The sequence below is a fragment of the Rousettus aegyptiacus genome, unplaced genomic scaffold, assembly GCF_014176215.1.
Source record: "Rousettus aegyptiacus isolate mRouAeg1 unplaced genomic scaffold, mRouAeg1.p scaffold_m13_p_7, whole genome shotgun sequence".
Lineage (NCBI taxonomy): Eukaryota > Metazoa > Chordata > Mammalia > Chiroptera > Pteropodidae > Rousettus > Rousettus aegyptiacus.
The window spans coordinates 66509912-66580254 of record NW_023416310.1 but is presented as its reverse complement, the minus strand read 5'-3'; the positions used below and the strand labels follow the sequence as shown (position 1 = coordinate 66580254).

The 70343-nt window shown below is 46.8% G+C and overlaps 1 long non-coding RNA gene across 1 annotated transcript; it reads right to left on the bottom strand.

Annotated features, from left to right (window-relative positions):
• Positions 1-9626: 9626 nt before the first annotated feature.
• Positions 9627-38694, bottom strand: LOC107500668. The gene is made up of 3 exons (XR_001594574.2): positions 38625-38694; positions 25024-25094; positions 9627-9669 (listed from the first exon to the last, which is right to left on the bottom strand). It is a non-coding gene; the product is annotated as an uncharacterized LOC107500668 (long non-coding RNA).
• Positions 38695-70343: the final 31649 nt, after the last annotated feature.

The window sequence follows — 70343 nt, the reverse complement described above, 5'->3', positions numbered from 1 at the left end:
GTCCTACGATAGATGATTGGATAAAGAAGCTGTGGTACATATATACAATAGAATATTACTCAGCCATAAGAAGAGATGAAATACTGCCATTTGTAACAACATGGATGGACCTTGAGATAATCATGCTAAGTGAAATGAACCAGACAGAAAAAGTTGAAAATCACATGATATCACTTATATGTAGGATATAAACCTAAAAGCAACAAATGGACAAGACAAACAAACAGAGACTCATGAGCGTGGACTATATAGACTAGTGGTTTTCAGAGGGTCAGGGGTGGTGGAGGGGGGAAGTAGACAGGATAAAGGGAGTCAAATATTTAGTGACAGAAATCTAACCATGGGAGTTGAACAAACAGTGTAAACATATATATGCCTTACTGTTAACGTGTACAGCTGAAACTTATTGGATTTCATTAACCAATGTCACCATTTAAAAAATAAATGAATAAACGAATAAATGAAATTCTGGAAATTCTAGAAAAAAATGGAATATTTGAGATAAAGTTTCACAGCAGAATGAACATTAAGGACAATGATCAGCAAGCTCAAAAACAGATCAGGAGAGATTATCTAAGTGGGGCAGAGAAAAAAAGAAAAAAAAATGGAGAGGGGATTGGTCCCCATGGGATCACACGAGCAACCTCACACATGCGCAAATGGGATACATAGGAGTCGGAGAGGATGAAAATAAAACTCTAGGAGACGTTATGGTTGGAATGCTTCCAAATTTGATATAAAATATCCTCCACATGTTCAAAAACATCGAATTGGTAAATTGAACTTGATTAAAACTGAGAACTTTTACTCTGTAAGGATAAGGATAAAAAGACAAGCTACAGCCTGAGGGAAAATATTTGCAAACTATCTGATAAAGATATATTATCTAGAATATGCATATATATATATATATTTTTTTAAAGAACTTGAAAAACTCAACAAGTGAAAGAAAAAATAATAATAACCCGAACAATCAATTAGAACATGAGCAAAAAGACGTGAACAGACATTCACCACAGAGGGTGTACAGATAGCACACAAACACATGAAAAGATGTTTGACATCATTAGCCATCAATGAAATGTAAATTAAAACCACAATGAAATGTTACTACATACCTATTGGAGTGGCTAACACAGAAAATAGTGACACCACCAAATGCTGGTGACCATGTGGGGAAACTGGATGACTCCTATGGTGCTGGTGGGGATGTAAATGGTTTACCACTCTAAAAAAGGTTTGGCGATTTCTTTAAAAAAAAAAAAACAAAAAACAAAAAACATGCACCCACCGTACGACCCAGCAATGGCATTCCTGGGCATTCGCTCTAGAGAAAGTAAAACCTATATTCATACCAATATTCACATGGATGTTTATAACAGCTTTATTCCCAATAGTCAAAAACCGGAAGCAAACTAGACATCTTCAATGAGTGAATGGCCAAACAGTGTCACATGCACACTGTGGAATACTACCCAGCAATAAAAAAGAAACGGACCACATGACAAGCTGGATAAACATCCAGAAAACATGCTGAGTGGAAAAAGCCAACCCCTAAAGGTTGTATATTATGTGATCCCCTTTATACAATGTTCTTGAAGTGACAAGAGTTATACAAATGGAGAAGAGAATGAGTAGCTGCTAAGGGTTAAGGAGTGGTGGGGGAAGGGAACGCTGTGGGGTTGAAGCAGTTCTGCGTCCTCACTGTGTCCACGTGGAGATGCTGGTGTCACAATGGGCCACAATTCTGCAGGTGCTGCCACTAGGGAACTAGGTAGAGGGACACAAAATCTCGCACTGTTCCCTATAGCGGCACATGAATCTGTGACCCTCTCAAAGGGAAAGGGTGACTTACCATCAGAAGAAAGAGAAGCAACTAGGAACACATTTTGTTCAATTAAAAAATCATCAATTTCTAGCTAGAATAGTAATTTCTACCAAAATGAATGGCATGGGAATCATTTCTGCTTCAAGTCCTGTGATTCATTTAAATTTTGTTATAGAATCATGATAAAACCCAGTTTGTCCTAAACTGTGGTGGAGTCTGCCCTGTCTGCTTGGACACAACTGAATTCCATCACTTGGAAGGTTTTTTGTTTTTTGTTTTTTTTTGGTCTGACACAGCCCCTGTTAGGCATAAAATCCTGCCAGCGTCCTGGAGGAAGAGGGTAGACCAAGACTCGCACAGGACACCCTGGGACAGAGCGGCTACCAGAGGACTTGGGAGCTCAGTGAAGCAGTGGCTCTCTCCTGAGGCTGGAACAAGCTGCCCCTGAAGGAGCACCCCCGGATACACAAAGCTGAACTATGGGCCGAGCCTGAGGGCCAACCCGGTGGCTGCCACGTGGAAGCCAGTACGGCAGGGGTGGTGACCTCAGGGTCTCTTTACTGCCAAACTGAAGAAACCAAGTCCCATTTGGGTTTTCTTGACCTCACCTAAATGGCCTGCATAGGTTCAACAATGTTTTTGACACTGAGAACAGGCTCGGGCCTGGGGAGGAGCCATCCGCCTTCCCAGGAACAGCCGTCTGTTGCGCTGACCATTCCCTGTCTCCCTGTGGAAGCATCTCTGGTTCAGAGAGGCAAGGGTGGACCAGGACACACTTGCAGTCTAGCTGGTGCCTGCCGTCCTGGGGGCAAGCCCAGGGCCCTTACAGAAGTGAAAGGAGGTGAAAGCTACTTCTGGGGAGGCTTTCAAATCAAAGGTTTTAAAACTTGACTCAGCTGTGTTCCCTGTGTGGCCACTCTGTTGCTATGTCACTTAAATCATGCTCCTGGCCTTTTAGCCAAGGGCCACAGAGCAGACAACGTCTGTCCCCACCCTGATGGGCTGGGTGCCTGTGCTTACACCTTACTCTGGCTTCTCCACTCAGCCTGGAGGACACGGCCAAGTTCTTAAAACCTCACGACTAGTCAGGCGGGCTCCACTTGGCTGGGTGTGGGGGGAGCAGAGGCTTTTTCTCCCACTTTTTACAAAGAACAAGAGTCTATGGGTGGTGGATGAGGCCCAGAGACCAGGAACTTGACCTCTGTCCTCAAGGCAGAAGTGTTTCCACATCTTGTGCCTAAAACCACAGCTCACACGCCTTTGGAAACTCCATTACCCAAACATCTGTGCCACCCTGGACCAGGTTTGGGGAGGGGGGCAGAAAGCTAGAAGTCTGAGTTCCCTAAAAAGGGCTGTCCTGCAGTGTGGGAGATGCCTTGCGGCTTTGCTGTGGGGCCACGGGCACCGTTTCAAGGTCTCACAGCCGAGTGTGGGGTGTGCATTCGTGAAGCTGAGGTCTGAGGAGAAGGGCTCTCAGGCCAGCAGCAAGTCCCCAGCCTGGAGCTTTCCCTCAGTTCTACTCTGTGTCCTGCCACCTGAGCCTTTCTGTCACACACCAATGGCTGTGTTTGCATTCCACACCTAATTTGAAATAGTAAAGGAGTGTGATCCATCTTCTAACTTAGAGGCAGCCAACAAGTGTCCTGACTTCCGGCATCTGGAGTCTGCCACACTTCTGCACATTCTGCCTCCAAGCCACATTTCCTGGGACTCAATCACTGTGTCAAGGTCAGCTGGGTCCCTGAGCAGCTTTCTCTGATGGAAAACAGGGACGGTCCCTTCAGTGGGGCACACCAGGCAGTAGGTGTGGGCCCAGTCCTGTGTCCTCTTACCGGCATGGATACAAAGAGGACCTGGACTGTATTGCCCAAGCTTGACTTCACACTGATGAGAATACAGTCTTAGAGGCACAGGGGCAACGCAGGGGGCCAAGGTACAGTCACCTGCTGCTCCAACAGAGACAGAGCACTCAGGAAGAAACTGACAGGTCATGACATGAACAGGACATGGAGGCAACGCCTGGGTGAAGGGGTGACATGCATAGGTGTGAAGTCATCACATATCAGTGGTGGGTCAAGAGACCTAGGACAGGGTCATGACTGGCATTTATTTTCACCCTTCCTGAAGGAGTTTTCAGTTTTCAGCACAGTTGCAGGCAACCCTTGTGGCCGGTAGGGCTGAGCGTAGCGCCGCCCCTCCCTGTAGGTCCTGTGTTAGCTGCCACCCCGCGGTCCCATTATTGGGGTTCCGGGCAGGAAGCGGAACCAGATTCGACGTTTTGCTATTATTTCCACCACACTGAAAACGGTCCTTTTTGATCTGCAACCCACAGCCGGGCTGTGGTTCTCTCAATACACAGCTTCCTCCTGTGTTGATTTCTTAGTGTGAACTGACCACACGTCCACGAGTACTTGCTTCTTCTCCGCGCATCGCCCACAGCCACTGTTCCAGGCTGTTGGACACTGGCGGGGCTGGACAGCTGTGCGCGGGAGTGCGGGGGCAGACCCTCTGATGAGAAAAATGAGGCTACTCTCTCTAAAATCTTGGGTTTGCTCTGAGGGCTGGTGTGAAAAATGGTAGAGGACCCAAGGCCAAATATTCATTTGCATTAAAATCCACCATTTTAAGAAGCCGAAACTTTTATTTTTTATTTTTATTTTTAGTTTTTAGCAAAATGAAGTTGGTTTTTGCAGAGGTTATTTTGAAAGTCTTCCCTCCTTGCAAACGGCCTCAGCCGATCGTCCCTCCCTAAGGCTGACGGTTATCTGAAGCCAAATAGAGAAAAATGTTCATTAGTGAAGACTGGGACAGGGTACTGCCTAGCATACATCCTCCGAAAACAGGTGCACAGTTGTTTCAGACATGCCCCTGCAAAAGTCCTAGTGGGAAGGGCAGAGAAGCCTTTCACCTGGAGTCCTTGCTATGACAGGCCTCAGGGCTCCCCCACTGATGCCTTGAAGCTAGCCCTACAATGAGGGCATAGGGGTGGAGCCAGCCCACTCAGCAGGCCAGGCCAGGGGATAGGCGACCATGGGACTAGGGCACAGAGGCCTACTTTCACCGTCACAGACGGCAGCCTCCCACCCCACAAACCAGGTTAACAGAGCTCATGTGGATTATGCATGCAAGTGATCAGTGTGGCCTTGTCAACACTGCTGGTCAGACAAAAGAAAGAACCTGGTCATCACAGCCAACAAGGGCTGGCCCTAGGGAGTTGGCTCGGATCTAAAAAGAAAACCCATCTCACGGGCCTCAGCGGGAGTGCTGGGCATTCAAGCTGCTCTCTGGAAGCGTGCAAGGATTTCGCCTGCCCGGGGATGCCAGGCAGGCCTCCATGAAGCCTCGGGACCCAGGTCCTTTGTGCTCTCGTGTCCCATGTGGGGCCACCAACAGATGTCTCCTGCCACTTAATCCACTTCCATGGGGATAAGGAGTTCTAGTTTCTGGGCTCTGCTAGAATCCTGGGCATTTGCCTAACTTGTGTTTCTTAGTTTTACTTGTTGGTTTTATGGGGGTTATCACTTTGAAGACCTTTATGAGGATGAAATGAGATATCTTTAGGTATAAACATGTGCTTTGCTAATTATTGCGCTGGAGCGCCAGCAAAACTCCCAGGCGTTCTGAAACATTTTGTTATCTAGAATCAGCCTAGGCTGATTGCTATTCCCGGATCCTGATGTCTTTTAAGTAAACTTTCTATTTTGGGAGTACTTTTAGGTTTACAGAAAAGTTCCAGCAGAGGGTTTCCATTTGCCCCTCACCAGCATCTCCCCAACATGGGCATCTGACCACCGGTGGTCCACTGTGAAAACTAAGCCACTAGTACTGGTCCGTTCATGCTAAAGGCCACAGACATTACTCAGAGTCCCCCAGGTTATCTACTAGTTGTGTCCTTCTCCTGTCCCAGGATTCAATCCAGGACACCATATTGCACTTGGTCATCATGTCTGTCTCTGGCCTCCACCGGTTCGCGATGGTCTCTCATTCATTGACAGTTTGAGGCCAGGTGCTATGTAGACCGTTCCTTAATTTAGTCTTTCTTGAGATTTTTTTTCTCATGATTGGACTGGGGCTCAGGGTCCTGAAGAACTGCGAAGCACCCTCCTAATCACGTCACATCCAATCAATGTGACATTATTGGTGATAGTAACCTTATTCACTTGGCTGAGGTAGGACCCACCAGGTGTGTCCACCATAAAGAAACTGTGTTTCTTTGTATATCCAATTATTTAAAATAAAAGAAAGTCACTAAGTCCAACCCACACTCAAGGAAAGAGGGGTCAGCCTGGCCTCCCAAAGGGGGAGTATCTACATATATTATTTGGAATTTTTCTGTAAAGAAGACTCGTCTCTTTTACTCCATTAATTTACCTTTTTAATCATTTATGTATATCGCTACAGACTTGTTAGTAATTATTTTATACTTTGGGTTATAGTTCAATACTACGGCTATTTATTTTCTTGCTGAAATTCTTCTGGCTTTGGCCACTGGAGCACTTTCAGTTTCTCTTTCTGGTGCCCATGTGACATGCTCCCATCACTCAGTGTTGTGTGTGTGTGTGTGTGTGTGTGCGCGCGCACGCGCGTGCGTGCGTGCGTGTTTTGTTTATGTTTTGAGCACTTTCTGACCTTCTGGCTCAAGAAGATGGTTCAGGTTCATCTCATATATTCACTGTCCCAGCCCTAGAATCAGCCATTTCTCCAAGGACCCCGGTTCCTTTTACTGAGAAATAGTGTGAGAAACCAACAACTGGGCACTGGGTGTGCCTATTGTTACTGGCTGTTGCTAATTTTTATCCAAATAAAATAAGAGAAAATGTTTAGTGTCAGAGGGATATGGATTTTTACTAACTGTGTTACTTTGGGAAAGTTATTTAATCATGTTGGATCTTAGATTCCTTATCCATGTGTAAGGGGGATGAAAATCCCTCAAAGGGTTGTTGTGGGTTCGAGGGGCATAACGCTGAAGGAACTTTCTGTTTCTGATACTAGAGAGCTAGATTATATACAGAGATACCTTCAAAACATCAGTCCTCTGACAAAACAATAATGCCCTTAAAATACAGGAAAATGAGAACCAAGACAAACAAATAAGGAAATTGCACTTGCCCTGAAGGCATTTGCCATTTCCAGCAGATCTGATTTTCACTTTGACAGCCTCACAGTGGCTCAGGTGGCGTAGAGAGGCCAGCACTAGGCAAGAAATGTATTAGACAATCAGCTATAACCCTGGGGGAGGGCAAAGAAACGTCTGCCCTTATTTGAACCCTCTAAGTGTTCCAGGAAACCTCAAGGCTTGAATTTGGTTTCAAATGTGTCTCAGACTGAGAGTACCTTCAGATGCCTTGCAAAGGGAAGGAGAAGGCACCTCCAGTTTGGCCTTCATATAAATCTTACAAACCATTTTTTGATAACAATGACTAGCACACATTAAAATATAACTAGACTCATAGCAGCAGAAGCAATTGATAACAGTCAACCTGTAGAGACTTGAGATATTGGAATTAATAGCTACAGACTGTAAAACAACCATGCTTCAATGCTTAAAGAAATAAAAGACAATACTGAATACATCTTTGGGGACTAGAAAACTAAAACGTGACATGGATGATACAAAACTTTTTTTTTTTAAATAAAAATCCTAACAACTGGGATTAAAACATATAGGATGAGTTAACCAGCACATAGATTCACGTAAGGAATTAGTGAGTGTGAGGCGTCCTCATGTGAAAGGGTCCGCTTGCAGCTGCATCGATCATCCCGGCTCCTCGCTGCCTCACAAGTGCACTCCCATCTACCACCTCCAGTTGCCTCAGGAATTTTAGTGAAGAGAAGCTGCTAATAATATTTCTGGAACCTTGAGATTCCTGTACAGGGCTGTGCAGTAGTACTTCCCCTCCCTCCAGGAACTCCAGAGAAGCCTTGAGAAGGGGGAGTGTTCATGGCTGGCAGCTCAGAGATGTGTGGAAGAAGGCCTGGCCATGTCCCCACGGCCCGAGCAGCCCGGATCTAGCCCTGCAGATGAAGCTGATTTCCAGGTGGCTGGCTACTCCCTGCTCACCCCCAGGCTTCTGTTAGGAACTGGAAGTGACGAGCACTGGGAAGCATGGCGCACTGTAAGAATACAAAGGCACTTCAGTGCTGGTTTCTTTCACTGATTCTTCTGATGTGTTATTTATTGAATTCTATACCACTGAGATTCCAGGTCACAAGGATTTAAATCTTCCCTCTTGTCATTATTTTTTTAAAATTAAAAAGTATTACTCTTTCCTCTCTCCAGAGTGGGTATTTTGTTCGTGGAGGGTGGTCTCCAGGAGCTGCCAGTGACTCTTTCCTCCCCTAGATGCTCAGGCTACCCCTCACACTGAGAGGCAACTGCCCACCCATGTCTATGATGGCCTTGACTTCCTGCGACCAACAGGATGGAGCTACAGTAACACCATGGTACCCCGGGCCCAGCCTTTAAGATGACTGGCACCTGCCATTTGCTCCTTGGAAGCCAGCTACCATGGAAAACACTCAGCCACCCCCCTGAGCCTACCATGCTGTGAGGAAGCCCATATCAGGCCACACAGAGAGACAGTGGCCCAGCGGCTCTACCTGCTCTTGCCACCCCAGCTGAAGTGACCACCATGAGAGCAAAGGAGCCAACCTGAACACGTCACCCCAGCAAACCCCACATGGAACAGAAAAGCCATCTGGTTGAGACCTGTCCAGGCCATGGAAACAGGAGAAATAATAAGTGGTTAGTGTTTTAAGCCACTAAGTTTACGGGTCCTTTGTTACATAGAACAGTTAACTGGACATCATTACATGCACTTTTCTTCATAATACCTGTTCTAAAAAGAAAAAAGATTCTTCCAGAGCCACAGTCATCTGCTCCTCCAGGTTTCTCAAGACTTTGGTTTCTTAACGGGTTTGTCCTGCTTGCTTCTGTTTTCATGATTTTGCTCACATCACAGCCCTGTCTGAAGGCCCAGCCACATTGCCCCGTCCTCATCTCAGCCACCACCTCTGCTTTGAATTGTCGCCTCTTCCAGGTCAAGCACAAGAATGATATCTGCTCCTAAGCGGCATCTGTCCTGTGAACTCTGAGCTTATCCCCATGGCCCGGTTCACAAGAAAGCCTCTGCTGCCTTGTGTTGCCATCTGTTTTAAAGTCTGTGCCATGTCCCCAGACACCAGGACCTCCTCAGATGCAGAGACTGCGTGCACCTGCCTGTGTGTCAGAATCTTGCAGAGCTCGGAGTACGTTACAGGTGACTATGCCATTTTATGGTCTTCCTCTTAGGGCAATGTTTCAGTGGTAGTTCAGTTGGCCGGCCTCCATTTTCAGGTGCTCGGTGGCTGTCACACTGAATTCCCATTGCTACCACTGACAGATTTACCACAGGTCTTTTTTCTGAGTGTGAAGAATGAGTTAATAGGTTTCAATAAGAAGTAGGAAAATAAAAATCATTTCATACATTATTTGGGGGGGGGGGCAAGACAAGGAAAACACTTTTGATTTCATCCTGTCCTCCTCGTGTTGGGAAGTTCATGCACAGTGAGTCATTTCCTTTGTCACTTAAACCCTGATGTGTAATATGATCATTCTTGGCAATGAAAACACATACTGTGAAGTTCCAGAGGCACACAAATCCATGAGTGGGAACCGATAAAAGATTGGCAGGGCTGTTTTCTAAGAAAGCAAAGAGCTGGCAGCTGAAGGGTTTCTTCTGCACACCAGGCATGCTTACCTGACTCCTAATCCTTGTGCTGGCCACGGGAGTCAAATATTTATGTTCTAGATACCACGCTCGCTCCTGGAACACCAACTTGGTTCTATACAACAGGCAAAACTAAGAGTGGGAGAAAAGGAGAGAAACAGATACTAATAGATTAGAAAATGCAGAATCCAAGGAGGTGAGGAGAAATAGCATATCGTTACATTCCATACAGTCATGAAGGCTGACACTTCTTTAGCATAAAATGGTCACATTATGGACATGCAGAGCGTTTTATTTTTTAAAGCTATCCAACAGAAATTTTAAAGCATCTGTAAACATGGAAAGGCTAGCATAACCAACCCCCGTGCCTCCTGCCCTCCGACTCGACAAACGGCAGTCGCTCATGGCCAGTCTTGTTTCATCCGTCGCCTCGCCTCGTTCTCCTCCACACCAGGTTATTGAAAAGCAAAGTCCACTCACAGAATATTTTAAAACATAAGTTAATATTTCTGTTTGCTTTCCTTTTCAAGTCAAGATGATATTATTTAGAATGTGCATCTAGAGCATTGTTTCATGAATTGAGGAGGAAAGCAAACATTGAGTATGTTTTGATTAAATGTTCATAAAAATAGCATCCCTCATTTACACTTTGTTTCAATACGTTTTTCCTATTACGGGTCTGAAACCTACACATACAGGACTTCTTCGTGACATCAGCGGCATCAAGCAATACGAAGTGAGTATTCCTGTACCAACAAGTAACTTTGATACTAACTATCCATTTGCTCTTGTATTTAATAATCCCCAAATTACACAGAAGTGGCAAGAACAGCATGTTGGACATCCTTGTCCCCATCACCCAGCTTCAAAAGCTATCAGAATGTGGCCGAATATGTTTTATCTCTATCCCCATCTGTCTCCCCTTTCTGTATTATTGTGAAGCAAAGCCCAGTCATATCTTTTCATCTAAGCGCAGTTCCCCATGTATCTCTAAAAGCTAATGACTCTCTTGAAGTGAGATCATCTCAAAGTGAACCCAAGCAACAGCAACAAAACCCTCTTTCTCAGAGTCTCACGGAGAGGACAGTCATGCCCGAGAAAGACACTCTGCCTCCTATGGGTCATCAGACTTAGAAGCCACACAGTTCACAGTTACGGCGACAGCACAGGCTCTTCCCTCTTCTCCTGAGGTCTGGCCCACCCCTGAAATAGTGTCATTATGCAGAGCCTCAACTCTTCAGCCTTCCCAGGGAGGGTCACACTATGGCTTGCTTGACAGCTTGTCTATGACTTATATTTAAAGTTAATTTTGGCTCTTTTATGACCTTGTCCAAGTTCTGGGCAGTAGTTGCTTGGCCAGTGTAAGCTTCCTTTGGCTTTTTCTTATAACAATAAAAATGTTCACTGGCCCTATAAACATGGTGGGAGCAACTGAAAAATACTGAAATACATCCTAAAAACACAAATTCTAATAAAAATAATAAACTGTGTAAGACTGGGTGGCTAAACTGAATCACAAGTCTCTAAGTGAACTTCATATTGCTACAGAAATATTTATTGTGGATTCCAGGGTGCAAAAAGTTAACCCTCATTTCCCTTGGGTAGATGGAGACAAAAGTCGGCAACAAGAAACTCAGAACCACTGAAGTATAAGTAAGGCCTTTTTTAAAGGAATAATCTAGTTAACCTTCTCACCCAATCCAGAATCCTGTGTCAGCCAAGTTTCAGCCAAGAAACAGAGGGCATGTTCACATACAGATGACTCAAGAAGAGTTTAATAATTATTTTATAAAGGTGAAGGAGGGCCACAGGGAGAGTGCAGGACCCCGGAGCTAGTGGAATGAGGTGGGCAAGGAGTGGCCTCTAGACCCTAAAAGACATGGCTATGTAGACAGGAACACCTTAAGAGGAGCTGTGACCTTCAGCCTAGGAACACAGAAATCCCTAGGCGATATTACAGGAAGGCGGGGAGGGGGGCTGGCGCAGAGACATCAGCTCATTCTCTGCCCCTCTCCAACCTCTACCTATAGCCTCTTGTTCAGAACCTAACTGGATACAGAGGGCAAGGACCCTGCTGATGTAAGGCACATGGGTCACCTCCCTGGGCCCAGAGCAGGGCAGAGAAGGCAGAGAGCCGGAGAGGCAGCTAGAGGGTATCTGGCACAATCCACCACCTCTAACACTATGACAAACGGCCATCTGCTTCTAACTTGGTCCATATGACTCAAGGTCAAGCCCACTTGGCCCCACAGAGCTGACTGCTGACACCATACCCTGGCTTGACTCCCAAATGCTGGCTTTACCCAGGCATGCATCGATTTAAAATAAGCTAAAGATTTTAACAGACTTCACTACAGAGGACATATAGATGGCGAGAAAGCATATGAAATATTTTAATGTCATTAGCCATTAGGGAAATTCAATAAGATACCCTTCTTACATCCCCATTAGACTGGCAAAAAATAAAAAATACTGACAGCACCAAGAGTTGCTGAGGATGCTGACCCCTGGATCTTCACACGCTGGGGGTGTGAAGCCCCATATAGAGTTAAACGCTAAACATGCTTTTACCCCATGACTCAGTAAGTCCACTCCTGGGCATTTACCCTAGAGCAGAAATTCTCAACTGTAAATGAGTTTTGTCCATCAGTGGACATTTGGCGACGTCTGCAGGCAACATTCTGCCTGTCATGACCGGGAGCATTCTATGGGCACCTAGTAAGTAGATGCCGGGAATATTGCTAAAAACACTCTGCAAAGCACAGGGCAGCCCCCATAACAAAGAAGCATCTGGCTCGAAATATCGACAGTGCTGAGATTGAGACACTGCCCTAGAGAAGGAGAACTTACATTGACGCTGTGACAACCTGTACAGGAACTCCACTCACAGTTACCAGAAACTGGAAACAGCCCAGTGTCTTTGCCTGGATGAAGGGAAGGACAAAGTGGCATGCCCACACCAAGGAATGCTACTAGGCCCTGAAAAGGAGTAAGTGCTGCATGCACAGCAGCTTGGCTGAATCTCGGAGACGTCATGCTGAGTGAAGGAAAGCAACATCAAAAGGCTACACACTGTACAATTCTATTTACAAACATTCTTAAAAAGACAAAGCTACAGGACGGACAACCAGTCATCGGTTGCCAGGGGTTAACAGAAGGGGGAGAGGGTGATTCTGAAGCTATGCCATCAGGGGCTGGTCACATGGGGTGGACACATGGTTCTGTATCTTGTGTTGGTGGAGAAACATTCACAGAACTATGCTGCCAAACAAGGTCACTGTGCTATATGATAATTAAAACGTACCACCTTCCTACGTCCAGACTCCCCATCTCTGTTATGGCAAACTCCAAGCTGAAGAGGCCACATCTTCTCAGGGTTCCCTATATCGAAGCCTTGTCCACGGACCCTCACCCCCGAGGTTGTTCCTGACCTTGCTGGCTTCCCACTGCAGTATGCATTTCCTGTTACACGTCCTGCCTTTTGGTGTCATTATTTGTCCATGTGACCTCTCCCTGACCATGTGTGCTCAGGAAGGCAGGACCTGGGCATCCAGCCTGCATCTGGGCTTGCCATGGCTCTGCAGGGCTGCGGACCTCAGAGAGCCTGGGCTTCAGGGAGCATGAGCCCACTGGGCCAGGAGCAGACACAAGGGAGGTTGCCTGTGATTTGTGACAAGCAGGCAGCCCACTTCCATGGCCCAGGCTGCATAATGAGCAAGAAGCTGAAACAGAAGGCCCGAGTTAGACCTTCCTGCATCAGAGAAGAAGAGCAAAGCTCATTAATGCACGGGAACCCAGCATGATGCCAGCAACAACCCAGTTCTCTCACGGTGATGAAGTGCTCTGCCTTCCGCCTCAGACTTCAGCCTCCTGGGAGCTGCATTACTGCCCAGCAAAATTGATGGGCGGTGGCACCATCTCTCGTTTAAGAAAATTCTGCCAGCATTAGCAAAAAGCATTGGCTTCGCAATTTCTAAGGACATTCCTTGTAAAAGGAAAGTGATAAAAAAATTGGACCAGACTGGAACAATGTCAATGCCTGACATATGCTTGTCCGCCCAGTCTCCTCTGTACTACTAGCTCTAGGTGTTAGCTTATCACATTCCACAGGTTATGACGACTTATTTATGTGCAACTGGTAAAAGGCAGAGGGGTCAGCTTCAGTGTCCTTTTCTTTGTTCTTCTGAGGAAGTCATTCCAACTGATCTCTTTCTTTCCCAAACTGCCCGAGATGTTCATCAATTTCAAAAACAGAAAACAAAAAAACCACCTGCTCAATTTTTCTCGAATCTTCTTAAAAACCTCTCTTCTTGAGTGAGAGACGGGACAGATGTGGCAGTTGCATGTCCTGGAGGCCCTGGGAGGAGGGTTAGGGCGGAGGCGACCTTTCCATTCTGAGAGCTCAGGTACGGAGTCTTCACCCCACGTTCTGTGGCAAAGGGACCAGTTTATCCTCTGGGGATCTGCCACAGCAAAGCAACGGTGGGCCACATGCAGTGTCACAAGGGATGGAATGTGGAGGGCGCGGCAGAAGGCAGGACAGGCAACAGGCGGCCAGGCCGAAGGCATCTCCTGTCTTATGCCTCATCGGAAAAGCCTGGACATACCTGTCGTTTGGCCTCCCTAGATGGCAGGAAATAAGAAGTGCAGTAAAGTCTTTTATGGGAAACAAAGCTGGACAAGCTGGAAAGGAGACAGGAGACAGGGGAGGTCTAAAGAGTAGAGAAGGGGACATCTCCAGATGTAAGACATCTTTCCCTGCCTGCTGAATGCACTGTGCAGCACCACACTGACAGGGACATGCTTCCTCCTCCTTAGGGTCTGGTGGCCAGCTGCAGGACCCAGCCTTTCCTGGCACCGGGGGCTCCAGAAAACTCTCCCTCCACTGTGTGGTGTGGCCAGCACCGGCCTCAGCCTCACTGTATCCAACAGAAGAGGTTCAGAAGCTCAGCTTTGCAGGCAGACAGCGCCCCTTCCCCCTCACTGCTGTGCAGGCCCTGAGCAGCCCTCCTTTATGCAGGTGGCCAAGGCCACTTATGGGGGCAGCACGTTGCTGATGCTAGATGCTTCTCTGGCTTGCTTTCACCCAGATTGATTCCATCTTCCTACCACTCCCAAGTTCCCACCTGGCTCTGGCGCTGAAAACATCACTGCCAGTCATGTCCAGAACTTTTCTCATATTGCAAAACTGAAACTCTGCGCCTATTCACTAACCCCTTGTTCTCCCCTTACCTGGGTCCTGGGCAACCCCCATTCTCTATGAATCTGACAGTTCTGTAAACTTCGCGTAAGTGGAGTCATACAGTATTTGTCCTTTTGTGACCGGCTTATTTCACTCAGTATCATGTCTTTAAGGTTCATCCATGTTTGCAACCTGTGTCAGAATTTCCTTTGTTTTTAAGGTTGAGTAATATTCCATTGAATGTGTATACACATTCCATTTGTCCTTTCATCCATCGGTGGACACTTGGGTTGCACCTACCTTTCGGCTGTTGTGAATAACTCTGCTCTGAAAGTGGGGGTACAGGAATCTGCCTGAGTCCCTCCGTTCAGTTTTTTGAGTGTACACCTACAAGGAGGAATTGCTGGATCACATGGCAGTTCTATTTTTAATTTTTTGAGGAATCTCATTCTGTTTTCCATGATGGCTGCACCATTTTACATTCCCACCAACAGTGCACAAGGGTTCCAGTTTCTCCACGTCCTTGCCAACACTTGTTATTGTAAGTTTTTTGATAGCAGCCATCCTGATGGGTGTGAAGTGCTACTTCCTTGTGATTTCAATTTATATTTCTCTAATCATTAGTGACGTTGAGTATCTTTTTATGTATTATTGGCCATTTGTACATCTTCTTTGGAGAAGTATTTATTCAAGTTCTTTGTCCATTCTTGAACCGGGTTATTTATTTTTATTGTTGAGTTTTAAGAGTTCTTTATGTATTCTGGATATTAATCTCTTATCAGATATGTGACTTTTCAATATTTTCTCTCATTCTAAGGGTTGCTTTTTGACTCTGTTGATAGTGTCATTTGATGCACAAAACTTTTAAATTTTGATGAGTTCCAATGTGTTTATTTTTGTTGTTGTCTCTGCTTTTGATGTCATGTCAAGAAATCAATATCATGGGGTTTTCCTCCTATGTGTTTTTATGAAAGTTTTATAGTTTTAGCTCTTATATTTAGGTGTATTGTCTATGTTGAGTTAATTTTTGTATCATTTTAAGGATCCAATATCATCCCTCTGCACGCGGATGTCAGTGTTCTCAGCACCACTTGCTGAAAAGACTGTCCTTTCCCATTGAATGGTCTTGATGCCCATGTCAAAAATCATCCGACCACATGTGCGAGGCTTTATCTGCGTTCTTTATTCTAGTCCACTGGTCTATGTGTCTCTCTTTATGCCACTACCAAACTGTTTTGATCACTTTAACTTTGTAGTAAATTCAAATCAGGAAGTATGAGACTTCCAACTTTTTTCTTCCTCTTTTCAAGATTGTTTCTGCTATTCTATATGAATTTTAGGATAGATTTATCTATCTCTGCAAAAGATGTCATTGGCATCTTGAAAGAGATACCATTAAATCTGTAGGTAATAATAAAAATATTAATATTAAAAACATTGTCTTTCAATCATAAACACAAAATTTCTTTCAATTTATTAATATCTCCTTTAATTTATTTCAGGAACATTGCATAGTTTTCAAGGTACAAGTCTTTCACCTCATTGGTTAAGTTCATTTTTGAGTATTTTATTGTTTTTAATGTGTTGTAAATGGGATTGTTTTTTCTTAATTTCCTTTTTGGATTGTTCATCATCAGTGTATGGGAATGTAGATGGTTTCTGCATGTTGATTTTTGTATCCTGTAACTTGAATGAATTAGTTTATTACTTTGGATAATGTATATGTGTGTGTGAGTGTGTGTGTGTGCGTGTGTGTGTGTGTGAGAGAGAGAGAGATCTTTAGAATTTTCATATATAATATCACATCATCTGTGAATAGAGATGATATTACTTCTTCTTTTCCAATTTGGATGACTTTAATTTTCTTTCTTGACTAATTACTCTGGCTAGAACTTCTAATGCTATGTTGAATGGAAATGGTAAAAACAGATATCCCTGTCTTATTTCTGAGAAAGGAAAAGCTTTCAGTCTATCACGTTGAAAGTTGTGGGTGTTTGATATTTATTTGGCTTTTATTATATCGATGTAGATTTTTTCTATGCTTAGTTTGCTGTGTGTGTGTGTGTGTGTGTGTGTGTGTGTGTGTGTTTTAACATGAAATGGTCCTGAATTTTGTCAAATGCTTTTTCTGCATCAATTGAGATGATGATGTCTTTTCCCCTTTTATTGCACTTTTGCTTTCTTTTGATTAAAGTTTATGTGATATATTTTTCCTAGGTATTATTTAAACAAATAATAAAAAAAGCTATTCAGAGAGACACATCCAGAAATGCTACAGATAAGTAAAAATGATAGTCTAAAAAATGCTCAAGTAATGCACAGAAGGCAAAGAAAACAGAAATGAAAAACAGAGAGAACAAACAGAAAACAAAGATGAAATGGAAGTCTTAGTCTAGCAATAATTACATTAAATGTAAATGTTCCAAGTGCAACAAGTAAAGGCAGATTGGCAGAGTGTATTTGAAACACGAACCAATCATATGCTGTCTATAAAATCATACATACATACATATATATGGGGGTGGGTTGGCACGGGCATGGGCACGATAGAAAGTAAAGGATAAGACATCTCCTGCTTCCTGTCCACCCAGCTGTGCTTGGCTGGGGCTGGGGACCTTCTCGGTCATTCCCCTGCATGACTGTCCATGTGACTTTGGTGCTCACGTGTCCACTGTGTGCTGGGATATGTTACCGCCAGCCCTGGGTAGTTCTGCTGGTGTTGGGTGGCCTGGCTCCATGGCGCTGACATTGGCGCTGACATCTCTGCTCTGGGTCAGCCACTCAGGAAAGGTCTCCTGGGCACTGTGGGATATGACAGCAGGCCCTGCACTCTCCTCCCACAAACTTCGGTCCCTTAGGGCCAGATTATGCTCTCAGTTTCCCAGAGATGCTGTAACCAAGTCCTTCTAATTTTCTTATTTGTCTTGGCAAATGAGATAAGCCTCTTCTGCGGTACCCTGTCTTCTAGAAGAGTATGAAACGAGCCCACCCCAAGAACCAGAGCCAAGGGGCAGGCACACTGGGGAGGGACCCTACATCCCCGTAAGCTCACAGGCTGAGCCCCAGCATGTGGTCTTTGTGTCGGGGGCCCACTGCTCTTCTGCACACTGGCCGGTTCTCCACATGGATACTCGTTCCCATGCTTGGTGATGAAGTATCTAGGGCAGAGCAGTGTCCCCGCACATGCTGCCATCCACTCCTCCGTACGACTGTGTGTGCCTCTTAGGTTACAGGCACAGGTAGAGCTTGCACCTGGGGGGTGTCCTGTCCATCCCCCTGACAGGAGAGCTTTGTGGAGAGGAGGCCACCGTGCAGACTCTTCTTTGCCTTCCCCCTCCTGACCCCTCTCTGCCCCAGGCCCTGGCCTGGTGACATGCTTCAAAAATAGTTCTAAAGCTTCCACTGGGTTCCTCTCCAGAGGCGCACTTTGAGAGTATCCTCTAGACGTCAAGGAAGTCTTCCAAGTGAAAGGAGAAGACACTGACTGCTGTCATGTCCAGAGAGCTGTGGCACACTGGGGACACACCACAGTGCGGCGAGGGTGGAAGCTCAGTGTCCCCCCGAGCCATCTGGGCCCCCAGCCCTCAAGTCACCAATGTGCCAGGAACACTTTGTAAGTGGAAACACCACGACTTCTCACACTGGCCCCCGTGAGCATAGTGTGGCCCACACAGCGGGTTCATTTAATTTCCTTCAGGGACAGAGACACTTCTCTTGATGCCACGTCCTCTGTCTAGCAAGCCTGCCTTAAACTGGGTTGCGTCGGGCACCCCAGATGAGTGCTCTGTTAGCACTTAGTCCACTCCGATGTGCTTACTTATTGGGGTGCATCGACCAGCTAGGGAACTATCTGAGGGAGAAGGCCAGGTCTTGTTGATATTAGCACCCCAGTGCCTAGCCCATAGTAGGCACTTGTAAATGTTTCTGAAGAAGCACTGTGGTAGATGTGTGCAGACAGCCACCAAAATCACCCTTCTGCTGACTTACTATGGAGCCAGAAATTCTATCATTAGGCATTTATTCCTTTGACTTAAAAAGTCAGTTCTAAGCACCAATAATTCCTTTCCAAAATGAGAGTTTCCTTGGGAGGGATAACTGTTGCTGGGATCTGGGAGTTGGTTTGAGATGAGCCCTGTGGGACCTAAGCACAGGCTTGGAACTTGTGAGGACAGAACCAAGAAAGAAGGGAGGGTACATCCAGGGTCTCAATGGACAGAGGAACAAGAGTGAGAGAGAGCCAGTCAGTGCTAGAAGATGAGGTCTGAAACTTGGTTTCTATGTCACTTATAGCTCTTTTTCCTTATGAAATGTTAAAATATCGAACCGCATCCATTAAGTGAGCCAGGTACTAGAAAAACACCACCTGGCACAGAGTAGGTGCCCAGCGGACATTTATCTTAGGGGCACTGTCAGCCACACACTCAGTTCTCTGCATGTGACTCCAGCTTGCAAGGGGTAGAGAGGCAGCAGGAAAAGAGCCGGGGAGGCTGGATCCCAAGACTGCAGACCCTGCAGCCTTCATGAGTTGGGTAATGGAGAGGGATGGCGCTGACGCGGGGGGAAGGCAAGGGAATTAAAATGTTTAAAAAAGCCGCAGCTGAAGTTTGCAATGTGCTGATCAGCCCTCAGCTAGGCCAGGAAGACATCTTCAGAACAAAGGAAGATTTTTGCTAGGATTGCTAACAACATGTTACTCACACCTATGATGAGGAAACAGGAACCAAGAGTCATTCTCTATGGCTAAAACCATGAGGAACCGATGTGTAGAGGCTAGGAACGACCAGCAGGCCTTTCACTCTACGTTTTCACACTACGTACTCTTCTTCTTCTTCACTGTAGGTCCGTATCAGAGGAAATGGGAACTAAAGAACAACATATCAACTGAATTCCCTGAACACTCGGGGTCCCTCTCAGTGCCTTTACTCTGTCTCTCTCACTGTCTGGCTTTAGTACCATCCAGCCTGCACTGGGTTTGAAACGCAGCCAAACCCCAACCGAGAACCCTCTGTGTGAGAGGCCGAGCCCATGCCCTGCCCCTGGTGGCTAAGAGGTGGCTGTGGGCATGCATGGTGCACACACAGGATGTCAAACCCTGCCTTTTGGCTCTGGGGCCTTGGACACCCTCAAAGACAAGGCATGGGGCCACAATGGGGTCCGTGGGTATGAAGAGGGCCACCTGCACAAAGAGGACACCACACTGGATGGGAGGTACTTGTAACAAAGTACCGGCTGCTTGGTTTGGTGCTTAAAACCAGCTACCACCTACGCATGCTGAGAAAAGAAGAAAGAGCAGTTAGAATGCAGGAGAGAGGGAAAAACCCCAGCTCGCCCACTTGACAGGCTCCAACTGCCACTGCCAGCCACCGTGAGTGGGGACAGTCCCCTGCAACGTCCTGCTTCGTGACAGGGTTGCGATGGCGAGCACTCATCAAGTGGAAGGAGCCAAGGTCCCTCTACAGCCAAACCAGAGACCCCGCGGGGTACGCCGGCTGCTCCTGAGCCTGACCCCAGGCCCTGGGCCAGTGAGGGGGACAGTGACACAGAAAGAGTCTTTGTGACAATAGCAATTTAAGGAACGCGAGATAACCAGTGTGTAGGGCTCTTCAAAACCGTCTGAGGGCAGGTGAACCAGCAGAGCCGTCCCGTGAAGAGTCCCCTCTCCTCAAGGTCGGCTATTCCCACGCTAGGGTGAAGTCGCTTTTTTGAGTGTGAAAACTCTATTATTATTTTTAATGAAATTCGATTTATTTTTTCCCTTTGTTAATTGTGCTTTTGGGGTCATATCTGAGAAAATGTTGTCTAATCCAAGGTCACAGTGATTTATGGCTGTCTCCTTCTAAGAGTTCCATGGATGTGGCTCTTACATTTTGAGTTCTGCATATAGCATGGAGCAGTAGTTCAAATTCCTCCTTTTGTACATGGATATGTAGTTGTCCCAGCATCATTTGTTAGAAATATTTTTCTCAGCACTCTTGTCAAAGAATCAATGGCTCAGAAATTGTGAAACTATCATTATAGGACCATAATTCTAACTGGACAGGAGTTCACTCACCTAGGAGAAAATGCCCGTTCTTCAGAAGAAGTCATGCTTTATCAACTTGGAGGACTGCAGGACTGTGTCACGTTGTTGATTGGGAACTTAGTTTCAAGAAGGACTCAAGTGTGTCCAATTTCCTAGAGTGTCCTCAGACAGAGAAAAGGGCTCGGTCTGACTAGACCAGTGGTGAGGAAATACAGGGGAATGAGGCCGGCAGCATGCCATCCACGTCTGCCCAGCATCCTGTGCTTGGGGCAGCCTTAATGCCTGGTAGCTGGTCAGGAATGTTCCAGAAGCTTTTAGCAGGACTCCAGCCCTGCGCCCGGGTCCACAGAGACTTCCTGAGGATGTCCATATCTGGCCACTGTGCCCACTAGCTCCCACGGGCCCTACTTGCATTCCCTAGGGAAGTAGGGAGGCCCCACAGGTGCTGGCCTCAGGAAGGGTCCATGCCCACAGTATCCTTGCTGGGACTGCTGTCTCCTACCCAGGCTGGACATGTGACAAAGTCCCTGAAAACAAAATGAGAAGCTGATCATTTCTGTTTGATTTAGAAAACAATGGTCCAAATGAAGACCGACACAGAGAGGCCTGTCTCCCCAACAATTTCCACCACGTAGCTTTTAAGAGGAGACAGTTCTGCTGGGTATAGGGTAGGGAACATCTGGGCCAAGCACAGGAGCTTGATGGACAAGCAGAGCCACTGACAGGGGAGGGATTTTGGACTTGACTCAAAGCCAGGCTAATTAAGTGGCCTGGTTTGCTGATAGTCAAGAATACCACCCATCATCTAAGTTTCACTTTTAATTGTGCTCCTGGCACTCTCAAAAAAGTCCAGGTTTGAACAAGTCCTATGACCACCCGACTCCACAGGAGAGAGGAGTTGTGGCTGGAAGCACATGCAGAGACAGGCACGTAGGACATGGGGCTTCAGGGGTGATTTGGAGGAGAAAGGCAGGCAGTGGAGAGCCACGTTGGCTCACGTGCAGGCCGTCGGTGACATCCGGGCCCAGACACGCAGACTGTGGGTGCCAAAAGGGCCCTTAGAGTGACCGAATTCACCTCATCTTTCACCAGAAGACACTGAACTAAAGAAGAGAGCAGTGACCTGCCCAAGGCCACGCCTGGTTCCTGGCAGAGTAGGGATAGGAGCTGCCCCTGGGCAACCAAGCCCCTAGGACAGAAGAAAAAGGATAGCTCTGAAAGATGCTGCAGAGGATGAACAGATGCCCTGGCCCAGGCCAGGTGCCCCAGGACAGGGGAGAGTTGCAGAGTGCCACTGAGGAGGGAGGTCAGAGGCAGGGACTCAGACCCTGAGCATACTGGGCCATGGGCTTAGATCCAGAGTCACATCGGAGTGGTGGGCAGATCTGCGGGGTCAATGACTCTGCAGGGTTGTGACTCCAAGGGACCCAAGAGATTGCTAATTGGTCAATAGAATGAAGAATGCATGAAGAAACAGGAAAGATGAAAAGTAAATGAGGTTGAATAAGTCATGTATAGCAGTAGTCCCCGACATTTTTGGCACAAGAGACCAGTGCTCCTATGAGAATCTAACTCCCGATGAGCTGAGGTGGAGCTGAAGAAGTGATACTAGCGCTAGGGAGCAGCTGCAAACACAGATGAAACCTCACTCGCTTGCTCGCCGCTTACCTCCTGCCGTGTGGCCCGGTTCCTAACAGGTCATGGACCAGTACCCGTCCATGGCACAGTGGTTGGGGACCCCCGATGTACAGAATATGATTCTTTTCTACAGTTCAAATACCAGTGAGATTTTGGGAGGTGAACCCTGATAACAATCTCCTTGGCACCTCCTTCCTGGCTCCCAACAGGGCTGTGGGTAGGAGACTCGAAGTCAGTGACATCCCTGACTGCTTCTCTATGACTTGGTCCCTCCTGTCCCCTGCATCCTGCTGTGATTGACAACAAGCTACAAGTGACATCCTAAGCCGGCCACAACGGTGCTTCTGTGGTCTCACTATCATCTTCCCCCAGGGGGGCTCTAGTGTGCCAGGCAGCAGGGTAAGTCTAGTCACCTGGGGGAAGGTCCCAGGAAGAAGCCCAGCCCAAGGGTCCCTAGCCCCCTCCCCACTGATGCTGCCTCACAGAGCTCCTCCCAGTCATCAGACGAAGCCTGCGGGCCCTGCCCTCTGCACTGTCCCTGGCTGGGGGCCCGCTTTTCCAGGGGCACTTTCTCTTGCTCGCATAGAGTGCACCCACGCTAGGCAGGATGAATACTGGTCCCCAGGGCTCAGTCACCTCTGCCAATGTAGGCACATGACCATTCGCATGCAAAACAGCTTTTTAAAAAAACATCCTATTTGGTCCAGATCACATTTTTGGCCTGCAACCACTTCTCAGCCAATGAGGTTTAGGTGAGTTTGTCACAGATAATCTTCCAAGTGAATAGCTTTCAGAGTAACCTGCAGGCTGACAGCAGCCACAACCTTGTACTGTCGTCCTGAGCAAGGTTTCCTACATACCAGCTACAGAAGTCCTGCACACCACTGTCACCCACACGGTGCTCTCCAATATGTGACATTAAAAAACCCAGTCTCCTGAAAAAAAATGACAAACTGGTTTCAGTACTTGTGAACTGAGCACACACTTTTGTTCACTGAAACTGCTTTGATGATACCTGTTCAAATATTTGCAAACACAGAGAGAACGCCCACAGACGCCACCCTGGTTGCCAGGCTCGCCGTCTGCAGAAACCAACAAGGGAGGTATAAATACCGAATGTCACCGCAGATGAGTACACTCAGATGGTCAGACTCAGGACTAGAGGTCCAGCCCCTGACGCCAGCTCCAGGCTCTGCCCTCTCCACCCACCACGGCCCAGTGCCCTCCAGGCGGGCTTGCCACGGCCCCAGCAACAGACGGCCGCCGTAGAGACGGGAGACCGGGGACGGGAGGGAAGTAGGGGAAGGATAAGGGATAAGCAAGAAGGTGCGGATGGCAGGAGGCAGTGCAGGACAGGAAGAAAGGGCCAAAGGCTCTCTGTCCCCTATCACCTTGAATAGTGACCTAGCCGGGGGGAGGGCAGTAGAGAGGTGAGCCCCAACTGCTGCTTCAAGGCCACCAAAATACAGCCCATACCTGGCAGGAAAGGTTCTTGGGTAGTGGCCCTCGAGGTGGAGAACCAAGAGCTAAGCGTGGAAAACCTAGGAAAAAGCTCATGTGCCTGAATTTATGCCATGCGAGGTTGGTGCGTTATACCCAGGACTCCGGCGGACAGGTCTCCCAGAGGAACCCGGTCAATGGGGCATTGGCATGTCCTTGTTACAAGGTTAACATCACCGAAAGCTAAAAAGCAAGAAGGAAAAAACGACAGACCAGAAATATCACATCTTAGGCAAACGAGTTGAAAATCCCTTAGAGTGATGCCCTATATTTTCTACCCGTTTCTAAGGTCAGAGGACACCTGGCATGATGTTTAGGTAAAGAAACGGATTCCTGCTACTCGCGGTTTCCTGAGGGACAGCACTGAGATGACGTCACGGAAACGTGTGCCTCCAGGTCAATCTAAGAACGGTTTCGAGGTGAAAACATGAGTCGGTCACGGGTGGAAAAGCACGTGCGCGCCTTCGTGATTTGCTGGTATTTTACTGCTTTCTGCCCCAAAGACCGAGTTTCACTTAAAGGCACACGGCTGCTGGCCAGGTCTCCCACTCGAGCTCACTTGCAGGTGCAGCCTGCGTGCAGCTTCCACCCCACCTGTGCTCCTTGGTCATTCAGAAGGAGGTAAAGCCATTGTTATCAAGAAGAAATGGAGTTTGTCTTACACTCAAGGTCAAGGAATCTATGACCTCGGATGCCCCTTCCAGTGGTGAATATGAAGTCTCATTTGTGTAGCATTCCCCGTGATGACAAAAGTGAGGCTCGGGCAGACATAGATCGTACGGAGCCCTCTGTCTTAATTAACAAGTACAGTGAGAATCATGGAATTTGGCCAAGCCTCATAAATCTGCTAAAAGAATCAAGATTCTGTCACAGAAGCTTAACTAGAACCAAGTGAGCCCTCCCGAGAATTAACGGATCTCTCGCTGGTGGCTGACACCGACTCTCCTGTCACTTTGCAGAGCAACATGGACGCGCCTGTGCTCATTAACCAGCAACCCTCCTCCCACCGATGACAAGTTCATCCCCACCATGCACGAAATTCAGAGATGATAAATTCACTGCCGCCTGTAAAACTAAAGCCCTTCTCTCCTGGGGCAGGGAAATGCCGCAGGCTTCAAGGAGCCCAAGGTGATGGGTAGCCTACCTTCATGAGCAGGGTCCGGTGCTCTGGCTCAGGACAGCACCTCGCTGCCAAGTAGAACTGCTCCAAGGTAACTGGAAGGGAAGAAACACAGGTGAATGGCTACCCTCACACCTGAGCGCCTCCAGATGGGGAGGACAGGTGGTCTTTCCCAGGTCATCCGGTAGAGCTGCCTCCTGTCTCCGGAGTGGGGCAGAGCCAGCACACGGTGACTTCTCCACCACCATCAGCTGGGTCAGTTACATCAGAGCACGCGGCTGTTATTGTCAGCACACTCCATCCTGAACCGCCGGGAGGCTGGGATCAGCCACCACATGGCCTTCCTGTCCCAAAGGGCCACACAATAGCCCCACTTCTGGTGCCCCCACCCAGAGGCCCACCTGCTTTGATAAGTATGGCCATGCTGAGTTTTCTACCCTAGTTGTCCATCATGAACCCATCCCTTCCCAGCTTTAAGTCTTCTCTTCGTGTGAACATCTGTCCTCCCGTGTTGACTCAAGCAAACTCCACAAAGTCCCCCAGATACTTAAGTTATGTCTCCCTAGCCATCCTTCTCCCAGAGTGACAGACAGAAACTCAGGAAGGCTTGCAAAAAATACATTTTCACAATCTGCTTAAATTGGCCACGAAAGTGCTAGCAGTACTAACCTAGACAATGGACACAATTACACTTCCCTTCTCCGCTTGGGTGGCCTGCTGTCATCAAAAGCCCACCCATGGGAGCACCCTTTTATTGGGGTCTAAAAAAGCCCCACCCACGGATACTTCACTGCACACGTGTTTCACTTGAAAATGCCTTGAGTCCCTGCCACCCTCAGGTCTAATCCACTTCTCTCGCCAGGCATAAGGCTTCAACTTGGTCTGCTGTCTAGATGAGCCTCTTACCTTAAGCCCGAAAGCTGCACTCACTGTGGACCCATCATCAGGTCCCCTTAACTGCTGCCTGCGGGGCACAGCCCTGCCTCTTGGCGTTCAGGTGCAGCAAAATCTGTGCTCCCTGGAACCCCACAGTCAGCCTACCCAACTTCTCAAAGCCCTTGACTAGAGGGCCCAGCCCAGCACCACGGAGCCTACAAAGGTGGCAGAACTACTCCAGCCACAAGACTGAGGGACACTCTGAGTCCACTACTCGGCCCCAAGGAGGTCTGGATGTCATGTGTAACAAATGCAGGTGTTTTGACAAGAATGGTATCGGCGGCAATGAACCCTCCCCAAGCCAGCGTCATCTGGGTCATTTTTTCATGGTCTCCAGTGTTACCTATAAGACACAATCCTTCACATAGTGTTCAGCTAGGACTGAATCGACTGTGCAGTCTTAACTGTTGTCAGTTGTATCTGTGCCGAGTCTAAAGTTTTGCTCTTACGCCATCAAAACGCACTCAGGTTCGGCACGGGGATCGGCACTGCCAGCCTCGTGTGTACACATCCGCCCAGCCACTGACTGGCTGGTGCCAATACTGGTTACACAGACTCTTAAAAGTATTTTTTTTGAATTAAGATCTTTTAAAAGAGTTAAAAAGAATCGAAGCATGATACTTCGCCCAGAAAAGGGGCTCAACAGAAGCACCCACAAACACACTGGCCTCACCCATTGAGAACGCACCGGCCCGTGAAAGAGGCTAGAAGCCCATCTCCCTGGACACCGTCACTGAGCTTTTGCTCTGATGTCATTTGGTGTTGACAAAATATCAAACTCTGACTATTGCCAGAGTAAAGAAAAACATGGAAAGTCATTAGATAATCTTTTAGAGGGTGGCTTTCATTTGGCGAAGGTTTGTGCTGTGTCTGGCCACGGAAGTCCAAACACTTGCCACTTGCTTCCTCAGATGGCTGCTGGATGTGCCCCTCTCTGTGGGGATCCCACCTCCATGCCTCCAGCTGCCTGTAACTGGACTCCACGGTGACAGTTCTAACTGTTCACAAGGCGTGACCAGTCGAGCAGCTGTGACCTAGAACTCTGCACATCTGATTCTGTGATTCTTCCCTCACGCCCCCAGCCTGCTGACCACCCTCGCACTATGTGTTCAGCTGTACCCGTTTCCAGGCATGATGCCACCTCCACTCCGCAGAACCCTTCCGGCACCTCGCACACTTGTCCTCACCTACCCACCGCAGCCCCTCCTCCCTGGTGCAAACCAACCTCTCCGAAGGCTCCTCACTATCACTAATTGGTCCTCAGCCCACGTGATCCCCTCCATGTCACCTTCCCTTCTGCTCAAATCCTGCTCCACTCCTGGGCATGGCTGGTGGGCTGGTCACCAGCCCAGGCCTAGAGTCGGACAGAGTGGACTTGAAATTGTCACTCTGCTACTACCAGCCACGTCACATGTCCTTGGATGAGTCACACCCTCTCGCTGAGCCTCGGTTCCCTCGTCGGTCCCAGGTGGAGACCGGGGCCTGCCCCCCGGCCGGCAGGGGGAAATGGAGAGGTCATGCACTGGTGTGCAGCGCCTGGCCTGACATCGGCGCCCATCTATATGTATACCTTTAAGAAGCGTTCTCTGACTCCTCCCGTCAGTCACACTGACTTCTTTCCCATTGGTGTCTTCCTGTGACACATACACAGTGGGTTTTTCTTTTTAAACTGTCCTTGAATTTTAGGCATAGATGCTGGCCTTGTCTCAGGGGTGAGACTGTGGGCTTCAGAAGACAGCCTGTGTCCTGGCCTGGTCGCTCCCTTACTCACTGTGTCCAGAATGCCCAGTCACCGCCGGTGTCGCGGAACTAAACAGCAGTGCGTGGGTGTGGGCCCACAGGCACATCTCCTCTTTACTGGCTAGTTGGGCTTTGCAAGCAGCACCTCTTGGCCCCTCTGCAGAGAAGCAAAGCCAGCCTCTCACTGGAGGCCAAGCAGAAGCAGGGTGCCTGATTCCAGGTCCTCCTCTTGCGTCTGAGGCCAACGGCGGTGTGCCTCTCTGCCACCGCCCTGACCTCTACCAAGCCCGGAAGTGGAAGGGGCATAGGCACCAGGCAGGTCCTCTCTGCCAGTCATGGCCACTCTGCCCATGAGGCAAGGTGGCCTCGTTCACCACCACCCAGCTGGCATTTCCCTCCCCACTCTGTCTTCCCTCCCTGATTTAAATGGGAAAAAAAAAAAAACACTCAAAACGCACATGTATGTGGTGTCTGCTTCACTCTTGCTGCTGGCTCATGGCCGGCTGCTGGATGAGACATGGCATCGCAGAACCCAGGCCCGGCTGGCACGCTGCTCCTGAGACTGTCTTAACCACGCTGCGTGCCCCAGTGCCACTCATTTCAGTGGGGAAGACAGGCTTCAACCTACCTGAGTCTACTGTTCTTAGGAGTCCTAGCTGGGAGCCTCAGGCGTGAGCGCAGGTGCACCTGGCCCTCAGGGCTCTCAAGGTCCCAGATAAGGGACCTGCTGCCCTGCTGTCGGGGAACCTAAGCGAGAGAGGTGTGCCACAAGGTGGCCTGACAACAGAGGAAGAACAACAGACCTATAGATGACAAGTGGCTCTGAGGATGGGGAGGGAGGTGAGGGGGAGGCACAGACACAAGGACCTGGTTGAGGAAAAAAATGGTGGTGTAGGAAAAAAAACACTGCAGGCAGTATGAGGTACACGTGTCTCCTTGGACCATCGGCTGAGGCGGCCTGCACTCAGTCATGTACAACAGCCCCCTCCCCGCAGCCACTTCAGAAAGGGACACAGGATTTTGTAATGGGAGACAAAAAACTCAAGGAAATGGGCATACCCAGAGCAGCTTCCATTAGGACATGGTGACGCATACATGGGTGGGGTGAGAGGGACCGAACATGGCATGGCACTTGGCCTTCTTTGAAACCCGGCCGCTGAGAGTGTGGAGCCCTCATGCTTAGCAGGCAGAACTGACCTTGACGCATGGCACAGGGGGCTGAGTGCTCAGAAGTCCTGTCTCAGAATACTCTTTCAGCTTCTCTCGATCCCTGTGACAAGGCCTTGGGAAACAGAGGATCTGCTGCAGGTGCCAAGCTTTAGCGAGCCCTGCCCTGCTCTGCCCTCCCTCCAGCTGCAGCCTTCCCTGTGCATCGTGCAGGTGCCTACCTGGAGCCCGCTCCCACCTCTCCAGGCACCAGGGTGCACTGGGCATGCCTCCCCTGCCCAGGCTCCTCAAGCCTCTTCCCTGGGAATGTGCATCGCTCACCCGGGGGTGGCCAGGGGAAGCTGTTGGCGGGGTATAGATAGACGCTGGGCGTAGACACTGGAGGATGCACACAGCAGTGTGGGTGGGGGTAGCTGCGGTGGGAGGGAGCAGGGCGGGCAGGGAGGCTCCTCTGCATACACCATTGCATCCACACACTTCCAGAGTCTGAGACTTTTAAATTCGAACCTGGGCTTCTGAGCGGACAAGGCCGCGTACGCCAGGCAGGAGGGCCGGGTGTGTTCTCTGCACACCAACTAAACCTGTTCTGTGCTCCTGCCCTGAGCCCCACAGAGCAAGGCGAGCCCGTGCTGGGGAAGGAAGACCGCGCGCTGGAAGACAGGTATGTCCAGGCCTCTTCAAGGCCAAGCCTTCTGCCCACCCTTGGAAAGAAGACACCAGGTGTCCAGTCTGGCAGGAGATGAAGGTCTTTGCCCCATGTGCCTACCCTGATGATGGGTGAAGGACCAGCAGAAGTCTGGAGGCCAACACACACACACAGATGGAAGGTTCCAGTGAGATGAGCAGGCCGAGCACTGCGCTCCAGGAGCAGTGTCCTCTCTCGCTTAGGTTCCCCGACAGCAGGGCAGCAGGTCCCTTATCTGGGACCTTGAGAGCCCTGAGGGCCAGGTGCACCTGCGCTCATGCCTGAGGCTCCTAGCTAGGACTCCACTTACTCTATGTGTGGCTATCCCTCAGCCCTCTCTTCTCCCCTGTGTGTGACAGCAGTGCCCTCAGCTCATTTTGCAGAACTGTCACCCCAGGCTTCTGAAGTCCCCCACCCACCTCCTCTCCTCGACAACAGGGAAATGTTGAGAGAGCATGCGGGCTACACAAGTGCTCCGTCTTTGCAGGAAGAAGTCTTGCTTGTTTTGAGAATTAGCACAGGGGAGCAGGGCTGGTGGCTTCTGGCAATTGGCAGTTGTGGAGCTCTAGCCTCCTGCCCCTCAGGGTGTGTGAAAGGATGGGCAGCTGGCCCCTGGGGCCTCCTCGCCAGGTGATGGCAAAGGCCCTGTCCCCTGGCCTGCTCTGCCTGACCGCTGGCTTCCTCCTGCTCTGGCTCACATGACCCACTGCAGACACAGGCAGGATAGGGCGTGGACCACACCACCCTGCACCATGAGCAGGAGGGAGTTCGCACAGGCCCTGGCCCTTCTGCCTGAGTGCTGGGACCTCAGCAGTTCCAAGAGGCTATCATGTTCCAAAATGGGACGGAAGACCCCGCTCCCCCGTGCAAACCCTTCTCAGCCCCCACGCCACCACCCCCTTGCCGGTTTCAGTCCTCTCTTGCTGGCCGCACTCTCATGTGGCCTCCTGCCCTTCCTGTCCCCCATGTCTCCTTCTCCAACACATCATGACCCCAGGACAGAAGACTCTCCCTCAAGGAGCCTGGGCATGAGGTCGCCGTCCAGCTTAGTTCCTTCGTAGCTGCCTACCCAGCGACGGCCACGCTCTGTGACAAGGTGTCTAGCACAGCCACCACCCGCCCAGCCCACTCTCTCAATGTTTGCTATTGGTGCCTGGCCTCTTCCCAAACACTTCCCTTCTGAAAGAACCAGAGCTTGGCCAGCGCTGGAACAAGGTCTTCACACTGTCGCCTTTGCCTGTGTCCACTGTAGCTTCTCCCAGAATGCACTGCCCATTTCCACCTTTGGGATCTTATTCATACTTTAAGACCCAGTGCCCGAGGGACCTTCCATAAAGTTGTCTGAGTCGTGCGACCTCCAAAGATCCTGTACCTCTCACGGATTCGTCACAGCTCCCTGGTTCAAGGGCACTTGTGCTCTCATCTTATTTCCTCTGCTGCATTGAAAAGGATCCCATACCATCCCAGCCCAAAGTCTTGCAAGCAGGAGGCACTAACAACATTGACAACAAATAAGTATTTTCCCACTACTCTAACGTCTATAAGGCCCCTGCCCACAGAGGGGACAGTGCGGACCAGCAGAAACAACTTCCCTAGTCGTGGGGTGGGGCAGCCTTGGGGCTCACTGACGTTGTGACACCCTCAGTCATCGTCTGATCTATGAGAGGGAGGTGTGGATGGCTGCTGCAGAATTTCAGCTGCGACCATTTGGGCGGGGATGGGGCAGCGTGGGGCCCAGCGTGGGAGGGGGGCCCTACCCGCCTGCACCCGTGGGCCTCTGATGACAGTGATCCCCCTCCCTGCCTGCGCCTGGCACGCCCATCTCCCTCTCATGGTTCTTTCCCACAAAGCTGGTTCCAAAGGGGACCCATGTGTGGGTTTCGGCTCAGGTCAAGCATGACCCACAGAGCATAGCTGTCACCAACTCCATGGTTAACGTCCTCTCTGCCCCAGCAAACGAGGCCACTCACCCTTGGCCCCTCTCTGGACCCGCAGATCCTGGGGGAGGGGGTGATGCCTCCCACATTCAACGTACTGCTCACGTGGCAAAGGGTGCCGTCAGGACAGGAGGCAGAGCCAGGCGGCCAGCAATGGTGATCACCATGGCCACATCTGCCACGCAGAGCCTTTCCTGCCACCTCACCCATTACATGTGGCCACTTAGGTCCCTGCAGGTTCCTTCTCCATCTGGCTCTGAGCCCTAGCCTCCTCTCTAGCCCTGCCCCACACTCTCTGTCAGGTCTTCAGGCTCCTTCCGGGACAGCCCACCACCCCCATGGTCAAAGCTCGCCCCCACTGCAAGAGCCTCCCTATAACGAGTCTTGTCACCCTCCAAAAAAAATCTTTCCTGGACCCTTGCTCCCCACGGAAGGTTGAAATAGAAACTCCCGACTGGGCCCCCGTGGTTGCCCAGCCTCTGCGCCCCAGACACAGCAGACCTGCTTTCTAGAACCATCCGACCATGTGTGCCTTTCCCATGTCCCCCCTCCGCTTGTCTCCCTCCCCGCCCCAGCTCAGGCCGCCCCTCCGCTCCGTGAATCAGGGCCTCACGTGCTCACCACCCGGCCTGGCCCTTGGTGGGGAGCCACACGAGCCCAGCACATGTGTCTGACCCAAGTCCCCCGCATGGTCCACGTGCCGCCACCAGCTGTGACCACAGGCCCTTGAGAGGTGGGCCGCATCCCTGGCTGTTGCCTCCCAGCACTTGGCTCCTGATGTGGCAGCCTCCGCCCACCCTGGGTGACAACGGCCGCAGAGGGACCGCGCAGCGGTGACCTCCAAAGGACACTGACGGTGCTGGCTCATGTGGGCAGGCAGCCGCCGCTGCTTATTCAGTGTGGGACACCGTGTGGTCTCAGCCACCGCCCCATCCCACCCCTCTGGACCCTCAGGCCTGCATGTTGCTTGCGAGAAGGAAGACCGGAGCATCGGGGGTCACTGCCTGCAGCCATGACGCAGGCGGGTGCGGGGCCTGAGCGCCAGCCTCTGTCTACCCCGTCACGTCAGAGACAAGTACCAGAAAAACTCAGCCACATGTCCGCGGCCTGGAAGGGGTTGGCACAAAATGTAATTTCTGAAACTACTTAGGAAAGAAGAACTATGAAATACGCACACACAGGGAACTCTGATGTTCACTCAATCAAAAAACTGCATTCCATGTTGAGAAACAGATGTTCTGAATGTTTTAAGTGAGCCTTCTTGCCATGCTATTTTCTTGACTAAGTTTCTTTGGCTCATGCATTTTTACCCTCCAGGTCACAGAAATGAGAGTTGTCTGTACAGTCATCCTTTCTGTGGCACTGTTGGGTACCAAATAACTTTCACCTATAATTATAGAAATCCATGGGAATTTTTTTTCCAGGCCGCCAATTAAGAGAGACTCTGCATGATTTTTCAGGAAAAAAAAAATCACGATAAACGGCTTCATCAGTCTCTACTTACACTGATGTTAGGTGGAAGGTTCCCCACCGAGCTTTCGGTACCCAGTCTGATGCATGGGACTGGCATGCCAAGTGTGCCGGCCATGGAGGGGACACTGATGAGAACCTCGCTGCTCATTGCCTTGCGGTCACTTAGCCGTTGACCCCCCTGTGCCGTTTGAAGCACATCCCCAAGCTTGCTAAGCGATTACCTCTCAGAGGCTTTGATGCTTTTTTTTTTCCTGTTCTGTTCTCACATTTCTGAGTAAAAGTGATCATTTTCAAGTTAATAGAGCATTATGTTTTCTCTGCAAATAAACTCCCATAACTCATAAGCAGAGAAAGAGAGACAAATTCACGAAGAGGAGACATAGCACTATTTTTCCTCCTGACATTTGGGATCTAGGGTAGGTTAAAAATGAAGTTTTTATCTCTGGTGATTTATCAAACTCCAGATTTCATAAAAGATAAACAGATGCACTGAAGAAAGAATCCATCACCTTAATGCTTCATTTTGACACTTTTGGTATCTAAAAAGCATGTGTATCAAAGATCTCTGCTCCAAAAACGCGATGGTTCCCATGATTTATACATTTAATCCTTGTTTCTAAAACACACAAAAGTGAGGACATGCCAAGAGGCACCTTTAAAGAAAATGGTCACATTTGAAACATAGATTATTTATAGACAAAAAAACTCAAAGAACTGAAAGAAAGAAAACCTGGTCATCAACAGACAGTTGCTTTTTCTATGTTTTTTTCTGTAGTTCATTTTGGTTTTTGTGTGGGTGGCTCATGTGAACTCAAAGGTTATTTGCGAAATGTTTTGCGAGATTAGAACACGCTGTCCTTTAAAGCCTAAATTTAAGTGCATGTTTATCGCAAATGTTTAACTTTCGCATCTGGGATATGGGATCGTATTTTTATATAGAATCGTATCTGGGACTGCTGTGGCAGATGAGAGCTCCAATGCTTCTGCTGTTAGTCACAGTTTAGAAGGCCTCAATTGTGATCACATCTCTATCAGCAAACTCACCGTATAAAGTCACACGGCACAAGCTGTTTCTTTCTCACTTTTGTGTTGCTTCCACCTGCCCACTTGTGCACTGATCACCTTATTTTGAAGCTCCACAGGTTCCGGAAACTGTGAAGTCGGCATGGACTGTCAGGCCTCTGTGGCACATGATGTGAGGTACAGTTTCCAGCCACAGAGTGGGAAACAAAGGTGAAAAAGGACATGTTCGGAAAGTGGGGAGGGCTGATTTTTCCTGCCTCTGTGGCAACGCCAGCTACCAGATCAGGGCCAACAAGCTCCTGGGTGGGGGGGAGGTGCTGTGGGAGGAGGGCTGTGTCTGCTGGCTGTGAGTCCTCCCTCTGCTGTGTGACCCTGGGGACTCATTTAACCTCTCTGTGCCTCTGCTTCCTCAGATGGAAGTGGGGTAGACAGCAGCCTCTCCTTGTCCCTCGGTGGGGGTCAGAGTGCTCCGTCCACCACATTTTGCACGTGGCTGTGTGTCGGCCCTCCCGCGATTCTAAGGCCCCAGTGCTTCCACACATGCTTTTTCATTTAATTCTCACAGAGAGCCCATGAGATAGAAAAAATTAACAGGACACGGGAAACAAAGCCAGGCATGTTCCTTCTCCCCAGCATCGGGCTTCCTTGACGCTGGTCTGAGTGATCCATTCGGTACTTGCTAGACCCCTCTTCTGCTCCTGCCACCCAGATGCAAGGGGTAAAAATCAAGAGAAAGACCACCAGCAGGGTCAGCTCCTCTGTCCCTCAGACCACCTACTCAGGACACGGGGTACCCACGGGAGAGGAAGGCACACAGGTGTCACAGTCAGCGCAGTACACATGGTCCCCACCCAGCAGGGCTGCAGCTCTAGCACCGACAGAAAAGCACTGCAGACCCATCACTCAAAGAATAAGGTGCACGGGCTCATGACTTCTGGTCCCACCCTGGGGTCAGGTTCACCCTTCGTGCTGGGGGACACAGGTCTTGGGGACTTGTGAGGATGGACCTACACTCACATGGACTTGTGAGTGAGGTCATCTTTCTGAGCTCACATAATGCAACGCACATTCAAGGAGGCAGTGAGGACATGCCTGTGCTCCCCAGAAGGCAGACATCCGAGCTGAAATGAGACCAGGCCAAATGTGGCTTGTGTAAGGAATGCATGGCCCTGTCCCCCAGGGAGGAAGATGCTGGTCCCACAGAGAACACTGGAACAGCACTCACTGGCCAAATACAAGAGTGATGTTTTAATAGTGTGCACCATCACACCTTTATTAGCAGAGGAAGTCAGTCCTACTCAGGAACAAACATCACTGACAGCGGCCCAGCATCATTACTCCCACTGTGGGCAAAAACCTGCCGTGTTCCTATAGCCCGACTGTAATTCCAACCTGCTCTTAACGCCAGCATTCTCACTTACTAGTCCCTTCACTAAGAACCAAAAAAGTGACTTTCTGCAGCATAATGAGAACTTGCCACGAGCTTCAAGAAGGAAAACCCAAGACAGCTCTCTGCACAGAGATGGGGGATGGTGGCTTTGATTTACTTAATGAAAGTGCTTAGTTGGGAGTTGGTGCACCCTTAGGAGTTCAGACAGCTCCACACCTCAGAACGGCTATTTCTGGGGCAAGATAAAAACGTGAATCGCAGGAAAATAACAGTTTATTATCGTGATGGTCACATCTCGCTTTAGAAACCTCTGTAGACTGCTTAACATGTTTATTTCAAACACAGTTTCCCGAGTCCTCCAGTGACACGTGGCCCGATACTGAAAGGCTCCTCCCCATCTGTTCCTGACAAGAGCAGCCGGATGCTGAGCTCATTTTCACCTGGGTGACAGGAAGGTCTGCGAGTTCGTAGAGGGGCCCTTCCCCTCCTCCCTCAAGGGTCTCCAAAGGCAGCAGTGGGGGTCGCCCAAGGTGGGAAGTCGGCTCCGTTGCTTCTCCCCACCCCCAGGCCCACAGGAGGGGCACGTGCTGTTTGAATGCAGCGACCATGCACATTCTTCCTGGGTGCCGTGAGCTCAGTGCTCCTGCGGCATGACCTGTCCCGTCGCTGCCAGACCTCCTCCTTAGCGATGATTTCTCCATTTCAGAACATCCCCAGGATTGGTAAATGCTGCCATGGAACTAATTATTTTTCTTCTGCTTCTATATACAGCCAAATCCCTTTTATGTGACACTGAATCAGTGGCCAATTTCCCACCAGCAATTGCCTTTGCTACTGTGGTCACGAACCAGTCCAGAGTTTGGGTTCCTGTGACATGGCCATGCCAGATCCTCCATGTTTCTTCCTGGTGCTAAGACTTCACACACGGGACCTAAGCTGTTTAACTTTTTCCCTTTTTCTTCCTCTCAAAGAGCAAGTATCTAAACAATCCCCTTCGATTTTGGGAAGTTGTCTCTGTAAAATAGTAATTTCCAGTGATGAAACATTTCTACTGAACATGGGTTATGGGTCAGACACTCTCAAGCATCTCCTCAACAGCCCTCCCAGGTCAACATTACCGTTACCTCTGTTTTGTAAATGAAGATGGCCTGAAGCTCAGAGAGGTGGATTAATACAAGGTGGTCACTGATGGGTGAATGGGGCCTCAGAACTCAGACAGCCCACTGCCTGGAGTCTCCGCCCTCCCATGAAGCCAAACCATGCATCCCAGCAGGCAGGACAGGTCTCCAGGTGCACGACCCGTGCCTCCAAGGCAGAGGCATGAGACCGTGATTCTTTGATGCCCCTTCAGACCTTGTCCTTCCTCTGAACGTTTAGAAGCTTTTCACCTGTGAGCCTCGTGACTCATCCCCATATCTGGGCAGGGTGACAGCTGTGTCAGCACACAGGGGCTTGGGGGCGGGGCCGTAGCCCCTGATAGCAGAGACACCGAAGTCTACACAGAGTAGATGGGAATGCCCAAGACATGGTGAATGCCATCTCATTTCCCAGATAAGTTTCAGCCTGATGGATAAATCCAAATGTAACCCACCAGCAGGAGAAGGCGCTTTCCATACACATCCCGAGGGTGAGGCTGCTGCCCAGCACTGGTCGCTACAGGAAGCAGACACTTGTGGGCTCCAGGCTACAGCATCCAGCATGGACACTCAGACACCCCACTGAGAGCTGTGGAGACAGTCCATGCCCCGCGCCCCTCATCAAAGTGGGATTCCACAAGAGACCTCGCAGAGAGGTCAGGGCAGGTGCTGACTCAGACTCAGCAGTTGGCTTTGACTCAGAGCAAGTACATGGTGTTCTGGTCTGGACATCTGTCACATGCAAGTCCGATTAAGGTGAGTTACCCCTGAGCTTCCTTCACGGTGGACCATGGACAGATTAAAATGTCTGGATCACCTTACAAGGGAACCCATCTGACCCTGGAATACCTGAGGGGAGAACACCATTTGTCCCAATTGGCCCCTCCTGCCCACCACAGAATCCAGGGCACTGAGGTGCAGTGCTACAGCTGTGGCCTCCGTGTAAAAGGGCAGGCCCAGGTGTGCGGCACCTGTGGGCTCCCCGCCTTCATAAGAACTCCCGTGCTCTTGGTACATTCTTGTTCTGCTCCTTCCCCTGATCCAGGTCCCAGCTGGGCTGTGCGCTGAGGGAGGGAGGAGCCTGGGTGCCCTGCAGCCTTCAGTGACGTGGCCCTGTCTTTTCTGTAGCTGCCTGGCTGGGATTTGGGCATCTGCGGACATTCAGTCCTGGCTGGCTGGCTTGACTCTAACAGAACCCATCAAGGGATTCTGCCCCCCAGACAGCGCCCGGGGACACTAGGGCGGGCAGCCAGGCTCGGAGCTGTGTAGTGACCACACCTGACCCTGCCTTCCAGGCCTGCAGTGATCCTGGGCGCTGGGGACCCCACACAACAAACAGCACAGAGCATGCCTTCCTCGTTTGCACTCCTCCATGGTGTCTGGGCAATGGTCCCACTAATCAGTCTTGAGGTTAAACGATAATTTTAAGAATGAGCCACCATATCTCCATGGATCCCACTCCGGTTTCAGTGTCTGTCTCATTTCATGTGGGTTTGGTCTTTTAAGGTCCAAATGGATGCTCAGGGCTTCTCACCCTCGGCTCGACTGGCATTTGGGCAACACCATCCTTGGCGCGGGCCGTCTGTGCACTGTAGGATGCTCAGCGCTGGCCTCTCCCCTGCTCAGCTGTGTCCTGCTCAATCGTGAAAAGCACACTGTCCCCAAACAGTGCTGCATAGCCCCCAAGGGTATGCTCCCCGAGGGCATGCTCCCTGCATGGATGGAGACCATAGCTCTAAAGGTGCGGCCAGTTCGTTTGTAATCCGGGGGTTGGGGCTAAGCAGTTCACTTGATGTTCTCCAGGCAGTGACCCTGTGAGAATGCACCCCCTTTATCTATGCACACACCTCCCGTCTGTCTACTTGGGAACACAGTCACCACTGGCAGAGGGCCACTGCCACAGGCCCCGGCTGCCAGCTGGCTTCTGCGGGGTGTACGGAGGGCACAACTCCTGGGGTTCAGCATGGACATCTGTGGGTGCCGTTTGGTCAGTGTTCCTAAGAAGGTGGAAGTTAGTTGGGGACCCTAAATTTAACACAGGCCTCCGATTGGTGTGGGGACTGTTCTTCCTCTGCAGAGTCTCATTTCCAGGTCACCTCTGAGTCATTCAATCCCAAATATTGAGAAGAGCCACTGACCTCTGTGAACATGTGCCAGAGACAGGGAGGTGACATGATGCAGACACGAGTTCCAGGTCCCGAAGAAGTCCTCCTTCTTGGTCACCACCTGTCACATTGACAAAAGAAAAAGAACCACCGATGACATTCGGAGAGCATCACACTTAGCAGCAGGGCGGGTGGCAAATGTGCACACTTCCAGTGCACCCATAAGCATGGGTGTGTTGCAGGGCCAGTCTCTGTGACTGGCAGAAGCTACGCCCTAGATGAAGAAATGCCCAAGTGTACTGTGTGACCAGTCCACGCACTTATATGAATTCCTCACATACTTCAGTGTGACCACCAGCTGCCACGGATGTTCAAGAAGCAGTTCGAAGGACGGCGTGTGCACAGACACATTAAGGCCGTTCTCCTTGGTCCCTCACAGCCCAAAGAGCCCTAAACACCTACCTGAACTTACTCTCTGGATCTAACCAGCAGCAAACCTTCCCCACTGCCTTCCATCAAGTACTCCCATTGTCTCATATTGTCTCTTGCTCACCTGACACCTGGTAGGGCCTGTTTGCTATGTGTCAGGAATTTGCCACAGCTGGAGACAACTCAGGCCATGTTCATGCCCCATGCATGTGGTGAACAGCTGCAGCAGGTCCACTCCGTGGAAGGCGGCCTTTCAGTCGCTCTACTGGAGGGGGCTGTGGGGTTTTGTTTTGTTTTGCTTTGTTTGCTTTATTTTTCAGTTAGAGGGAAGCAAGGAAATATAACTGGAATAAAATAAAAATGATGAAAATACATGGAGAAGAGAAAGATGCCACATCACAGAGCTGACAGTCACGTGGGTAGAGCAAAAGGCAGATTCTTAGATGACCACTGTTAAATTTGGTGCTTCCAACTTTTCTGTGTTTCTTCTTCCTTTTCTTTGTCTTGAACCCTAACAGTATGATATTTAAACTTTTAGCATTTATGTATATGTGCATGCATGTGTGTGTGTGTGAGGGAGAGAGAGAGAGAGAGAGAGAGAGAGAGAGAGAGAGAGAGAAAGAGAGAGAGAGAGAGAAAGAAAGAAAGAGAGAGAGAGAGAGAGAGAGAACGCAAAGACTGAACATGCAGATTGAAGGTCGGACCCTGTACCTGCTTCCCCTGTGTTGTGAGTTCAGCCCAGAGCCCCTGTTGGAAGGTAACCTGCCTCCTGCAGCTCCCAGATCCCATGGGGCCTGAAGTCTCTCCTGTGACAGTGGCTTTGTACACCACTGGAAAGCAGTGCTGCAGAGAACTGGCACCCAGCAGTCACCCAGGGCAGCAGGCACAGTCTGGAGGAGCTTGTCACGTGTGCCCAGAGTCCCCACCTAACCAAGACATCTCAGGATGGTAGCGGGAGAGGAGAATGTCTGTGTCTTGAATTGGTGCCTTTATGCATTGGTGACAGTTACAACTGAAAAGGCTGGAAATTTGCAACTCACAAGGACCGGCTTGCAGGACGCCTCCTGCAGAGGTGAGGACAGGAGCTGGCCAAATGCTCTGGTCCGAAACCGCCGTCACACTAAAGAACAGGCTGGAGCCTGGCAGACAGGCTCTCTTACACCCCCTTGGTCTGGCCCCGCCGCCTGGGAAAGGGAGAGGAGGGCAAAACAGTGTGCAGATATATCCAAGGAGGGTTGAGGGCACGTCTCAATATTTCCAAAACCCAGTGTGCACAGTGAATCTTTCCCTGGACTGGTCTAGAGAGAAGCAGTCAGAGGCAGCTGGCTGGACTGTGCAGAGCTGCCTGAAAAGGGACTCAGGTGGGGAACCCTTGCAGAGGGCCCTTCGCAAAGCTTTCTGTGACTGCACCCCTCAGAGTAGGAGGCAAAAGGAAAAGCAAGCCCAAGTTCAGGGGACGGCCCTGAGTCTGCCAGCCAGATCCGAAGGCCATTCCTTACATGTCAACTTCTCAGCGTCACAGGCCCACTCGAGCAGCTCAGTGTGACCTCACCCCACTGGCAAGTGTCCTCTCACCTTCTCCCCCACCAAACAGGAAGACTGGCATGACTCCCTGTCACCAAAGGATGGCACCCAGGATTTGGAACACGCTGATAGAAAGGCAGCTTGACTAGGGCAGGTGCCCAGGATGGTGATAGGTTGAGATGCTCCCGTCCCCTCTATTAGAGCTTATTGGCAAGAAATAATAGGCAGGAGCCAACTGAGGGCTGCACAGTGGCCTGTGGTCCAGGCTGTGGGATGGCAGTGTGTGGGGCCATACTTTATCCTATCGTCACATGGTCAAAGCAAGCAGACCAGAAGGTCGGACCGGTCCAGGCCCCAGGTGCGGACACAATGCAAAGCCCTCTATTGTGACCCTGCAGGCAACTGCCCGGGCTGCACACAACACTGGAAAGTGGGTCGCAGGACAGGACCACAGACATCAGACATCCGGCCACTGGCTTCACAGATCATTACCACGAGGTTGCAGGAGAGAGGGCTTTCCAGCAGCGTGGCTGCCCCTACGTCAAGCTATAAACCGGCTCCTGAACACCAGATGTGAATCAGCCTTATGCAAACTAAAGCCTCCTTAAAGTGCACCAGACAGCAGACCCTGCTTTAAGCCCTTTACTGCATTTGCTCTTTTAGTCTTCGGAACCCCTGGAGGTAGGGATTTTTAATATTTTGATGTCTTCACTTTGCAGGTGGAAAGCTGACACAGAAAGGCTAAGGAAGCTGCCAACGCTTCAGAGGCCAGACTCCTAGCTCCCAGCTATAGGCCGCACTGCCTCCCGATGGCCTAAGGGGGAGCTAGCTGTCGGCAACACTTGTTGCTCCCAAACACACATGGTCTGTGAAGAGACACCATCACTACGGTCCCTTTGGATGTGAGCCGCGCCCAAACTTAGAGCCTCTAATGAAAATAAATACTTATTTCCTAATGAATCATCACCGGCGAAGACAGAGCTGGCCTCCCCTTTGGTGGCTGCCCATATCCATCTCGCCTCCATCTTTTCTAGAAAAACCCAGACAGCTTTGGTCAGCAATACAGCCAGTTAAAAATATTCACCTCCCTACAGAGCGTCTACAGAAAACCGCAGCTAACGTCATATTTAACAGTAACAGACTGAGTGCATTCCCCCTACCGCCGGGAAGAGGACGGGACAAGCTTCAGCACCACTTCTGTTCCACACCGTAGTGCAGGTGCCGGCGGGACGATCGGGCAAGTAAAAGAAATTAAAGGTATAGAGATTGGAAACAAATAAGTGAAAGTGTCTTTGCCCAAAGAGATAAAACTTTCCATGTAGAAAATCCTAAGGAATATATGATAAAGCTTCTAGAACTTGCTACAAGAACTATCTTGTAAGCAAAGTTACAAGATCCCAAATTTGAGACACAAAAATCAGTTGCATTTCTGTACACTGCAATGAATAACTGGAATTTAAAATAAAAATGCCATTCCAATGGCACAAAAACACGAAGTGCAGATACGTTTTGCAAAGTACTGTGGTATCTGTACATGAAAACTGAAATCAGAAAGAACGCAGACAGAGAGAGATGCTGTGTTCATGGGTCAGAAAACTTCGTATTGCTTGGCTGTCACTTCGTGTCACTTGATCTGTACATTCAACACAGTGCCAATCAAAATCCCAGTAGAATTTTTTTGTAGAAATTAACAAGCAATTGTAAACTTACATGGAAATACATGGAACCTAGAAGTCATTACAATTTTGAGAAAATTGAAGAATTCACATTGATTGCAAGGCTTAGCATAAGGCCATAATAAGCACAGCAGTATTGTGTTGGGATAAAGATAGAAATATAGATAAAGGAAAAAAAGTAGAGAGTCAGGAACAGAGCCACACATGTATGACCAACTCATTTTAGATTCAGGTATCAAGGTAACTGAACGGAGGGAAAAAAACAACAGTCTTTTCAAACAAACAGGGCTAAACTGAACAGCCACATGCAAAAACGAACAAATAAAACTTAACCCTTATTCTACTCCATTTACAAAAGTAACTCAAACTGGAAGATAAACTTAAATGTAAGAGGTAAATGCACAACATTTCCAGAAGAAACCACAAGAGAAAACCTTGGTAATGCTGGGTTAGGCAAAGATTTTGTGAGCTAAGACACAAAAAGTCTGAATTTCATCAAAATTAAAATTCTGCTCTTTAAAATACTATGATGAAATTGAAAATGCAGATGATGGGTTAGGGGGAAACTTGTGTCCCCAGCCAGGGCTGTGTCCTGGCTTTGGGGGCCTGCGGAGGGGAGGGGCCAGCTGTGGGGTTCGTGTCTGGTCTCAGAGCCTGGGTCAGAGTTTAAACCAGGGCTCTCTGTCACCCATCCTGCCCCACGTCTAGCTCTGCACCAGGCTCCACCACACCAGGCCCCCTCTTCCCCTAGAAGGAGGCGGGTGCATAGGTGGGTGCATAGGTGGGTGCATAGGTGGGGTATGGGCCTGGGTGCAAGGCTCATCCTAGCTACAGAAGCACCACCTGAGGGTGATGAGCAAATGACAGTGCGAAGAGGCCCAGCCGGGAGGGCTGGCCGAGCCCTCCCCTGTCCCTGTGCAGGGAAGACACTGACTTTACAGTGGGTCTTGGGAGAGTCAGAAACAGTCCCTGGGTCACACATGGGAACAGATATCTCTGGCTCCAGTGAATGTGGTCTGCCAGGGGGGTCGGTCTCCTACCAGCACCCGTCATCCCCAGTCTCCAACAGAGCGTGCGCGGCACGCTGCGTCAGCACAGACGCCACCGTGTGAGGCCCTCCAGGCTCAAATGGGCCTGGGCCACAGCTGTGGAGACATTGTGCTTCCCAGTAGCGCCAGGGGCAGGTCTTCGGTACCTGTGCATGCAGACGCACGCGCATGCACATGCTTCCGACACCAGCGCGTGCGGTTGTCTCCACTGCCCCCGCCTCCTCCCTGTCCTGGTTCTAAGGGGCCTCCAACAGCTCCCCATCCTGTGTGTAGCCTAGGTGCCCTTTTCCCGGCTCCCACCCAGTGGGCACGTTCCTGCATGGAAGACCCTGCCACACTGCAATGTGGGCACAGCTCCATCCCGAGAAAAACAGTGACCAGCCCGGCACCAGCACAATGGTCAGGAACAGCCGCCACCTGAAGGAAGCCCTCCACGTAGAGGGAGGTGACAGCATGCACAGACACTCAGGGAAAGAGCAGCAGAGAACTGGCTTCAGAGGGCAGAGAACTCGGGAGAGGAACTCGGTGGAGGAACCCCGTCTGCCGCTCATTGCACCAGAGTTTTGGGGTCTGCCAGGTTTCTTGGGTCTGAGGGGGTCTCTGCAGCCTCTTTCCTCACCTGCACTGTCCTCCAAGTTCTGGTCTGGGACCTGCTAGTATGAACAGATGCCAGGACAGAGTCCACTCTGAGCCCAGGCCTGACTCTGTGTGTCACACACACCAGAGCTTAGGGAGTGGGGGCCCCAAGTTTGATCTGACCTGTTCCTGAGTCTTTTCCCCGCTAAGGCCTAACCGAAGTTGTCAGAACATGAAATCAATAGGGTCTTGGCAAAGGGCTCCCATAATTGAATATATTACTTCCTAATTTCTCTTCCTCCCCTCTTCCGAGCCAAATGAAGGGTCTGCTTTCTGTTACAGCCTTTCAGGATAGAAACTGATCGCCAGCAGCCGGTTCCCTTTGGTCGGTCGTCCAGTGTTCATTTGAACTCCATGCTCCTGAAATCAATCTCAATAATCGCCAACAGACACGTAAATAAACAAACGTCTGATAGCTTCTCCCTGTCTTAACAGCTTCCTCCTTTGAAAAGCTCCCCCTGGCAGTTCTGGAGCATCAAGAGGCCCCAGACTGGTTTCCCGGACACCAGCCATGCCTCTGGAATATGGTCAGCTGGAGAGGTCTTGTTTCACTCGTGTGACCTCTGCGTTCAGCTGAAGACTACGGGGTGGGACCTGAACTCCTTAGTAATGACTTAGAGCTGACATAAGGCAGAGTGATGTACATTTAGTATGTGGTATAAACGAGGCCCCAGTCTGCCTCCTGAGTCCCTGCGTGGCTCAGCTGGTGCATGGCAGAGGACATTGGGGAGGTGCTCTGGGCCCCCAGGAAGGGCAGCACTTTGCATGTACACAGTCCAGACCACAGGGTTCAGACTGCACCACACACTGGCCACTGGGGTGGGGAGCGGGGAACCCACTGCAGCTGGGGACTCCTAGGGCTCTGTATTCCAGGGTCACCCAGTGTACGAGCTGGAGCCCTGGGGCCGTCATTGACTCCACCTCAGTGTTGTCCCCACTGAACTGCCCCAAGTCTTACAAACTCCCCATGCTCATAGCCACCATTCCACAGCTCAGGCTGCTAGATCCTCACCCCTCCAAGGCAATGCCGACTGCGGCCTTCCCAAGTTACCCTCTCTACACTGACTCCAGAATGATCTTTGGACACCACCACGCTCGGGCCACACCCCCATCACCTGAAGGGAAGGTGGAAGGTTCTCAGCCTTGCACTCAGGGTGCTCAAGGCTCATCGCAGTGGGAACCCGCTACCCCCGATTCCTCTGCCAGCCTCACTAGCTGGGACCCAGATGCTAAGTGGCTCAATGCCCAACCTGAACTTGCAGGGCGCTCGTTCACGCCCACACCTTCCCTTGAAGGCCCCGTCTGTCTGCGTGCACTCAGCCACTTATCTCAAAAGACAAGATGTAGCTCAAGGACACTGCGCCCATGTGCCGCCCACCCCTGTGCTCAGACCCTGCTCACTGGTCCTCCCGCTTGACCCATGTCATTGCCACCCATCCCTCCTGTCTGAGGGTCCGCAGAGGACAGCCATCGTATCTGCGTCATCATCACAGCCCCAGAACTCACTCAGCGCCTGCCACTGAGTGAACTATTCTGCAAAAATAAAATGGTCACGGATCTTTCTTTTGTTTCCTAATTGTTTGTTTAAATACATATCTGAGGCTCCAACAAATCATTGGCACTTCACTGTCACTGAGAGGCTTCCATTTTCAACTAAGCTCTGAGGATTCTAGAAGCTTCATATCTAGAGTGGGAAACCTAGATGGGTAGGGGTCTGAGATACTTGTGAGGACCAGTTGAACCACTGGGGATGAATGAACGGCAACAACAAAACAACCTATTCCAACAGTCTGTGGTACCGGCAAACAGGAAAGAAGGGTGCAAGTCACCAAGAGATGCCACAGGAATTCTAGGTCAATGAGTGGCTGTCTGTCCTCACCATTAAGCTCTGAGCTGGCAGGGGTATGAGCTGGACTCAGCACTGCCTTAGTGCAGAGGCCCAGCTGGGAAGTGTTAAGCTCTTTATAGAGATGTATCTGACTCCATCCTTTGCATTTTGCTGTTTCCTAACTTCACCCACCACCTGTGTGTGGTCTCAAGTGCCTTATCCTGATGGAGGCCCACGGCCCCACCCACAACTTTACCGTTTTCTCCTCAGTCCCAGGGTCAGGTTCTTGGCTGTATGGCAAAATACTGGGCCCTAGGCTGCCCCTCATTACAGCAGGAACTTAACTGATGTCCTTAATCCCAGCTGGGAGGGTCTGCATCCTGGCCTTCTGGAAGGGCAGAATGAATAGAAAAACAGGCTTGCTCCTGTTTATCCCAACACTACAATCTGCAGCAGCATCAAGTCCCAGGATGAGTCTCCCCTTTAATGACAGAGAACTTCAGGAAATGGCTGTTCAAGCCCACAGCTGATATCATACTCAACAGTGAAAGGCTGAAAGATTTCGTCTAAGATCGGGAATATAAGGTGCCCGCTCGTGCAACTCCTATCCAATGTGGCACTGGCAGTCCTAGCCAGAGCAATCAGGCAAGGAAAGAAAAAGAAAGAAAGAGCATCCAAATAGAAAAGGAAGAAGTGAAATTACCATTATTCGCAGATGATATGATCATCTATACAGAAAATCCAAGACCATCAAAAATTCATTAGAACTCATTAGAATTCACCTATAAATAAATTCAGTAAAGTTGTAGGATACAAAATCAATGTACAGATATCAATTGCATTTCTATACACTAACAACAAAATATTTGAAAAAGAAATTAGAACAATCTCACTTGCAATCGCATTAAAAAATAGTAAAATACTTAGAAAAAAATTCAGCCAAGGAGGTGAAAGATCTGTACACTGAAAACTGTAAGGCATTGATGAAAGAAATTGAAGAAGACACAAATAAATGGAAGAATATCCCATGTTCATGGATCAGAAGAATTAATATTGTTAAAATGTCCATGCTGCTCAAAGTGATCTATAGATTCTGCATGACCCCTATCAAAATTCCTAAGGCATTTCCCCTAAAAACAGAAAAAAAGAATCCTTAAATTTATATGGAACCACGAAAGACTCTGAACAGCCTTTCTCTTTGTTCTGAGAAAAAAACCAAGCCACATATATCCACTCCCAGATTTTAAACTATATTACAAAACTATAGAAATCAAAACAGTGTGTTATTGGCATAAAAACAGACACATAGACCAATGGAACAGAATCAAATGCCCATATAAAGCTTTGTTATATGGTCAACTAATATTTGACAAGGGAGCCAGGAATGCTTAGTGGGCAATGGATAGTTTCTTCAATAAATGGTGCTGGGAAAACTAGATAACCACATAAAGAGAATGAAATTGGACACTTATCTCACACAAATCACAAACATTAACTCAAAATGGATGAAAGGCTTAAATATAAAATCTGAAACCATAAATCTCCTAGAAGAAAACATGGGAGAAAGCTCCTAGATATTGGTCTTGGCTACAATTTTTTTTGGATATGACACCAAAAGCATGAGCAACAAAAGCAGAAATAAACAAGTGGGACTTCATCAAACTGAAAAGCTTCTTCACAGCAAAAGAAGTCAACAGAATGAAAAACCAAAGTACGAGATGGGAGAAAATATTTGCAGACCATCTATGTGATAGAGATTAATATCTAAATATATAAGGAACTCACAAAATTCAATTGCAAAAAGAAAATCCAATTCAAAAAATGGTCAGGGGCCCTGAACAGACATTTTCCCAAAGAGCATGAAAATGTGCTCGACATCACCAGTCATCAGTGAAATGCAAATCAAAACCACAATGAGATACCACCTCACACCTGTCAGAATGGGTACGATCAGAGAGAGACAAGAGGTAAGTGTTGGAGAAAGTGAGCTCTTGCGCACTGTTGGTAGGATTGCAAATCGGTGCAGCCACCATGTAAAACAGTATGGAGGGTCCCTGACAAACTAAAAATAGAGCTAGTTTATGACCCAGTAACCCCACCTTTGGGTATTTATCCAAAGGAAGTGAAATCACTCTCTTACAAAGAGATCTGCACTCTCACATCCATTGCAGTATTTTTGCACTAGCTGAGACATGAAAGCAGCCTGAGTGTGTGTGCATCTGTGGATAAATGGATAAAGAAGGTACATGTATACACAATGGAGTATTATTTAGCCATGAGAAAGAAGAAAATCCTGTTACTTGTGACAACATAGGTGGAGCTCAAGGGCATCATGCTGAGTGAGACAGGAAAAGGCATATACTGTATTAGGTCACTTACATGTGGATTTTTTTTAAAAAAGACAAAGTCAGAGAAACAGAGAGGAGAACAGTGGTTGCCAGGGCCTCGGTAGGAGACTGGGAGATGTTGGTCAGAGGTACAAACTTCCAGCTATGAGACGAGTAAGTTCTGGGGACGTAACGTGCAGCATGGTGACTGCGGCTAACAACACCGTGTTATAAACTGGAAACTTGCTGAAAGCAGATCTTAAATGTCTCACCCTCAACCCCCAAAAGACAAAAATGCGAAGAGGTAAAGTGTTAACCAGCACTGTTCAGTGCAAATGCATATCCAATCAGCACATCGAACACTTAAACTTACAGTGTTAGATGCCAATCACATCTCTACAAAAGTTGGGGGAAAAACGGGAGGGCCCAAAAAAAATTTAAAAAAAAGAAGCTATTGTTCAGTATTCAGTCACTTATACCAACTGAAACTTACCAGTCATTAGTGTGCCATAAACTAGAAAGAAGTCATTTCTACGATATGCTCATCAGTCATGAGTGCAGAGAGTGGCACGTGTCCCCACAGATTTGCCTGTCTCTGAACTAAGCTCTGTCTTGTCCCCTTGTCCTACCTGGGTGACTTGCCCAGCGGTCCATGGCCAGGCCTCCTCACCACCCTGGCCGGGGCCCTGCTTTCTGTGGTCCAATCCCATGGGTGTCGTGATCCCTCAGTAAAGTTTCAGAACTTATCACATATGTCTGCCCTCCTTCAGGGCCAGCCCTCGACAGCTCTTCTCTTGCCAGATTCCTGTGATCCTGGCCGCTGGCCTGAACTACCACCCATCATTCGTCACTAAGCTTTCTGGATTCCCTGTTGCTGGCTAGCCTGGGCACCTGCCACTGTGTTCTGGTGTGAAACTGAAAGGTGTCTAGGACAGAACTGACACTTGGCGGATGTTGTTGTCATTCACCATTTTTTCTTCCCCCCAATTGGTGCATCCAGATTCAACAGCTAAGGCATCCTGTTGGAGGCTTCTAAGTTTCTGATTTCATGTATAAAAAGATGATGAAGTGCCTGTAATGCAAACAACCTGTCTACATGCTAAGAGGCGCTATTTAAGTTACAACTTCAGATGTTTTCATTGAGGTACAAAACGCATACGTGCATAAATTTTAAGTTCACAGCTTGATGACGTTTACGCATGTATATACCTACGCTCCATGTACTCCTTCTCCCAGCCAAACCACCGTCTCTCACTTTGTGCTCCCATATCACCATCAATTAATTTCACCTCTTCTTCAATAAATGTCATCAAATGGAATCACAGACTGTTATTTTGTGTCGGCCTTCTTTCGCTATGGTTGCTTATAACAGTCGTTTATTCCATTTTATTTCCAAGTAGGATTCCATTGTAGAAATATAGCCCAACTGGTTTTTCCATTCTCAAGCCAATGGATATTTGGGTTGTTTCCAGTCTGGGCCTATCATTAATAAAGCTTATATGAACATTCTCGTGCAAGCTTTTTTGAGAGCACGTTTTCATGCTGGTCACAGGGTCATATTTAATCTTATTGACAAACTGCCAAACTGTTCTCCAGAGCGGTTGTTACCATCTGACACTACCAACAGCAATTACGAAAGTTCTCATTGTTCCATACTGTTACTTGAACTACGTGTCATCAATCGTTTTCGTTTAAACCACTTCAGTGGGTATGTCGTGGTATTTCATTGTGGTTTTAATTTCTATTTCCCTGATGACTAATAAGATTGTGCAAAGTTTCATGTGCTCAATACCGTTCTTTTATCTTTTTTTGTGAAGTGTCTTTTCAAGTCTTTCGTGCAATTTTTCTGGATTGCGCCTTTTTATTATTGAGTTAGAGTTCTTTATGTAGTCTGAATAAAAGTCTTTTGTCAGATGATGTATCACAAATAATTTCTCCAAGGTTATGGTTTGATTTTTGTTTTCTTACTCATGTTTTTTGAAGAATAAAAGTTTTTTAAAATTTGAAAAAATCCAATCAATCAATATTTAATTTAATGATTAGTGCTTTTTACCTCCTTTCTACAAAGTCTTAGTGTACCCAACTCCACAAAGACATTCTTCAGTGTTTTCTGTAAGTTTTTTCACTTTACTCTAAGTTTCTGATTAATTTTTGTGTACTATATGGGGGCTAGGTCAAGGTTCATTTTTTTCCACTCAGACATCTAGTTGTTCTCTGCACAATTTGTTGAAAAGGTGATCTTTTCATCATTCAGCTTTCTTTGCACCTTTGTCAAAAATCAAGTGAACATGCACATGTAGGTCAACTTCCGGATGCTGCAAGCATTCCATTGACCTGTTTGTTTACTCTCATCCCAATCCCAAACCGTCTGTGCTATTGAACTAGCAACATAAGCTTTGAAATCAGGTAGTGTGAGGCCTCCACATTCCTTCAAGTGTTTTCATAGTTTTTTGGCTATTTTAGGCCATTTGCATTTCCATATGAATTGTCAAATCATCTTGTGAGTTTCTACAGAAAATGCTGCTGAGATTTTGATTGAGATGGTATTGAATCTACAGACGAATTTGAGGAGAATGAACTTCACGGTAATATTTAGTCTTCTTATGCACAGACATGGCAAAATCACCATTAAAAAAATCAAAAAACAAGTGACAAACTGGTAGAAAAATTCTACAATATGACAAAAAAAAAACCCCTAAGATTCTTAATTTAGAAAATATTCTTAAAAAATAATGGACAAAATACCAAAAACCCTATGGATAAATGGAAAATTATATGAACAGACAATACATAAAAATATGTTAAAATGGCCCTTATACAGATGAAAAACTGTTAAATTCACTCATAATTAGAGAAATGTAAATGAGACTAACACAGAGAGATCATTTCTCATTTATCAGATTGGCAAAAAAAAAAGTATGAGAACACATTCTGTTAGTGAGGCTATGAGAAAATAAACACACCGTAAGCAACACAACCCTTTGGAAAAAGAATTCAACGATATTGAGCCAAACTACGTATGTACCTGCCTTTGCACCCAGCAATTATGATTCTAGAAATCTCCCTTGAAGAGACACACTAAGCAGGTTATTCATTGTAGCATTATTCCCAATTGAAAATATTAGGAGGAAAATTAAATGCACATGTATTAGAGGGGGGCAGAGTAAGCTATGACACGTCCACACGATGTATTATTCTGCTGCCATTTTTTTAACATGAGGTAGCTCTCTATGAGCTGACATGGAGTGTCTTCCAGGACAGACCATTAAATGGGCAAAAGCGCAGAGAATCTACAGCATTCTAACCTTCAAGTGAGAGTGAAAGCAATGTAAGTAGGCACACATGCATCTGCTTTTTTTATGGAAGAAATACAAGAAAGATAACCCCACAATTAAAAACACTGGACGCCTCTAGGAGGTATGTGAGGAAAAGGGAGGAATAGAAGTGGTGCGTAGGAGTGAGGAGGGGTACACCTTTGAGTCCTAGAAACTTAGCGATATGTCTCACAACTGAAACATGAAGGACTAGAACCACTGAGGGTACTAGCCCCCAAAGTAGAAGACAGGTAGAAACAATGGGACCTAACAGTGTTGTGCATGACTAACGTGGCCTCCTGGACAGTGTGGAGAAGGTCCGGCGAGGCAGAGTTGGGCATGCTTTGGAACTAGCACATCTCTTGATGGGAGGCTGTGAGCTGCACCACAGACAAAGCCACTGAGCTCCAGCTAATAAACGTTTCTCCAAAGTGAAGGGCAGCAACGCTGAGCAGCCAGTGTGGGCGCTGGGGAGCCCAACAAGTGGGCATGTTGCAGACAACAAAAGCCAGCATCCTCACTTCTTCGGAGGAAGAAATTACGCGCAGGAGAGAGAGAAGGGAAGGCCTGCAGCTTAGGGTCAGAGCCCAAGCTCCCAATGTGAACTTGCAGTCCTAATAAACACACCAACAGGTCTCCGTGAGGACTTGTGAGATAGGAGACATGCGTGTTCCCTAGCTCAGAACAGATCTAGACACAGTGACACCCCAGCAGCACTTAGCACACCCAGCAAACGGTTTTGGTTCTTAAATACCTTTGCCAGTAGACAGAACCAGTAATTCTTGGAGAAATGGTTGATTGTGGGGCTGGCAGAAAAAATACAAGGTATACCTGGCACATTCTGTGGTACCAGAAACTAAGCAAGTGTTTTAAAAAAAAAAGAAAGAAAGAAAGAATGGGGACATAGCAAAGGAACATAGTGCTAACTGGAAGGAGCTCTTGAGGGCCAAAGGTAAAATAATTTGAGTGAGAAAAGAAATAATGATAGGATTGAACTATAGTCCAAATGTAGAATAAATACCTGTGAATCCACACTGACATAAATTGAATAAATAAGTAACTGCAGGATAAGAAATGGGCATTGTTTCTATCATGGATAAATGTAGTAGGAATAGGAGAAACAGACAGCCCCCATTATGCAAATGCCACAGAAGCAATTGTTTCCAGAAACATCTACAGTTGGATACTGAAAATAGTGGGTGAAAATTTGAGGAAAACTAGAATATTGCACAATCAAATATCAGTCTTGGCTTTGCTTTTGGTGACTGCATTAGCTCAATAAAACCACAAAGCTTCTTGAACCTCAGGGGACCTATTTGTAAGTGGGTGGCTTTGAGTAGGTCACACTGAGGGACCCACCCCACTCTCCACTCCAAAGAAATGGCCGCACCTCCCATGCAGTTATCAGGGATATAACTTCCTCTTCCTTTCCCTTCTCTTCACTTCTCCTTCCTTCTTTCCTTTCCATTCTTGACCCATAATAGGTTTCCCTAGAAAGAGAATTTAGGGCACTGTCTATGAGAAAGAGATGGAGGAAATTAGAAGTAAGAGAAAAGAGATAATGCAGCTCCTAGTATTAGTATTAGCTGGGTTGCTGCAGGGTGGAGTAAGGCAGGGAAACTTCACAAGACACAAGCATTTCCTACGACCAGTGACGACAAAGAAGGAAGTGCCACACTAAGGCTGAGGAGCCGGCACACACGAGGCGGGTGCAGCAGCATGGGGTCTGGTCTTCCTGTCAGCTCTGGGGTTTCCCCAGACCACCATCTGCCCCTTCCTCTGCCCCACACGGAGCTCCCTGTGAGATGCAACCCTTCCCTCCCCAGTCCCATCCACCTCCTCTCCCTGGAGTTTAAGACCTGCCTCTCACCAGGGGTGGGCTTGTCTCCAGTAAGGAGTTCCAAGGCCCAGTCGGCACTGGGACCTTGCTCTGCATCAGGCAGCTTTGCTTAGGCAGCGCCCATGCTCTGAAGATGCAAAGGCCCACCTACCAGTGATTCTGATTATCAACGATTTTGATAAACTGTTGTCCCTGTCCTCTGGTCGCCTTTCTAAACCCCTCAGCCATGGGAGTCAAAGATGTATCAAGATCAACGTGAAGTATGCACTCAGGAAATTTGGTTTCTAATCCTGCTTCCTGTCTTTGATGTTTCTGTGCCATGAGATTTTCAGTAAAACATCTGCCATTCAGGCCACTGTGTTAGCTTTAAAAAATGTAACAAACACAACCCAGCTGCTGTTATTCTCTGTCCCATCCCCACCCTCAAACTCTCAGAGGGGCATCAGCAAACCAGCCAATTCCCTCTCTGGGCTGGTGGACAAGGGCCTTTCTGCCTTTCTCAGCTCTTCTCTGGACCCACCAGCTACCATGTGACTAAAGCTCTGAGGACCCATGCCCGATGGAGACTGTGAGAGCCCAGCCTCCAGCATGTGCCACATGCATGCCATCCACCTGCCGACATAGGCAGCTCACATTTTCCACAGAAAAGAACTCAGATAAAGTCCCAAACCCAACACAGTAACCTGAGTAAAGATGCTGTCAGCCTAAAATTACAATAAAACAGAAAAGCTGGCGCCATCTCTTAGAAAGACAGCCTGTGCAGAAGTACCATGGTTGTGTGATGTTTTAAAGACCCAAACTAAGACCTTCAAAGTCACATGCATATGAGAGTAGTCAGGTTGCACACTGACCACAACAATAAAAACCAAAGGTGACAGTCATTTGTTCTAAACAGAAAGCTCTAGAAGCTACAGCTCTGCTCTGATGACTTTATTTCCAGCCTCCACCAATTCTTTTTCATCCAAATCTCAAATTTGGAATAAGGACAAGTAAGTTACTTAGGGTAGGTGTTTCCAAGTTAATTTGCTCACCTGGATTTTGTGTGTTATTCATTATGTTCATTTGCAAATCGCCTCCATTGTCCTTGAGACTCAGCTTTGAGTGTGGTGCAGGGCCACCTGCATCCAATTTTGATAAACCTTGAAGCGAGGGGACCGCTAGCATGGTGGTGACAGAGCGTGATCAACTTCTGGTTAACCAGGAGGCTTCTCGTGCCATCTGTATTCTCGTCCCTCCACCTGCCTGATTCTTGTTACACACATTCGAAAAGTCATTTGTTAAACGTCTCTATGTTTCTCCCCAGAGTTTTCTCCAGAAACCAAGAGAAGTCCTTATCGGTTTGTTTGGTCTTCCCAATAATGAGGAAATGATGCTGCCACCATGATGATGTACCTTTGCAATGTGACTTTGGAAAACTGAGACTGAGGGGGTTCCCAGGGAAGCTATGCGGCCACCCACACACCAAAGGACATTTTCCAGCTTTATTTTGAGTTAAATTCAGGCTCTACCAAGGAAGGAAAGCCATGCTCTTTCACGAGGACCTGGTGCTCTCAATTGTCCAGCCTTCAGCACTCGCTGCTGAGTAAGAAGCAGACGGACTACCTAACGGGCAGATGAGGGTTGGCCAAGCGTCCCTAAAATAGAACCTGTTTTTGAAGAAAATTAAAGAGCGTTACCAAAAAGCTGAGAAGGGAAGCCGATCTCCAAAGCCCACTCATGTCTTTGCCTCTTTAAAGATTCTCAACCAAGTCACATGGTTATTTTATAAGACCTTGGCATTCTAGATGAAATCGCTCACCTTTGGACACTATCCAAAGACTCTTGTCCAAACTCTGTTGGGGTCAGATGTTCAAATTGCTGAATAGACCATTTTATTTCAAGATACACAAATTAATGTAGGCAGATGTAAGCCAACATACAGCTAGCTGCACAAAGAGCTGAGCCAAAATACAAACTCAAATACAGAAGAAGTCAATATTTTTTCCTCTGAGCTTGTAGGCTTTGTCATAAGTTAGCATTTATCTCATTTTTCCTTGGGCTCAAACTAGTGTACAAACCCCAAGGCAGGAGCACACCTCGGCAATCCTGGTGGCCCCCACGCTTAGCCCTGGAAAGCTGGGTGCTCGATGCGTACGTACTCCACAGAATTGGCTGTCAAATGATTACCCTGATGGCAGTAACTGAGGTAATCCACATGAGTGCAAAATTTATTGTTTTTAATAATGCTTTTTAAAAAATATATTTTATCTTATTTTATCTTTGCAACAAGTTTGTGCCTATTCTTACTAGCCCAAAGCAGAGGCTCAGAAGTGGGAAAATGTGACTCCCTGATTCTAAACCCCACCCCCCCTACTTCTTAGCCTGTCACGTGCCTCAGTTAAATGTTCAGAAAACACACTTGTGTGTGTAAAGGTTTTCTTTTTTCAAAATCAGAAAATTGACACTTGCAAACAATTTATTCTCAGGCAGAGAATGATGATAAGCAGAAAATTGTCCTGAATATTTAATAAGGACCAGACAGACTGTCATATTGTGTCTGAAAATTGAAATTTCAGACACAATATGAAATTGAAAGTAAATAGAATACAGTGGACCTATGTGTCTAACTCCCATAAAATATGAAAAGACAGTGACAGACTCTCAAATCCTGAGGATAGAAAGTGAGAAAGTTGGAGAAATACAGTGACAGGAAAATGAGTGACCCCTGGGGAAGTGTCACTTGGTTCATGCTTATAGAGGACAATTTGTCCATGTGTCAAGGCTAAAATCTGCTCACTATTCAGCATGCTCACTGTGGCACCGGCTAGAGTCACCAGAAACCTAGGGCTGTCAGGACATGGTACAATCATGATCTCATGGACATAAAAAGAATGCCCCCTTATATTACTAAACGGAAATATTGGTTAAAACCAGTATAATCTCGTTTTTGTATTTTATTTAAAAAACATGTATATCAGGGCCAGCATGACTGAACACATTTTGCTTTCAGATATTATATTCGTTCTCCGTTAATTGTGCAACAAGCAGTCTCCAAATTTAGCCTCTGAAAAAAATAACCTTGATATCTGGGGTTAGGAGCCTGGCCATGTCCTCACGGGGTGCTCTGGCTCACACTCTCTCATGAGGTCGCCGTCAAGTTGTCGGTTGCCCCAGTGCTTGGTATCTCAGAAGACATGAATAGGGCTAGACGAAGCACTTCTGTTCTCACATAGCTTTTGGCGTGAAGGTTCAGTTCCCTGCCATATGAGCTGCTTGCGACGTGGCTTACCCCAGAGTGAAGGGTGAGAGGCTAACACAGAAGCCACAGTGTCTATAACACAACCCGAGACAACACACACGATCGCTTTTGCTGTATTCTATTGGTTACAGGAGATAGGGATCATTGAAGGCCGTCTCAGTCCCTGCCTATCACGGCCTGTCCTCACCCCTTCCCGAGACCCACAAAGGCCACATCCCTTCAATCGCTTCCTTCTCTCATTTTGGCTGGCTCCACATTAGATAAGAGCAGGGAACATGGAGTGACTCAAACTCCTGTGAGTGTGCCTTGGTGTCTGGCAGGGTCTCGCCTTAGATCTGTGTGTGGCAGATGGCCTGATTTGTACCCCGGCCCAGCTCCCAGCAGGTGCTCTGCAATCTGACTCTGCCCCATTGGGCTGGTCCTGACCACTTTCTACTTCCGGGGCCCCTCTGCCTCCAGAGTGTTTCCTAAGGGGACACTCACCCCATGAGCCACCCACTCCCGCATCTACTTGCTCCATGTTGTACAAGGAGACATGTTCTCAACGTCAACGTGAAAACCCATGGAGAGCGGCGCGGGTCCCCAAGTCTGGTCCTCTAGGACCCTAATGCCCATGCATAAGGAGCAGCGGTCTGGTTTTAGGTTACAGAAACCGCAGCCCCTGAGCCTGGTAGAAAGTGGGATAAGCAAAACCTTCTCTTAGGATCTCATAGTCGATTCCGTGATGGGATGAGAAGGTAAGAGAAATGTTCCTGGGCTGGGAGCTCTTCTTCCAGCTGCTCCTACTGGCATTGCAGTTGGTGGAAGTCCCCTTTATATTTCTATCGATGCTGATGCAGGTATTATGTCTTTGTAGAGCGTCACGGATATTTTAACAGAAAAGAGAGAGGATCTCAGGCTAATCTAGTGGTTAATTTTTACATATGCCTGATGTACTTCCTCTCAGAGAACAATATATTCATTATATGTATAAACCACGAATTTTTAATTCCAACAAGGGCTAAAAATTACTCTACTCATCAATTCCCATGGCAGCCAAATAATGCACGTGGGTAGAATTCTAAAAGACAGATACAGAAAGATTACAAGTAGCATCCAGGCCTCCAGAGCAGGCAAGGCGGCCATGCAAAGTGGCCTGTAGGAATGCTAGCTGTTGCCAGAAGCTTGCTCATCCTCCAAGTTTAGCAGATCATTCACCATCAAGAATATGCCTTAAACACATGTCAAGAGGAAAAAACTGTAACATGAAGTGTCCTTACCTTATAATAAATTCTGGCCACCGAACCCCACTGAAGAACCCTTTCACAAAAATTCACTGCTTTCAACAGAAAGGCGAGAGTACCAACTGTGTTCATGGTAAATGCCAGGAAGCTGAAGGGAAAGCACAGGGACCAGAATTATTATTTCATTTTCACCAAAGGGTTTCATTTGGTGGGGGGGGGGAACAAAAAAAACAGGGTTTGTTTTCTCAGAAAGAATTTTCTTCCAGTAGAAAAGTAATGTCCACAGACATAATCGCCCCTCACACTTCCTATTTGCTGATTCGAGCTTCCTTCAGTGTTTGTCTGATGAATGCTTACCTCTAGTTCTCCTATATGGTGGTCCTCTTGGCATAAAAGAAATTTGGGTTTCTGCTTTTTCCACTTAATAATTGTATTATAAGTGGTGTTCAGTATTTTATATAGTCTTTCTTCATTAGCAGCTATGTAATTTCCACCAATTGAGTTTATCATAATTTACTCAACCATTGTTGGGCATGTGTTATCACAATGATAAGTGAATATTAGTGATTAAATATATCTGTAATGAAGTATTTATCAATGAGTGATATTTCTTAAATACATTATGTATCAGGAACTATGCTATTTATTGCTGTGAATTATTCAGTGATCTCAATAATTCTATGATGAAGATGCTATAATTTCCCAAGGTGCAGCTTAAGAAACTGAGGCCCGGGAAGATGTGGTAACCCACTCAAAGGTCACACAGGCAAAACATGCTCCAGTTTGAGTTTTGTCTTTGGAGACACTTGTCTTAAAGGGAAGAGGAGCCCAAGGGCAGCAAGAGGGAATGTGGAGGAGCTCAGGGTAGGGTATGCCACAGAGATGGGTTCTTTCTTCAGCAGATAAAAATATCCATCTTCCTCATCTGATAAATGAGGAAACTGAGGCATGGGGGACTTAAGAGAGTTAGACACAAATAGACTCAAAACACCCAAGTCCCCTTACAACCTTATAGGCTTTTCACCATGCAACTCAGCCTTTTGTGCTATTCTGCCCTCCTCATCCCACAATGAAACTTCCGTCTTTAAAACTTAGATAGATAGCTAATTTACATGGAGGATCCCAGAGTTAGGCTACCCCGTGCCTCTTCTTTGCCCATGTCCTCGGGAAGTAAGTTATTATAAGACCCAGATAACGTAGATTCCCATTAATTAAAATAAAAAGGAAGAAGTAGCTGTTATTGCTTGATCAGAAGCCATGAGAGAAACACTAAGAAGCAATTGATACAGTGCTTTTGAGACAGGAAAGATGGGAGGTATTTACCACATGCCAATTATCAGAAAACTCAAATTACAAAATTATATCAGTACTCATTCTGAATCTGGTCTTCAGATAGTCAATTCTCTGTCTTAGTCCAAATAACAAGAGGTGTAAAGAACTTTTATGTTTTATTGAGCAGTATCTTTTAGTCATTCCAAGCCAGTTCCCATGAAACCTAGAGACTGTATCAGAAACTACCTTTTTGGGGATGTTTCTTGGCAACACTTTCTGCCTGAGGTTTTTGAACTGGAAGTGGGTGTGCTACAGGAAGTGGGTGTCATCCACCCATGAGTCACATGATTCTCACACAACCCAAGCCAAGCATGACCACACCATGAAGCCCTGGGATCTCATCCAGCGCAGAAAGCTGTACTCTTAAAAAATAAGAACATCGCTAATGGCATCCTCCTTGTACTTTACAGGAAGGCCAAAGTAATTATAACTTTAAATTAAATTCAAATGCACATTGTTAGTCATAGGGAAAATGCAAATGAGAACCACAATGAGGCAGCATTATATATCTACCAGAATGACTAGGAGTAAATATACTGACAGCATCAAATGTTGATAAAAGTATGGAGCAGCCAGAACTCTCATACTTAATGATAGAATGTAAAATGGAAAAACACTTTGGAAAAAGTTCTCATGGTTCCTCCTAAAACTAAATAAACACATACACTATGATTCAAAAAATTCCACTCCTATTGCCTCAGATAAATAAAAACATGTATTTACAAAAAGGCTTGTATACAAATGTTTGAAGTGGTTCTACTCAGAGGAGTAAAAAACTGAAAACATCCCAGGGAGGTGTCCGCTAATGAAAAGAATGAAAAACAAATCCTAGTATATCCCCAAAGTAGAATATTACTCAGCAATTAAAAAGGACTAACTAATACACATGACAACACAAATGAATCTCAAAAAGCATTATGTTAAGTTAGTAAACCAGCTGCATGGTTCCACTTTTATGGAATTCTTGAACAGGAAAAACTAAACTGTAGGAGAAAAACATCAGAAGCGTAGCTGCATCCAGGGTGGTGGCCACAGGGATTGACTGAAAGGGATATTGTAGAACTTCCTGGAGTGATGCTAATCATCTTTAACTTAATAAGAGTTTTGGTTACACAGGTATATGCATTTGTCAAAACTCAGTGAATGCACATGTAAAATTTGTGCATTTCATTTTATGTAAATTCTAATAAGGAGAGAAAAACATAACCAAATATGGAACTCTAACAATATTTGTGCTTAACTATTTAGAAGTAAGCCGATGTCTGCAGTTTACTTTGGAATGCATCAAAAAAAGAAGATAAATCGTTTGGTGAGTTGAGGGATTGACACATGAGATGTAGCAAGCACAGTAATATAATAGTAGAATCCATATGGTGGGTGTATGAATGTTCACCCAAATTCTTTCAATATTACCGAATGTTTAAAAATGTTCCTAATATGGCGAAACGTTCAAGGGCAATGCAGGACCTTGACTCATCCCACCCCCATAGCCTCCTCCCTTGGGAGAGGGGAGCCTCTGGTGTCCACACAGCTGCTGTTGCTTGAGAGGGCTTCAGGGCACCAGGCAGTTCTCAATCCATCTTTCCTCATGCCCCTACCTGCTCATGTGAGTTATCACTGCAACTGCCATCTGATTGCTCTACTATCGTGTAAGCTCCACATGACAGAGAACCCCAAGTCATTGCTGAATCCCCAATGCCCAAGACACAGAGAGAATGACAAGGCTTTTCTTAATATACATAAAAATCAGAGTAAGTAAGTCTTGGAGACTTAAGTAGATAAACACAGACAGACTGAATCAGTCAACCTGGGAGAGCAATGTGTACTGTTTTGGAGGTTAATAACCGAGACAAAAATAAATGAACTGAAACTTTCCAAAATATTTACAATTGGAATACTGCCTTTGGCGCATCTCAAGCCTGTCCTGGAGAATTTTCAGAGATTTGAATGTGGGTGAGAGTCTGTTATGCTCTCAGAGTGACAGGGACAAACCCTGCTCTGCTATCTGGAAAAGAAATAGAAGGGCAAATACACATGTCCTATTTGGGAACAAGGTTCTTGAGTGGATGGAACTGATTCTGCTGGGAAATGTACTTTTTTTTCAAGTCCTTACATGTTGGAAAGTTTTCAAACTAGTTAATTGGGGCGGGAGAAGCTATGAGTCCTATAAAATGCCCATTCAGGGCAAGAAACAGCAAAAGGCGCACTGACTTTGTGGACTGTGCCAGGAAATATCGAGACATTAAAACTAAGCGACTTAAGAGAAACAGTCCTAGGATACAGGAGCTGATAAAACAGACTGTAGTTTGAATAAACAAGAACTTAAGTAGCAAAAAAAAAAAAAAAAAAAAAAGAAGGGGGAGAAAGGATGGAATATAGACTTCTTAATTTCACTTTATGCCAACAGATATGAAAAGTCCCATACTAGCATTTGTGTGTTTCCTATGTTTTAATCAGGATTGTAAGATAATATTTTCTAATTAACAGTTTTCTTGGAAATTAATTCAATACACTTGGCTTATGGAGACTAGTAATCTGCCTCCAAAGAAAAATGATAACTTAAAAATACACAAAAGGAAAAAGCTTAATAAGCTCCTCAAAAGTAGAATAAAGGAAACTATACATTTATGAGCATAAATTGATGAATTAGGAAAGAGTTATGACACAGAGGATCCATAAAGGGAAAGGCTGATTATTTATGAAAAAAATAAACCTGACAAACATCTGGGGAGATTAAACAACAATACACAGAAGAGAGAAGGCGCAGAAATAATTTTAGGAATAACAAATGGGACATAACTACAGATCCAGGAGAAGGGAAAAAGGTAATTAGAGATTATGAAACACCTTACACCAATAAATTCAAAATCAAATGGATAAATTCCTGTAAGAATACCAATTACCAAAACTAATATGAGAAAGCCTAAGTGGTCTTAAAACAATTAAACTAACTAAATCAATAGTTTAAATATTCACCCAGGCCCAGATGGTTTTCAAAATCATCTAGTTCTACAGAATAAGACACTGCTCCCAAAGTAACTTTATGAGACCAGTAAACCTGATAAATCCAAATCATGGAAGTACAAGAAACAAAAACAACGTGTCAATAAGCAGATGCCCCACCCCTGCCAAAACAGAAGCCAGCTAAACCCAGGAAAATAAAAAAATGATAACACAGCATAACAAAACTGAGTGGTTCTCAAGCACACAAGGGCTGTTTAACATAAAAGATTTATAAGAATTATTTATCATATTAGCAGGCTAAAGAATAAATAGCATAAGATCATTTCAATAGATGCACAAAATTAATTGCAGTAAAATCAGTAAGATTCATCATCTAGTAATGTCAAAAATACAGTGAAAATAACGATAAATAAGGCTTTGTTAGGAAGTAAAAGTATGTCTATTGGGAAGTTCAACAAATTTCATTCCTAATAGTGAAATGTTAAACTGATTCTTTTTAAAACCAGGACCAAGAAAAAAGATCACCTTCTACACACAAAAAAAGAATAAAAGGAATAACAACTGGAAAGAGATAAATTAAAAAATCATTATTTGCAGATGATTTGACTCTCTATAGAAAAAACTCCCATAGAATTTATAGACACATTTAGAAGAATTTTTTTTTATGGACAGGTTTATATACAAAAGCCAAATGTGTTTATAATAAACCAGCAACCACAAAAAAACATAATTTTAAAAATATTCTTTTTACAGCAACAAAAAAATAATAAAGTACGCAAGAATAACTCCATCAAAGCACATGCTAAGTATAGAGAAAACTATTAAACCCTGGAAGACACTCATGAGATTAAAATTACTGAGAAGATCATTTTATACATATGTCAATTATTCTGGAAATCTATAAATTTAATATACTTTCAAAGAAAATTCTACCAAATTTTTTAAATTGTGGTAAAATATATATAACATAAAACCTACCATTTTAATCGTGTTTAAGTGTATAGTTCAATGGCATTAGGAACCTGCCACTATCACCACCATCATCTCCAGGATCTTTTCATCTTCCCAAACCGAAACTCTGTCCCCATGACGCACTCACCCGGCCTCCTCATCCCCCAGCCCTGGGGAACTGCCATCTACTTGTCTCTAAGAATCTGATTCTTCTACATCCCTGATCTAAGTGCAATCAACAGCATTTGTTTTTTCTGTCCATAGGTTGTTCGTTTTCCTGAGGAACTCAACAAACTGATTCTAAAATTTACACAAAAGTGCAAAAGACCCACAAATAGCCAACACAATTCTGAATTACATTTCAGATATAATAATATATCATGTTCTATAATAATATTATACTATTACAAATGTAGTGGAATTGTAGCAGTATATTGTCGGATTGAGGATATGCAAATAGACTAGGAACAAAACAGCTCTCAAATGAACTCCCACATATACAGAATTTAATGAAGTCCAGAGGGGGCATTGCAGATCCCTGGCAAGGGGTAGTTGATTCAGGAAATGGTGCTGGGACAACGACAATCCCTAAGGGAAGAAAAAATAAACCATATCCCTTCCTCACACCACAAAGATTTCTAGTGGATTCAAGAATTAAATGTGAAAGGTGAAATGCTCAAACTTTAAAAAATATATAGTTCATGATCTTAAAGTAGACAAGATGTGAAAAGTGTGGAATATAAAAGATTAATAAGTAGAATTGTAATTTAAGAATTTATGTGGATCGAAAGACACTAGAGAGAAAATATGAGAGGCCACAAACTTGGCCAAGATCATTGTAACATCTGTAACAATGAAGGATAAAGAACTCCTAAAAGTGAATAAGAATGAAACAAAAAAAAAAAAAAAAAGGAAAATTGGCAAAACATGTGAACAGGCACATCACACAAGAAGAAACACAAATGGCAAATAAGGATGTAAAAGCATATTCAACCTTACCCATAATAAGGAAAATGCAATTTTCAGCACAGGATCTTTTTCTTATATTGCATTGACAAATTCAGTCTGATAGTACCAAGTGTGATACGTGTTATACAATCACGTTGAGAAATAAGTTAGCACTATCTACTGAAGTCGGACCCTGGCAAACCTCACAACACAGTGGTTTCACTCCTAGGTAATATATACTGTTGAGGAGTGCTTTTCAAACAACAGATGGCAAATCACTAATGAGTCATGAAATCAGTTTAAAGGATTGAGATCAGAATTTTAAAAAAAATTAAAAATATCAGAGAGCATTATGAGTAATAGATAAACACTGTTTCATGGACTGTTTGCCTCATCTGTGTCCCTGGGGTGGGGGTGCTCAGTGGATGTGTGGGTGTCAGTGTGACATAAAACTTATTTCTTACTCTGAGTCATGGCAACTACATTTGAAAGCCTGTAGAAACTCTCACACATATTCCCCAGAAAACACATGCGAGATTTTTCATAAGAGCTCTATGCTGAATACCAAAAACATAGTCCGTGTCGAGTGATACTGGAGACTAGATTGGATAAGTAAACTGGATCTGCATGTGGCAAAATGTAATGAGCGAGATACTGGCATTTTTCATGTTTATTTATCCTTTCTATGTTTCTATGTTCTTTCTACACATAAGAACTCGGACAAATCTTAGAAACAAAAAATACTGACTGAAAAGGGGAAGCTACAGAATACCACATGCATTATGCCTTATTTATCAAGCTTAAAGTCAATGCTAAAAAATCAATAAAGACAGTCAAACACATGGATTCTGAAGCCAAATGATTTGGGTTCGAATCCTACCCCTTTACTCGTTAGCATGTAATGTTGGGCAAAAAACTTAACCTCTGGGCCTCAATTTCTTCTTCTATGAAATAGATATAATAAATTACATCATGGAGTGTTTATGATTAAAACCCATGAGGTGCTTGGAATAGTGAACATACAACAAAGAAGGAACGCTGTAGAAAGCACAGAATTAGCATGTTTTAGTTTTAAGTTGGGGAGTGGGTACACGAGCATTAGTTTTACACATGTGTATATTTTTGTGCATATCAAACATTAAACATTTCAAACAAGAATGAGCTGTGCCATGACAAAACTCTGTGCTCTCAAACTCAACAGTAAGACACCGAGAGCCAGGGATGGTGATAGCCTGAGCAGTTACATACCTGGTTCTCAGACTGTTGCCCTCAGACTCAGCCCAACTTCAAAGCCAGCTAGTAAGTGGTCTCTCTTGGCACTGTTTGGTGAATTGAGCCAGCAATTCCCATACCATAACCTGTGCACAGAGTTTATCATTTGTCAGTCAGTTGTCAAAAACATAAAAAAAAAAAAAAAAAAAAATGCAAGTTTCTTTAAATACTGCAGCCAGACTAGTTGCTTCTAGCAAACTCCTTGGAAGGAACTAAATATAAGACCTCATCTTTCCAGGGGCCCCCACTCCCCTATGGCAAACGGGTAGCTCTTCCCTTCCACTCTCAATCCCTCCCCTCACAGCTTGGCCAACGAGCTAACCACATACTGCTCCCTCTCTCCCCTGGGACCAGCCTCTAAAGCCGGTCCCAGACCAACTATGTCAGCTGACACTTCACATAAAACCAACTCGCCTTCTCTGGACCAGATAAATGTCTGGCCTGTTTTCTGTTCTGACTCTGATAGTCTCCGGTTCATTAGGCCTTTGGGGAATCACATTAAAATGTACACGCAAAACCATCTCCATCAATCTCCTCCCTCAACAGCTTTAAAGTTACAATATGGGCCAAAAAATCCTGCGTGCTTTCCCAGGTTTGCTAAAAGAAGATGTCTGTGGCCGGCCTGCTGCAGAAAGAGGCCCCGGTGACAGCAGCAGCTGCTGTACATGTCTGTGAGGCCACCTGGGCCCAGGCTGACATGGTGTGAGTGGCTCAGGCCACTGGCCAAGAGACCTGGTGGTGGCCCGGCCCCAACTGCCGACATACAGAACCCCCGGCTAACAACCACATGTTGTTTTAAGCTACTAAATTCAGGGGTGGTTTGTTACACTGTGATAAATAGCTGATTCATTCTCCTACGAAATCAACTTTAGAGCATTTTCTTCTTTTTTCATATACATTTATGTTTTTATAGATATTGTGTAAAATGTTGTATATACTTTCAATCAACAGTATATCGTAAGGGGTGGTTTTGGTTCACATTGCTGCTGCAGATTCTATTTATCTGTTTAATGGCTGTATAACATCTTTTGGTTGGAAAATCATAGGCAATTAAACATTTCCATTCAGTTAGATATTTAGGCTGTTTCCAAGTTTATAGTGTCACTAATAGCCGTGATATCAATATCTTCAGACGAACGGCACTGTCTTTTTTTTTTGGTTGTTACCTGGGAATAAATCCGTGAGTACACCGAAGCCAGAGGTGGTGACACGACTTGCTTTAGGCCAATGACACACAAGCTGGTGCAATGTTCCCAGGTGTGACTGGTCCCTCTGGGCATCAGTCTACGCTGGACACTGCCACGCTAATACGTGTACAGATGCAGCACTGCGAGGTCTTACACTGTCATTACATATACTGTAAATTACTTTCCTTTTTTTTTTTTTAACTATTTTCTTGAATTCTAGAAATTATGCTTCTAGATAAGTTAAATCATCTATGATTCTACTTCAGGATAATAAGGGGGTGTCATAAAATATATTTTTTTTAATATAAAAAAGAGGGCATTGGGCCCAGTAAGTTTAAGAATCACCATGCTATGGGTCAAGGGACGTGAACAGTTTTATGGTCGCTGCTATAGAAAATCAGAACACTTCCAGCAATGGATGAAATGGGGGAACTTAACTAACTTTAAGTAGAATTTAAGTTAAAATGATACAGCACTCGAGTTCCATTTCACCGACACGCCATTAGGATTAGTATCTGCGTTCTTGGTTTTAACAATCTGTCAAGTTCACCACAGCTGTACCTCCAGCTCCCTCCTGTTACAAAGGCAACGTCATTCTAAGAAAAATGGCTTTTTCTTCTATAGCATTTTTTCGACAGCATTTATCGTTTCCTGACGAAGCAGAGCGCGGCTTGTGTATGGGTCTCATCTTCCTACTGCCTGGAAGACGAGTGCTAGGAGGCCTGTCTGCCCACCTTGTGCCGTCAGACAAAGCGGCACCAAGCTGGGGCTGAAGGATATTTCTTGAATGAGCAAATAAATAAACAAACCCCCTTCCTGTTTTCAGCACTCACCTAACCTGTTCAACTTCCTTCAACTTCTTCACTCCTTCCACTTTTCCTATTTAAGCAACTTAAGATGGCAAATTAACTCACTCTAATTAGAAATAAAATTGGAATGATAAAATCATCTGGTTTAGGTGCTAAACATAAGAAAAAGGATAGATTATTGTGCTGACTAATATCACAAAAGCAGATTTTTTTCCTAAATAAATAAATAAGTAAAAATAAAAAATTTTTTAAAGCAGATTTTTTTTCCCCCTCCCTTTATCTTTTCTTTTTGCTCCTTGCTTTTGGCATCTTTTCTCCTTTACTAGGTCATAAGACAGGAAAACATCATATAAAAAATGAGTTTATTTTCTGCTGTGGATGTCCCCTTGGTGAAAGATTAAATGATTGGAGCCATCAGTTGCCATGGGGTTTGGGCACCACAGTCTCTAAATCCAATACTTTATTTGATAAATGACCAGAGAGAGGCAAAGGTAGGTCAGTCAGCATCTGGACGGGGCGTGTGATGAAAATGAGCTGGTTTCACCTCGTAGATGTGATCCTGAACACGTTATAATGTACTGTGTGTGTACATATACTATATACTGTACACTCTATATACATACATTTCTTTTTTTAACTTTCTATTTAAAAATAATTACAGACCCACAAAAAGTTAGAAAAATTAAAATAGCACAGAGAAGTTTTTTTGTCTAGTCATCACCCAGATTCCCCCAGAAGTGATCTCTTACTTAGCAATAGCGATGATCAAAACCAGGAAATTCAATAACATGTTTATACACCATTTTAGTTATAGTAGAGATGTTATTATTTTAAAATAAACCCACTAGTAGGCCATTCCATAACGTGAAATATCATTTTCTGTGATAAAAGTAATTACCTCCTTATCTAAGTCTGGGGTTTTCTTAAGACAATGTGTGACATCACTTCTTTCTAGGGGATGGTTTCTGTGGCTGTGGACATGGTTCTCCGGTTTTCCACAGGAATACTCTCGATCTTCCTCATGCATTTGATCAATTCCCAGCCACCAAGCACCTGCTCCCAGGCTCTTGTGCAGAGACCTCGGGCGGGGGGAGGGAGGGGTGCTAAACCAGAGGACAGCTTCGTCCCTCCCTTTTGGGAAAGGCCCGCCTGTAGGCAGAGCCGGCTGGCCCACTGCCAGCAACTGGGCTCTGAGTCTGAAGCGCTGTGCAAAACGATGACATCATAACATGCATTTGTAATGAATATCACGTGCAACGGCAACACCAATTAAGTAACGTCAATAAAAGTTAGTTTTCAGGTCGAATGGCTTTTCAAGGCATCTATGAGGCAATCAGCATTTCTACACACGAGTATCTCACTGATTTATGCCAGGTGCAGTGAGACCTGGGTTACGTCTAAGAGGTAGTGTCTGCTGCCAAGGCAGAAACACTTAGAGCCAATTGGAATAGAAAACAGGTGTCCAAGGAAAAGCCATCAGACGTCACCCACTCTGTAACAAGGACAAGCCGTACAATGGGGCCATACTCAGGTTTGTGCCACGTAGGACGATGGAGTCACTCAAAATGACAGTACTTATGGAGTTGGGGTCCCAAATTACGCCCTAGCAGGACTGGCGCAGCACAAAACGAAAATGCAGGGCTCGTGTTCAAAAGTCATTAAGGATTTCAGGATGGTAAAAGCAGAGCACTGAGCAGGGATCTTCTGAACACGAGGTCTCGCGTGACTGTCCAGCTTTCACCCTGAAGCTGGACCTGGCCTTCAGGGTCCCAGAAGGACCCAGACACATATGTACCTGCATATCCTGGATTTTTATTGCAGCTACAGCTGGCCACCCTAGGCTTCTGAGAGCAGCTCAGGCGTCACCAAGTATAAGATGCAGTGGGCACAATTCTCCACCAACCTTCCTAACTTTCCACTTCTCTTAGATGAACACTCCATCAAGGTACAGTTTCTTTCAGGAGAACCTTTAAAGATTCCTGGATAGAAGAGATGAGAGAGAGAGAAAGAAGAGTTGAGGAGGGAGAACCACTTTAAACTAACACATAAACCAGCACAATGCTGAGTAATTGCTGGGCCTTAAACGTGGGTTTGAATTTTACACACAGGAGATGATGGATCCCAGGCAGTGATTTAATCTCGGCAAAAATTTATGTACTGCTCAACTGAACTTGAGAGTGGTTAGCTTTTGTTTGTTTGGTTGGTTGGTTGGTTAAATCTGGCCCAAATGTAATTTCTTTCCCCAACGTCTCTTCCCAACAGAAAATAAAGTGCACCTCTGTGGTTTCTTTCCCTCATCCCACCCACATTTACGGGGTGCCCGCTGTCTATACTGGGCACGGCGTGGATTAAAGTGTGGCTACAGAGCTTCTGCCCCTCTGAGGCTTCCAGCCCGACAGGAGAGACAGCACAGGCACAAACTCTGCACTCGGGGACACGTCAGGGACCCGGCAGGCCCAGAGAACAGTGCGTCAGAGTAGGCCTCGTCTACGAGGGGCAGGGGAGGTTGCTTCCTCTCCCTCCACATTTGCACACTAATCTTCTTAAAAGGCATCTCTGAACCACCAGGTGGCCGCCACCCCACGCACCTGGCCCACATCGCAGCAGGCCTCCTGCTGCCATGGCCCCGCCTTGGGCTGTGGGGACCCAGGCTCACACAGTCCCCACCTGAGCCTGTCCTCCTTCCCTGATTCTGCTCAACCTTCTGCTCTGCCCACAGCTACTGAAAAGGCTTTGTGCAGTCCAGGCCAAAGCAGGGCCTTGGCACCACACGCTCCACGGAGCATTTGCTGAGCACCTACTGTGTGCCCTGCATAATGACGCTGGTGACAGGCACACGATACTGAGTACATCTTGGGCATCCTTCGGGCTCGGGTCCAGGCCACTGCAGTAAGTCGAGTTTCACCATAGAGTGAGTCATAACCTTTTGCTGGTGGAGGGTCTTGCCTTCAGTTTATAAACAATGCAACAACTGAGAAGTATGATAAAGTGAAGCCCCAAAAAATGAGGTGTGCCTATACCAATAACCGCGGCCAGCACTTGGCCTGTGCCCTCCACTTAACCCTCAAAACATCCTGGTAGTTGAGATCCTCACCCCATGAAGGACTGTGGGGGGTCAGAAAGAGCAGGAAGTGCTCAAGTCCCAGGAGCTCTTTTGTCACTTTCTCTGGTGCAGGGCTGCTGCTGTTGGCCCAGGTTTCTCACC